This window comes from Staurois parvus, unplaced genomic scaffold, assembly GCF_062004578.1.
Source record: "Staurois parvus isolate SC_StPar_1 unplaced genomic scaffold, SC_StPar_1.0 ptg000575l, whole genome shotgun sequence".
NCBI lineage: Eukaryota > Metazoa > Chordata > Amphibia > Anura > Ranidae > Staurois > Staurois parvus.
Genome location: NW_028318371.1, coordinates 4,443,578 through 4,515,666, shown reverse-complemented (window position 1 = coordinate 4,515,666; position 72,089 = coordinate 4,443,578). Strand labels below are relative to the sequence as shown.

Sequence of the window (72,089 nt, the reverse complement as noted above, 5' to 3'; positions counted from 1 at the left end):
CTGGCAGCAGCATGAGGAGGTGGTACAGGGGCCCATGGCAGATTAGGGGCCTGGCAGCAGCTATGGGAGGCCCGTAATCTGCCAGCACCCTATGACAAAAAATGGAACACACCAGCAGTGTGAGGAGACCTGAAAGTGGCACATGGCAGAGTGTGGCGATGGAGACAGCAGCAATGGGAGGCCGTACAGGGACCCATGAGACACTGTGGACCTGGCAGCAGCATGAGGAGGCGGTACAGGGGCCCATGGCAGATTAGGGGCCTGGCAGCAGCAATGGGAGGCCCGTAATCTGCCAGCACCCTATGACAAAAAATGGAACACACCAGCAGTGTGTGAGGAGACCTGAAAGTGGCACATGGCAGAGTGTGGCGATGGAGACAGCAGCAATGGGAGGCCGTACAGGGACCCATGAGAGACTCTGGACCTGGCAGCAGCATGAGGAGGCGGTATAGGGGCCCATGGCAGATTAGGGGCCTGGCAGCAGCTATGGGAGGCCCGTAATCTGCCAGCACCCTATGTCAAAAAATTGAACACACCAGCAGTGTGTGAGGAGACCTGAAAGTGGCACATGGCAGAGTGTGGCGATGGAGACAGCAGCAATGGGAGGCCGTACAGGGACCCATGAGAGACTCTGGACTTCGCAGCAGCATGAGGAGGCGGTATAGGGGCCCATGGCAGATTAGGGGCCTGGCAGCAGCTATGGGAGGCCCGTAATCTGCCAGCACCCTATGACAAAAAATTGAACACACCAGCAGTGTGAGGAGACCTGAAAGTGGCACATGGCATGAGACACTGTGGACCTGGCAGCAGCATGAGGAGGCGGTACAGGGGCCCATGGCAGATTAGGGGCCTGGCAGCAGCTATGGGAGGCCCGTAATCTGCCAGCACCCTATGACAAAAAATGGAACACACCAGCAGTGTGTGAGGAGACCTGAAAGTGGCACATGGCAGAGTGTGGCGATGGAGACAGCAGCAATGGGAGGCCGTACAGGGACCCATGAGAGACTCTGGACCTGGCAGCAGCATGAGGAGGCGGTATAGGGGCCCATGGCAGATTAGGGGCCTGGCAGCAGCTATGGGAGGCCCGTAATCTGCCAGCACCCTATGTCAAAAAATTGAACACACCAGCAGTGTGTGAGGAGACCTGAAAGTGGCACATGGCAGAGTGTGGCGATGGAGACAGCAGCAATGGGAGGCCGAACAGGGACCCATGAGAGACTCTGGACTTCGCAGCAGCATGAGGAGGCGGTATAGGGGCCCATGGCAGATTAGGGGCCTGGCAGCAGCTATGGGAGGCCCGTAATCTGCCAGCACCCTATGACAAAAAATTGAACTCACCAGCAGTGTGAGGAGACCTGAAAGTGGCACATGGCAGAGTGTGGCGATGGAGACAGCAGCAATGGGAGGCCGTACAGGGACCCATGAGAGACTCTGGACCTGGCAGCAGCATGAGGAGGCGGTATAGGGGCCCATGGCAGATTAGGGGCCTGGCAGCAGCTATTGGAGGCCCGTAATCTGCCAGCACCCTATGTCAAAAAATGGAACACACCAGCAGTGTGTGAGGAGACCTGAAAGTGGCACATGGCAGAGTGTGGCGATGGAGACAGCAGCAATGGGAGGCCGTACAGGGACCCATGAGAGACTCTGGACCTGGCAGCAGCATGAGGAGGCGGTATAGGGGCCCATGGCAGATTAGGGGCCTGGCAGCAGCTATGGGAGGCCCGTAATCTGCCAGCACCCTATGACAAAAAATGGAACACACCAGCAGTGTGTGAGGAGACCTGAAAGTGGCACATGGCAGAGTGTGGCGATGGAGACAGCAGCAATGGGAGGCCGTACAGGGACCCATGAGAGACTCTGGACTTCGCAGCAGCATGAGGAGGCGGTATAGGGGCCCATGGCAGATTAGGGGCCTGGCAGCAGCAATGGGAGGCCCGTAATCTGCCAGCACCCTATGACAAAAAATGGAACACACCAGCAGTGTGTGAGGAGACCTGAAAGTGGCACATGGCAGAGTGTGGCGATGGAGACAGCAGCAATGGGAGGCCGTACAGGGACCCATGAGAGACTCTGGACTTCGCAGCAGCATGAGGAGGCGGTATAGGGGCCCATGGCAGATTAGGGGCCTGGCAGCAGCTATGGGAGGCCCGTAATCTGCCAGCACCCTATGACAAAAAATTGAACACACCAGCAGTGTGAGGAGACCTGAAAGTGGCACATGGCATGAGACACTGTGGACCTGGCAGCAGCATGAGGAGGCGGTACAGGGGCCCATGGCAGATTAGGGGCCTGGCAGCAGCTATGGGAGGCCCGTAATCTGCCAGCACCCTATGACAAAAAATGGAACACACCAGCAGTGTGTGAGGAGACCTGAAAGTGGCACATGGCAGAGTGTGGCGATGGAGACAGCAGCAATGGGAGGCCGTACAGGGACCCATGAGAGACTCTGGACCTGGCAGCAGCATGAGGAGGCGGTATAGGGGCCCATGGCAGATTAGGGGCCTGGCAGCAGCTATGGGAGGCCCGTAATCTGCCAGCACCCTATGTCAAAAAATTGAACACACCAGCAGTGTGTGAGGAGACCTGAAAGTGGCACATGGCAGAGTGTGGCGATGGAGACAGCAGCAATGGGAGGCCGAACAGGGACCCATGAGAGACTCTGGACTTCGCAGCAGCATGAGGAGGCGGTATAGGGGCCCATGGCAGATTAGGGGCCTGGCAGCAGCTATGGGAGGCCCGTAATCTGCCAGCACCCTATGACAAAAAATTGAACTCACCAGCAGTGTGAGGAGACCTGAAAGTGGCACATGGCAGAGTGTGGCGATGGAGACAGCAGCAATGGGAGGCCGTACAGGGACCCATGAGAGACTCTGGACCTGGCAGCAGCATGAGGAGGCGGTATAGGGGCCCATGGCAGATTAGGGGCCTGGCAGCAGCTATTGGAGGCCCGTAATCTGCCAGCACCCTATGTCAAAAAATGGAACACACCAGCAGTGTGTGAGGAGACCTGAAAGTGGCACATGGCAGAGTGTGGCGATGGAGACAGCAGCAATGGGAGGCCGTACAGGGACCCATGAGAGACTCTGGACCTGGCAGCAGCATGAGGAGGCGGTATAGGGGCCCATGGCAGTTTAGGGGCCTGGCAGCAGCTATGGGAGGCCCGTAATCTGCCAGCACCCTATGACAAAAAATGGAACACACCAGCAGTGTGTGAGGAGACCTGAAAGTGGCACATGGCAGAGTGTGGCGATGGAGACAGCAGCAATGGGAGGCCGAACAGGGACCCATGAGAGACTCTGGACTTCGCAGCAGCATGAGGAGGCGGTATAGGGGCCCATGGCAGATTAGGGGCCTGGCAGCAGCTATGGGAGGCCCGTAATCTGCCAGCACCCTATGACAAAAAATTGAACCCACCAGCAGTGTGAGGAGACCTGAAAGTGGCACATGGCAGAGTGTGGCGATGGAGACAGCAGCAATGGGAGGCCGTACAGGGACCCATGAGAGACTCTGGACCTGGCAGCAGCATGAGGAGGCGGTATAGGGGCCCATGGCAGATTAGGGGCCTGGCAGCAGCTATGGGAAGCCCGTAATCTGCCAGCACCCTATGTCAAAAAATTGAACACACCAGCAGTGTGTGAGGAGACCTGAAAGTGGCACATGGCAGAGTGTGGCGATGGAGACAGCAGCAATGGGAGACCGTACAGGGACCCATGAGAGACTCTGGACTTTGCAGCAGCATGAGGAGGCGGTATAGGGGCCCATGGCAGATTAGGGGCCTGGCAGCTGCTATGGGAGGATCGTAATCTGCCAGCACCCTATGACAAAAAATTGAACACACCAGCAGTGTGAGGAGACCTGAAAGTGGCACATGGCATGAGACACTGTGGACCTGGCAGCAGCATGAGGAGGCGGTATAGGGGCCCATGGCAGATTAGTGGCCTGGCAGCAGCTATGGGAGGCCCGTAATCTGCCAGCACCCTATGACAAAAAATGGAACACACCAGCAGTGTGTGAGGAGACCTGAAAGTGGCACATGGCAGAGTGTGGCGATGGAGACAACCCACCGACTGTTTTGCTCGCTGCCAAGCTGCCACCCTCTTCTCCTGATCACGCGGAAGCAATAGCCTGATGACGACGAGGCTGCCAAGTGCGATCAGCCTCATCATCATCAATTAGGGTCTCCGCCTCACTACTAGCCCCCTCGGCTGCGTGTGGGTCAGGAGACAGACCTGTCTCTAGACCGGCTACCGAGCCACTCTCCTCGCCACTACTTCTTCGCCTGGCTGCTGAAGAGGCGGATGTCTCCCCCCGTTCCTGACCGCCCTCTGTTAGCTCTTCCTCACTGTACTGGATGACACCGGGAGCACTGGCCTCTGGCTGCGAATAGTGCTGCCTCGACCCCTTCCTCTGCTGCCACGTCTGCTCGCTCCTAAAACATTGCCTCCTCTGCCACTCCTCTGCATGTTGTCTGACATACTCTTTAATTCAACGATTCTGTGTCCCTGAGTAACAATTCTGTGTCTGTCCCTGAGTAACAATTCTGTGTCCCTGAGTAACGTTTCTGTGGCCCTCAGTAACAGTTCTGTGGCCCTCAGTAACAATTCTGTGTCCCTCAGTAACAATTCTGTGTCCCTCAGTAACAATTCTGTGTCTGTCCCTGAGTAACAATTCTGTGTCCCTCAGTAACAATTCTGTGTCCCTCAGTAACAATTCTGTGTCCCTGAGTAACAATTCTGTGTCTGTCCCTGAGTAACAATTCTGTGTCCCTAAGTAACGTTTCTGTGGCCCTAAGTAACGTTTCTGTGGCCCTAAGTAACGTTTCTGTGGCCCTAAGTAACAATTCTGTGTCCCTCAGTAACAATTCTGTGTCCCTGAGTAACAATTCTGTGTCCCTGAGTAAGAATTCTGTGTCTGTCCCTGAGTAAGAATTCTGTGTCTGTCCCTGATTAACAATTCTGTGTCCCTGAGTAACGTTTCTGTGGCCCTAAGTAACAGTTCTGTGGCCCTCAGTAACAATTCTGTGTCCCTCAGTAACAATTCTGTGTCCCTCAGTAACAATTCTGTGTCTGTCTCTGAGTAACAATTCTGTGTCTGTCCCTGAGTAACAATTCTGTGTCCCTGAGTAACGTTTCTGTGGCCCTAAGTAACAGTTCTGTGGCCCTCAGTAACAATTCTGTGTCCCTCAGTAACAATTCTGTGTCTGTCCCTGAGTAACAATTCTGTGTCTGTCCCTGAGTAACAATTCTGTGTCCCTCAGTAACAATTCTGTGTCCCTCAGTAACAATTCTGTGTCCCTGAGTAACAATTCTGTGTCCCTCAGTAACAATTCTGTGTCCCTCAGTAACAATTCTGTGTCCCTGAGTAACAATTCTCTGTCTGTCCCTGAGTAAGAATTCTGTGTCTGTCCCTGAGTAACAATTCTGTGTCCCTAAGTAACGTTTCTGTGGCCCTAAGTAACGTTTCTGTGGCCCTAAGTAACGATTCTGTGGCCCTAAGTAACATTTCTGTGGCCCTAAGTAACATTTCTGTGGCCCTCAGTAACAAATCTGTGTCCCTCAGTAACAATTCTGTGTCTGTCCCTAAGTAACAATTCTGTGGCCCTAAGTAACGTTTCTGTGGCCCTAAGTAACGGTTCTGTGGCCCTCAGTAACAATTCTGTGTCCCTCAATAACAATTCTGTGTCTGTCCCTAAGTAACAATTCTTTGGCCCTAAGTAACGTTTCTGTGGCCCTAAGTAACGATTCTGTGGCCCTAAGTAACGTTTCTGTGGCCCTAAGTAACGTTTCTGTGGCCCTAAGTAACGATTCTGTGGCCCTAAGTAACAAATCTGTGTCCCCCAGTAACGTTTCTTTGGCCCTAAGTAACGATTCTGTGGCCCTCAGTAACAATTTTGTATCCCTCAGTAACAATTCTGTCTGTCCCTGAGTAACAATTCTGTGTCCCTAAGTAACGTTTCTGTGGCCCTAAGTAACGTTTCTGTGGCCCTAAGTAACGATTCTGTGGCCCTAAGTAACATTTCTGTGGCCCTAAGTAACATTTCTGTGGCCCTCAGTAACAAATCTGTGTCCCTCAGTAACAATTCTGTGTCTGTCCCTAAGTAACAATTCTGTGGCCCTAAGTAACGTTTCTGTGGCCCTAAGTAACGGTTCTGTGGCCCTCAGTAACAATTCTGTGTCCCTCAATAACAATTCTGTGTCTGTCCCTAAGTAACAATTCTTTGGCCCTAAGTAACGTTTCTGTGGCCCTAAGTAACGATTCTGTGGCCCTAAGTAACGTTTCTGTGGCCCTAAGTAACGTTTCTGTGACCCTAAGTAACGATTCTGTGGCCCTAAGTAACAAATCTGTGTCCCCCAGTAACGTTTCTTTGGCCCTAAGTAACGATTCTGTGGCCCTCAGTAACAATTTTGTATCCCTCAGTAACAATTCTGTCTGTCCCTGAGTAACAATTCTGTGTCCCTAAGTAACGTTTCTGTGGCCCTAACTAACGTTTCTGTGTCCCTAAGTAACGTTTCTCTGTCCCTAACTCTCTCCCTGAATACAGCCAGGTCTGCCTTTGTTGAATGACTGGAGGCAAATGGAGAATTCTAAAATGGCCGCCATTTATAGCTCGACCATTACACTGTGCTGGCTGGCTGGCTGCTGATTGGCTAATGCGATCACATGTCATGAATGAATGCATTATGGGTCAGCGCGCCTTGTCTGCGCGCCTTCCCAGACATCCCCGCTCCGTCGCCGCACATGTCGCCGCCATTTTAGGAAAAATTTCGATTCGCGCATCCGAAGTCTGCTTATTTTCGGATTTCCTAATATTCGAAATGAATTCCACTTCGCCTACTTCGATTCGCTCATCTCTAATCAGAATCATAATTTTGGTGTCATTTTAAACAGGACAAATTGAAGCATAAAAGGTGCACATTTCATGTGCAGGAACATGATTTATTTTTAAACTAACATCGCTCAATAATAAAAAATGCAGTTTGTTTACATAGATGGTAAGGTTGAATAAAGACTCCAGTCCATCCAGTTCATCCTGTGTGGGTGTGTATGCGTGTGTGTATGTCCATATCATGTCCCATATCCCTGTATACTACATTCACCCATCTAATAGGTTTTTTAAACTATCTATACTTCCCACTGACACCACCGATTGTAGAAGGGAGTTCCACATCCTTACCGCTTTACCAGTAAAGAACCCCCATTGCAGTTTAAGGTTTAACCACTTCTCCTCCAGTTTCATGGAGGGGCCATGTGTCTTCTTAAGCCCCCAGAAACTGGATTGTTTTCTCCCTATGCTGGAATCACCCAGGACTGCTGTTAGAAACTATTGGGCCCCATACAGCCAACCCGACAGGTCCCCCTCCCCCCCAAAAAAATCCTTGTGTTCATTCAGGAAAGGAAGGGGCTGAAAAATGTGCCATAATTACTGGACCCTTCCCCCACTCTCTATCCTGAAAGATCCTATTGTGTGCTTGCAGATGCCGGAGGGAAGGAGAGGAGGGAAGCACTGCAGGGGTGGAGGCACACAAGGGGGCCTGGGCAACAGGGGGAAATGTGTGGTGCACAGTGAGGGTGATGGGTGCAGCTGGGGGGGGGGGGTTATTTACTGAAACCGATCCCCTGTATGGCCCTCTCTGCTATGGCTGAAAAATGGCAGGAGGGAGAGGAGAAGAAGCCAGCTTTCAGCTGCTGCAAATAGAGCCATACAGGGGATCAGTTCCAGTAATTGCCCCCCCATTGTTCCGAGCGTTCTCCCTGCCCACATCAGATTTACCCAGCTGCATGGGCCCCTCTGCTGGCCTGGGCCCCATACAGGAGGACTGGTAGTACCCCCTTATCCATGACCCTGAAATCTCCTGTCAGGAAAGGAATCCCCACGTGTGCAGGCACATGAATTTAAAGAACTCTGCAAATGCGTAGGCATGCGCACAAACCAGTGCGTGCGTGGGATAATGCACGCACATGCGCAAACACAAATTTGCTTTGTTTCCACAGGGACTGCACTATTGCAGCCTGTCGGTACCGTTTGGTCTTTTGCGTTCCTGTATTCCTGATACCAGTTACTGCCTGATCTTCTGTTACTGACCTGGTCTGCCCCTGATTCTGCTCTGAATGCTGCCTGTACTGACCCTTGGCCTGTTCTTGAATTACAGTCAGGTCCATAAATATTGGGACATCGACACAATTCTAACATTTTTGGCTCTATACACCACCACAATGGATTTGAAATGAAACAAACAAGATGTGCTTTAACTGCAGACTGTCAGCTTTAATTTGAGGGTATTTACATCCAAATCAGGTGAACGGTGTAGGAATTACAACAGTTTGCATATGTGCCTCCCACTTGTTAAGGGACCAAAAGTAATGGGACAGAATAATAATCATAAATCAAACTTTCACTTTTTAATACTTGGTTGCAAATCCTTTGCAGTCAATTACAGCCTGAAGTCTGGAATGCATAGGCATCACCAGACATTGGGTTTCATCCCTGGTGATGCTCTGCCAGGCCTCTACTGCAACTGTCTTCAGTTTCTGCTTGTTCTTGGGGCATTTTCCCTTCAGTTTTGTCTTCAGCAAGTGAAATGCTCAATCGGATTCAGGTCAGGTGATTGACTTGGCCATTGCATAACATTCCACTTCTTTCCCTTAAAAAACTCTTTGGTTGCTTTTGCATCTTGTGGTGAACCCTCTGTATTCTCTCTGGTGAAGTCTTCTCTTGATTGGTGACTTTGACACACATACACCTACCTCCTGGAGAGTGTTCTTGATCTGGCCAACTGTTGTGAAGGGTGTTCTTCACCAGGGAAAGAATTCTTCGGTCATCCACCACAGTTGTTTTCCGTGGTCTTCCGGGTCTTTTGGTGTTGCTGAGCTCATCGGTGCGTTCCTTCTTTTTAAGAATGTTCCAAACAGTTGTTTTGGCCACGCCTAATGTTTTTGCTATCTCTCTGATGGGTTTGTTTTGTTTTTTCAGCCTAATGATGGCTTGCTTCACGGATAGTGACAGCTCTTTGGATCTCATCTTGAGAATTGACAGCAACAGATTCCAAATGCAAATAGCACACTTGAAATGAACTCTGGACCTTTTATCTGCTCATTGTAATTGGGATAATGAGGGAATAACACACACCTGGCCATGGAACAGCTGAGAAGCCAATTGTCCCATTACGTTTGGTGCCTTAACAAGTGGGAAGCACATATGCAAACTGTTGTAATTCCTACACCGTTCACCTGATTTGGATGTAAATACCCTCAAATTAAAGCTGACAGTCCGCAGTTAAAGCACATCTTGTTTGTTTCATTTCAAATCCATTGTGGTGGTGTATAGAGCCAGAAATGTTAGAATTGTGTCGATGTCCCAATATTTATGGACCTGACTGTACGTTTCTGCCTGCTCCTTCTGTCATATACCATCTGCTGTTACCGACTCTGGCTTGACTTCTGACTATGCTCCTGCCTGCAGCTTCATCTGCTTGCAAGTTGCCGACCCGGACCGTCTGACCCTGCCTTGTGCCTGTCCTTCAGCTGCCTCTGCCATCCTGTGTCAGCATCAGTTCCAGGTCATCTGCAGCCTATCCGGTCCTGGGGTCCTGCTCTCCTGATGATACATCAGCATCAACCAGCAAGAGACTTTCAGGCACTCCTTCCATTCCATGATCTGGCGTTCCCTTTCACCTTACCAGGGGCTCCTGAACCGGGGCTATAAGAGAGGCCTTCCCCCGCACTCCAGGATCCTCCATCAGGTACATTACATCACCATGGAGGTATTTGTATATCGCTCTCATATCTCCTCTCAAGTGTCTCTTCTTCAGGGAGAATACATTTAGTGTTTATAGTCGTTCCTTATAATTGAGGTCCTCCAGTCCCCTTATTAGCTTTGCTTCCCTTCTCTGGACTCTCTCCAGTTCCAGCACATCCTTCCTGAGGACTGGTGACCAGAACTGGACGGCACACTCCAGATGTGGCCAAACCAGAGTTTTATAAAGTGGTAGAATTATAGTCCTATCTCTGGAGGAGATTCCATGTTTAATGCACGCTAATATTCTGCTGGCTTTGCTTGCTGCAGCTTGGCATTGCATGCCATTGCTGAGCCTGTGATCTACTAAGACCCCCAGATCCTTTTCCATCCCAGAATCCCCCAATGGCTCTCCTCCCAATGAGTAACTTGCTTTCATATTTTTGGACCCCAAAGTGCATTACTTTACATTTCTCAACATTAAACCTCATTTGCCGTGTAGTTGGCCACCCCTTTATTTTATGGAGGTCTTCATGTAAGGTTCCTACATCCTGCTGGGAGGTTATTGCCTGCTTAGCCTTGTATGATCAGAAAACACTGAGATTGAGCTTTTTATACGCTCTCGAAAGTAGGGTCCTGTTACCACCATTTATTTAAATGTGTATTTCCAAGATAAAAATCCTAATTTATTGGTTTAAATAGGTTTTTTAGTTTAAAAACCTACTTTCATGAGTTGTGTTTAGATTGTAATGTTGGCAATGACAGCAACTTAACCAGTTCCCTACTGCAATATAGCTGAAGGAGGGCTACAGCGCGGTTGTCTGGTTCTGGGATGACGTCCATGGATGTCATTCCAGGACACGCCCCCTGCGCGCCCTCAGCAGCACGCACCCGGTGCCGCCAGTGATCTCTGTGTTATACGGACACAGCGGATCACAAGATATGGTAAACAGCCAATCACAGCGGCCTTTTACCACGTGATCAGCTGTGTCCAATGACACAGCAGATCTCCGGGTAAATACAGTTGCCGGTTATTGGCTGCACTTTCCTCATGCTGTTACAGAGTGAGGAAAGTATTTCCGATAACTGGCAATTGTCAGAGAAGTGATCGGCACTGATCATCAGGTCACTGATGATCTATGCCCTGATGATCAGTGCTCAGCAGTGCCGCCCACCTGCCACTCACCTGTGCCCTGCATTGCTGCCCACCTGTGCCCATCAGTGCCTCCCACCTGTGCCCTGCAGTGCCTCCAAGCAGTTCCACCCACCTGTGCCTAGCAGTGTCACCCACCTTTGCCACCCACCTCTGCCCATCAGTGCCACCCACCTATGCCCATCAGGGCCACCCATCAGTGCTGCCCAGCAGTGCCGCCCATCAGAGCCACCTGTCAATGCTGCCTATCAGTGTCTCCTATCAGTGCCCATCAGTGCTGCCTATCAGTGCCCATCAGTGCCGCCTATCAGTGCAGCCTTATCAACGTACATCAGTGAAGGAGAAAAATTACCTGTTTGCAAAATTGTAAAATAGAAGCAAAGAAAAACTTTTTCTTTTTCACATTTTTTGCTCTTTTTTTTGTTTATAGCGCAAAAAAACAAAACACCCAGCGGCAATGAAATACCACCAAAAGAAAGTTGTATTTGTGTGAAAAAAATGATAAAAATGTTATATGGGGGCAGTGTTGCATGACCGCGCAATTGTCATTAAAAGTGTGACAGCGCTGAAAGCTGAAAATTAGCCTGAGCAGGAAGGGGGTAGAAGTGCCCGGTAGGCGAGGGGTTAATATTGTCTGTCATGTACACTCACATTTCTGCATTCATTGTTGTACATGACACTTAAGTTGACATTTAAGTTGAGGAACCTTAATAACATTGACTTGGGAAGTGAATTTTGCTCCACATTAAGAGCTGTATTGCGAGTCTCCTCCAACATTCACTGAACACAAAACAAGTCTAGGCGTGTCAGGACATCTTACAGGGGACAATCATTTGCTTTAGAAAGAAAGTCTACTATATGGAATGTCTTCTAGCCTATAGCTAGTGGACTAATAGGTAAAAGGCCACATCGGCTAACACCCCCCTCCCCCCCCAATCTCTTGCTGGTTTCTCCAGTGTTGCTTTTGCTGCAGGAGATGGTATGAATGATCATATTGGAGTGGAATTTAGGACTTGTTCTTGAATGATTGTTATGTTGTCATACAACTTTGTATTTCTCCTGGTCTTCAAAGGTGTGTGCCGAATGTGGGAGGAGTGTGATTGTGTTAGTATTTCCCGATGTGTATCTACACCTAGAAGATATTTCTCATTAACCACTTGCCCTCCAGAGGATTTACCCCCCTTAATGACCAGATCTCTTTTTGCTATTCTGCGCTGCACTATTTCAACTGATAATTGCGCGGTCATGCAATGCTGCACTCAAACAAAATTTATGTCCTTTTTTTCACACAAATAGCTTTCTTTCAGTGGTATTTCCGCACCTGTGTGCTTTTTATTTTTTGCACTATAAACAAAAAAACACCGAAAAGTTTGTTAAAAACAATATTTTTTACTTTGGGCTATACAGAATATAGAGTGAACTTAAAGTTAGTTATAAATTTAGGACAAAATGTATTCTGCTCCATGTTTTTGGTATAAAAAAGCCCAATAAGTGTATATTGATTGCTTTGTGTGACAGTTATAGCGTCTACAAACTATGGTATAGATACTGCAATTTATGCCATTTTTGCTATACAAACTGACAATTGCGTGGTCATGCAATGCTGCATCCTTTTTTTCACACAAATAGAGATTTCTTTTGGTGGTATTTGATTACCTGTGCGCTTTTTATTTTTGGTACTATAAACAAATACCAAAATTTTGAAAAAAAAAATAATTTTCTCATTTCTGTCACAAAAAATATCCAAAAGACTCAAATTTCGTCATAAATTTAGACCAAAATGTATTCTGCTACATGTTTTTGGTAGAAAAAATCCCAATAAGTGTATATTGATTGTTTTGTGTGAAAGTTATAGCGTCTACAAACTATGGTATAGATAATGGAATTTAAACAGCTTTTACTCTCTGACTGCCCATCACATTTCTTGAGGTGCTAAAACACCAGGATAGTACAAACACCCCCAAATGACCCCATTTCGGAAAGTAGACACCCTAAGCTATCTGCTGAGAGGCATATTGAGTCCATGGAAGATTTTTTTTTTTCCACAAGTTTCTGGAAAATGACATTTTTTTTTTTTACACAAAGTTGTCATTTAAATGATTTATTTCTCGCACAAGCCATGGGCATATGTGGAATTACACCCCAAAATACATTCTTCTACTGAGTATGGGGATACCACATGTGTGAGACTTTTTGGGAGCCTAGCCACATACAGGATCCTGAAATCCAATGACCACTTTGAAAGCCTGAAGGTGCGTAACTTCCTCATTTCACTTCCTCACTACCTATCACAGTTTTGAAGGTCCTGACATGCCAGGATAGCACCAAACCCCCCCCAAATGACCCCTTTCTGGAAAGTAGACACCCCAAGAAATTTAAAAAGAGGCATGGTGAGTATTTTGAAGATCTCATTTTTTCTCACAAGGTTTTGAAATATTGAACAAGAAAAGAAAAAATATGTTTTTGGTTTTTTTTCCTTCATTTTCCAAACACTTGTGGCAACAAATGAGATCTGCAAAATACTTACCAGGCTTCTTATCAAATTCCTTGGGGTGTCTATTTTCCAAAAAGGGGTCATTTGGGGGGGGGGGGGTTAGGTGCTATCCTGGTATTTCAGGGCCTCTGAAACTGTGAGGTAGTCAGGAAGTGTAATGAGGAAATAAAGCCCTTTAAAAGCCTGAAGGTGCTTATTGGATTTTGGGGTCCTGTACTTGGCTAGACTGCCAAAACGTCTCTCATGTGGTACCCCCATACTCGGGAGAAGTAGCAGAATGTATTTTAGGGAGTAATTCCACATATACCCATGGCATGTGTGAGCAGTAAATCATTTAAGTGACAATTTTGTGTAAAAAAAAATTAAAAAAAAATTTTTTTTGTCATTTTCCAAAAACTTGTGGTAAAAAAATACATTCTTCTATTGATTCAACATGCCTCTCAGAAAATAGTTTGAGGTGTGTACTTTCCAAAAAGGGGTCATTTTGGGGGGTGGGGGCGTTTTATGCCCAGCATTAGAAGTTTATGCCACACATCACTCACTCTTCTAACCACCTTCAGACCAAGCCTTTTCTGACACTTTTTGTTCACATGAAAAAAATCAGTATTTTTTGCTAGGAAATTATATATTTTTTTAAAGCAAACACCCTAGTGAATAAAATGGCATGCAACGTATACGGGGTGACACCGGACCAGCTCCACGAAAAGGTAAGTTGTTAAGAAAGCCGACGATCCCCGCAGGATGGATCGGATCTGCGGATTGAGCATAATGGATCAGAGTCCGATCCATTATGCTCAATCCGCAGATCTGATCCATTCTGCAGGGATCGTCGGAGGGGGTGTCACCAACCCTAGGGATGCCTCTGATGGGATTGTTTTACTAGGGGGAAGGGGGGTGTGCTTCACTGTAAGCACACTGATCCGGAAGGGTGAGCTCATCCATCCAGAGCAGTGTTCCCAAACTGACAGGGAGGAGGGCTGTTGGTAAACAATGCAGCTCTCCTCCCTGTCTGTGATTGCCGGTAATCACCGGCCGTGGCCACGATCGGCAACACAGGTATGGTGCGAATACACAGGTTGCTTGTGCCCCCTACCTGGAAATGCAAAATCACGTATATATACTGTATGTGATCCTGTGCACAGGTGCAGCCCTGTAGCAGTATATCTGCTAGAGGGCGGTCGTTAACTGGTTAATTAACTGTTAATATGGTAACTTTTGTTTGTTAATTTTTTTTTTACTCATTTAACATATATTTACATATTCCCATTTAAAAATAGCACACAATTAAAAAAAAAAAACTTTATTTAGTTTGTTAATAACTTTGCAATGCTTTGTACCAGAATCATAATTTTGGTGTCATTTTAAACAGGACAAATTGAAGCATAAAAGGCGCACATTTCATGTGCAGGAACATGATTTATTTTTAAACTAACATTGCTCAATAAGAAAAAATGCAGTTTGTTTACATAGTTACATAGATGGTAAGGCTGAATAAAGACTCCAGTCCATCCAGTTGAACCTGTGTGGGTGTGTATGCGTGTGTGTATGTCCATATCATGTCCCATATCCCTGTATACTACATTCACCCATCTAATAGGTTTTTTAAACTATCTATACTTCCCACGGACACCACCGATTGTGGAAGGGAGTTCCACATCCTTACCGCTTTACCAGTAAAGAACCTCCATTGCAGTTTAAGGTTTAACCACTTCTCCTCTAGTTTCATAAAGGGGCCATGTGGCTTCTTAAGCCCCGGGAAAATGAATTGTTTTCTCTGTATGCTGGAATCACCCAGGGCTGCTGGTAGAAACCCCATACAGCCAGCCCGACAGCCCCCCCCCCCAGTTTTCTATGTTTCAGTTATGAATGAACACAGTGAGTGATTGGTGAGATTGCTTCATTATGTTCATTAAGGAAAGGAAGGGGCTGGTAAATGTGGCATATTTACCCTTCCCCCACTCTCCATCCTTGAAGATCCTATTGTGTGCTTGCAGCTGCTGGTGGGAAGGAGAAGAAGGAAGCGCTGTGGGGGTGGGGACACACAAAGGGGCTTGGGCAACAGGGGGAAATGTGTGGTGCACAGTGAGGGTGATGGGTGCAGCGGGGGGGGGGGGAGGGGGTTATTTACTGAAACCAATCCCCTGTATGGCTCTCTCTGCTATGGCTGAAAAATGGCAGGAGGGAGAGGAAGCCAGCTTTCAGCTGCTGCAGAGAGAGCCATGCAGGGGATCAATTCCATGAATTGCCCCCCCATTGTGCAGAAGGCTGTCCCTGCCCACATTAGATTCACCCAGCTGTCTGGCCTGGGCCCCATACAGGAGGACTGGTGGTACCCCCTTATCCGCGACCCTGGAATCTCCTGTCAGGAAAGGAATCCCCGTGTGTGCAGGCACATGAATTTAAGGAACTCTGTAAATGCGCAGACATGTGCACAAACCAGTAAGTGAGCGGATCACACATGCGCATATGCGAACACGAATTCACTTTGGTGCCACAAGGATTGCACTATTGCAGTCTGTCAGTGTCATTTGGACTATTGCATTCCTGTGTTCCTGATACCAGTTACTACCTGATCTTCTGTTACTGACCCGGTCTGCCCCTGATTCTGCTCTGATTGCTGCCTGTACTGACCCTTGGCCTGTTCTTGGAATACATCTCTGCCTGCTCCTCCTGTCATATACCGTCTGCTGTTACCGACTCTGGCTTGACTTCTGACTACGCTCCTGCCTGCCGCTTCATCTGCTTGCAAGTTTCCGACCCGGACCGTCTGACCCTGCCTTGTACCTGTCCTTCAGCTGCCTCTGCCATCCTGTGTCAGCATCAGTTCCAGGTCATCTGCAGCCTATCCAGTCCTGGGGTCCTGCTCTCCTGATGACACATCAGCATCAACCAGCGAGAGACTTTCAGGCACTCCTTCCACCCCATGCTCTGGCGTTCCTGTCACCTTACCCGGGGCTCCTGAACCGGGGCTATAAGAGAGGCCTTCCCCCGCACTCCAGGCTCCTCCATCAGGTACATTACATCACCATGGAGGTATTTGTATATCGCTCTCATATCTCCTCTCAAGTGTCTCTTCTTCAGGGAGAATACATTTTGTGTTTATAGTCGTTCCTCATAATTGAGGTCCTCCAGTCCCCTTATTAGCTTTGCTTCCCTTCTCTGGACTCTCTCCAGTTCCAGCACATCCTTCCTGAGGACTGGTGACCAGAACTGGACGGCACACTCCAGATGTGGCCAAACCAGAGTTTTATAAAGTGGTAGAATTATAGTCCTATCTCTGGAGGAGATTCCATGTTTAATGCACGCTAATATTCTGCTGGCTTTGCTTGCTGCAGCTTGGCATTGCATGCCATTGCTGAGCCTGTGATCTACTAAGACCCCCAGATCCTTTTCCATCCCGGAATCCCCCAATGGTTCTCCTCCCAGTGAGTAACTTGCTTTCATATTTTTGGACCCCAAAGTTCATTACTTCTAACGCTAAATTAGGAGCAGAGTATATACAGAGTTCCCTTGGTGTGGGCACTGTGGATTCCGCATATATTTGCAAAATGTGTGCAAACAAAACCCTCTGTTTTTAGTGCAAACTGTTAGACAGGGCTAATTCGGTTGTTTTGCAGGCTGGTCGGCTCATTTTTTTGATATCTTGAGCCCCCCCTTCAAGGTGTGTTTTAATAGGCGATTCACACTTAAGTGTATGATCCCCCCATGGCTGAAATCCATACTACAAGATGCATTTAATCTGATGGTTTTGCACATTACTGGAATGAGGAAATCTGCCATGGTTTGATGATATCTGGTGACTCAACCCCACCTGATGACGTCACCTGTATGCAGAGTTCCCATCTCCAGAGCACCTTGGAGTAGGTCTTATGTACTCCAACGCACAAGAATTTGTGCTATCTAGTTGATTCATCATTATTTTCTGAAAACTCTTCAGAGGTATTAAGTATTATGTGAATTTCTATGCTCAGATTTTCAATGCAAAATTTTTTTTATTGCCTGTCTTGGTTAATCTGTCAGTTCTATTACTAATGATGCTATGTTGCCATGATACACCCTTGAAGGATTTCACCGGCTGAGGTTATGTATAATTGAAAACCCAATAAAGTTTCTTAAAAAAAAAAATCCTGATCACTTGCCCAGAGTAGTTCCTTGTTACTATGGTAACATTGTATGGCTTTGGTCACAGTGTGCTGAAAAATAATAGTATAAAAAATAGAAAATGTAATAAAAAAAAAAAAAAAGAAACAAAACAAAGAAAATACAAATTCAATTATTATTATTTTCACCAAAGCAATGTAGCAGAATACATTTTGACCTAAATTTATGCAGAATTGTTATTTATTTGCAAAATTTTATAATGGAAACAAAGAAAAGTGTGGGTTTTTTTTTCAAAAGTTTCAGGTGTTTTTTGTTTTATTTAGCAAAAAAAAAAAAAACTCAGTGGTGTTTAAACACCACCAAAAGAAAGCTCTATTTACTTGAAAAAAAATTATAAAAATGTCATATGGGTACAGTGTTGCATGACCGCGCAATTGTCATTCAAAGTGCAACAGTGCTGAAAGCTGAAAATTGGCCTGGGCAGGAAGGGGGTAAAAGTGCCCGGTATTGAAGTGTAAAAGGAGTTCCCCTACATATCTGAGGATGTTACAGGTTACTTGGTGGATACGGCTGGGGGCACAGCACATAGCTCAGCATTGTATTAGCATGCAGTCATTTGCCCAAGGGTAGTTTGAACTCTTTAGTTTTGTACTAAAATCCTCAAGAGATTTCCTGTGGAATTGCTGAAGGTAATCCTATGTTCATCTGTGTATGATACTGAAAAAGAGCTGCTACTGGTAAAATACGAATCATGAGCCCTTACACCTGCCACTGTCATGACTCTGGGGCACCAATTACTACTCACCTAACAAATACATTTTTTGGATTCATCTAAACATTCAATCTCCTGTTTGTCCAGAATAGTTGGAAGTTGTTGAATAGCATCATGACAACAATATACAAATATTCAGAGTATTGTCTTTATATTACATTTTCATTGCAATAATTTTTATTTTTATTTTCCAAAAACATAACATGCTCCAAGTGCACCCACAACAAGGGGGCTAAGAAATGACACAGAATAGCAAATATACATTGTATCCAAATGAATCAAACACTAAGATTAAGTCGACTGTATGGGGAGTCTGATTCAAATACTAGAAAAAAAAAAAATGTATAATTCGGCAAGTTCCATAAAAGCAGATTTCATATCAATGGATGCAACCAGAAAATATGAAAGAACCTAAGAAAATATGAGTAAATAAAAAGGAATAGAATGAAGGGAGGGGGGAAGAGAGGGCAAAGAGGTACCATAGACTCAGGACCATCTCAGGCATCAACTATTAATGGCCAAAACTGGCCAGGTGCAAAGAAGGGAAAGAATAATCAATCCAAGATTCCACATTTTTGAGAAACTTAGTGAGAGAGCCCTTTAATATGCTGGACTTCTGTTCATTGATCATTAAAGTGGTCATATGGTCTTTCGCTCCTTAAAAGAAGACAGTTGGTTTCTTCCAGGCCTGTGGATTGGTCCGCTTAGCAGACAAAAAATAAATTGGAAGCAAATTTCTGAATGAGTCAATGTAGTGGAGCTAACATGGCATTCTTAACAATCGTCAGGTGAAACAGTATGTAAGAGATCAAAGACTCTGGACCAAAAACCAGTCAACTGCAGACACGACCACCAAATATGTAAGACATCCCCTTGCTGGCCACAATTCATGAAGCATTTATCTCTACATCTGGAGTTTGCATTGACTGTCCAAGCAGGAACCCAGTACCACCACATGAGCATTTATATTAGATTTTCAACTCTGGTGGTCTATATTTACAGTGGCCTAAGAAGCAACATTACTACATTGATCCAACAGGATAAACTATTCAGTGATATTACAATATTACACGTGTGGAAAATGTGTATGCACCATATTTCTAACCTGGTTGAATTATCCTTGTAGAGTTCAATGGAGAAATACACTGATATAGGTCCTTGGATGGTGTTTATTTGCTGTTTGCTAAACATAAGTTGGATTGAACATAACCTGGATTGAACATTTCATTTATAACATTTTTGTCTGGTCTATGGGAAGATTTGAAGACGTGTCCACAATTTGTCTCTTGCAATCTATGTATTTTGTATGTAACTATTTATACATGAGCGGGGCCCAACTGATTTTTATAATATTGTTTTTAAACAGTTTGGACAGATAAAAAAAAACATGCAAAAGTGTTAATTGTGTTGTATTATTATCATTATTATACTTGTATATTGAAGTCCATCACAAACCCCTAAGATGAGGTCCATCACAAACCCCTAAGATGAGGTCCATCACAAACCCCTATAATGAGGTCCATCACAAACCCCTAAGATGAGGTCCATCACAAACACCTAAGATGAGGTCCATCACAAATCCCTAAGATGAGGTCCATCACAAACACCTAAGATGAGGTCCATCACAAACCCCTAGGATGAGGACCATCACAAACCCCTATGATGAGGTCCATCACAAACCCCTAAGATGCTTTTTTCAGAACAAGTTACTTGGTGGGTAATGCTCGGGGCACGGCACATAGCTTAGCATTAGACACAACGTCACGTTTATTAGCATGCAGCCATTTGGAGTCCCGACGCTCATCTCCTGGGGGCAGCTTGAAGGTGAATTTCTGGAGCAGAGCAGAGAGGAGAAGGAAGAGCTCCATTCGGGCCAAACCCTCTCCGGGACAAACACGCTTTCCTGTAGAAGAGTTGAGGTTGAGGAAAATGAGGCAGAGTTATGAATCCACACAAACAACATGGCTGTTTTACTCGGTTTAATATTTTATCAAATGCATCAAAGATTTGCTCATCTCAGATTAGTAACACATATTATAATGACACGAATTGTAAATACAATATTTGTTAGAAATAATGTGCACAAGGTTATAGATCAATGCAGAACAAGAACTGAGGAGGGAATCCCCGGATTAATGTAGGGATTCACCAATCCAATAGTTTGTAAACTGTTGGAGGGGATGATAAGGGACCGTATTCAAGAATTTGCTGATAAAAAAAAGCATCATTAGCGGTAACCAGCATGGCTTTATGAAAGATTATTCTTTCCAGACCAACCTGTTAACATTCTATGAGGAAGTGAGCTGTAATCTGGATAAAGTAAAGCCGGATGATGTATTGTATCTAGATTTCACCAAAGCGTTTGACACGATACCCTATAAACGCTTAATGTACAAATTGAGGTCTGTTGGCATCAACAATAGTGTATATACCTGGAGAGAAAGTTGGTTGCAGGGGCAATGCAAAGGGTGGTGATAAACAGCGTAACGTCTGAATAGTCAGGAGTTGTGAGTGGGGTGCCCCAGGGCTCTGTCCCGGGACCAATTCTGTTTAACTTGTTTATAAATGATATAGAGATTAGTATATATACACTATATTACCAAAAGAATTGACACCTTTCCAAATCATTGGATTCAAGTATTCCAATCACCTCCATGGCCACAGGTGTACAAAATGAAGCCCCTAGGCATGCAGATTGCTTCTACAAATATTTGTGAAAGAATGGGTCGCTCTCAGGAGCTCAGTGACTCCAAGCGTGGTCCCGTGATAGGTTGTCACCTGTGCAATAAGTCCATCCATGACATTTCCTGGCTACTAAATATTCCACGCTCAACTGTTAGTGGGATTATAACAAATTGGAAGTAACTGGGAACAACAGCAACTCAGCCACCAAGTTTTAAGTCATGTAAAATGACAGAGCGGGGCAGCACATGCTAAAGCGCACAGTGCGCAGAAGTCACCAACTGTCTGCAGAGTCAATAGCTAAAGACCTCCAAACTTCATGTGGCCTTTCAGATTAGCGCAACAGTGCATAGAGAGCTTCATGGAATGGGTTTCCATGGCCAAGCAGCTGCATCTAAGTGCAATGCAAAGCATCAGATGCAATGGTGTAAAGCACACCGCCACTGCACTCTAGAGCAGTGGAGACGTGTTCTCTAGAGTGACCAATCATGCTTCTCTGTCTGGAAAACTGATGGACATGTCTGGGTTTGGTGGTTGACAAGAGAACAGTAGTTGCCTAACAGCATTGTGTCAAGTGTAAAGTTTGGTGGAGTGGAGGTTATGGTGTGGAGCTGTTTTTTAAGGGTTGGCCTCTTAGTTCCAGTGAAGGGAACTCTTAAGGCGTCAGCATACCAAGACATTTTAGATAATTGCTCCCAATTTTGTGGGAAGAGTTTGGGGATGGCCCCTTCCTGTTCCAAAATGACTGCGCACCAGTGCACAAAGTAAGGTCCATAAAGACATGGAGGAGCCAGTTTGGGGTGGAGGAACTTGACTGGCCTGCACAGAGTCCTGACCTCAACCCCATAGAACACCTTTGGGATGAATTAGAGCGGAGACTGCAAGCCAGGCCTTCTCCCCCGACATCAGTGCCTGACCTGACAAATGTGCTTCTGGAAGAATGGTCCAACCTTTCCATAGACACCCTCCTAAACCTTGTGGACAGCCTTCCCAGAAGAGTTGAAGCTGTTATAGCTGCAAAGGTTGGGCCAACTTAATATTGAACCCTACGGACTAAGACTGGGGGGGACATTAAAGTTTATGTGCGTGGAAAGGCAGGCGGCCCAATACTTTTGGCAATATAGTGTATTTTTCAGTGTGTTCACATACAGTCTTTTTGAAGAATTCTCATTTTTAGTCCTGGGTTCATGGATGCCAATATTCCCTCCAAGTCTAAGTCCTAGAGAACAGCCTCATCCTTGGAAAATTTGCTCTACTTAAGTTGAGTGTTTTTATCTTTCCAGTATGTGCTCGTTGTTTACAACTAACATTAAATTAAATCATGTTATGGTCACTGCTACCCAGATTTTCTTTTATATGAACATTAGTAATAAGCTCTGTATGGTTTCAGATTACCAGGTCCAGCAGAGCATCATTCCTAGTTGAGGTCTTTATGAATTGTACCATAAAATTGTCTTGTAATAAGTTTAAAACATTTTTGCCCTTTAACTGTTCCTGCAGTGCCATTACTCCAGTTAATTTCTGTGTAGTTAAAATCCCCCATTATTATCACTGTCCCAGCCCTTTCTATCTAGGCAAGGAGCTGAGTCTCCACCTATAAAAAAACTCTGATTACCTTTGTAGTACGCACCCCCATGTGCAGTTCCACCCATAATGCTTCAGCCTCATCACACTTTCCATCAACCAGGTCCTCTTTCACATTCAGTCTGAGATCACTTCTCACATAGAGACAGACACCACCACCTTTCCTATTTACCCCGTCTCTCCGAAAGAGAACATAGCCAGGAATATTAATGGCCCAGTCATGTGAAGAATGAAACCAAGATTCAGCAATACCAATTCATTCATAGTTCTTTTTGTGCACCAACACTTCCAACTCACCTATTTTACTTGGCAGACCTCTGGTATTGGTGAACATACACTTGAATTCATTGTCACATTTTGCACACGCATTTTGCATATTTTTTATTTTAGTACAAATAGTACCATTTCCAATGGATGTTTGTAACATGGGAACCTCTTTATCACCTACCATAGCCCTCCTCCTATCTTTACCCATTCCACCCACCAATAGGGACTGACCCCTGTCAGACCTGTCTGCCCCATTGTAATCTAATTCTCCCTCCCCCCTCAATCCTAGTTTAAATACTCCTCCAGCCGTCTCATAAACCAACCTCTCCCCTAGCACAGCAGACCCCCCTCCATTTAGGTGCAAACCACCTTTAGCAGATAGGTTGTACCCCAATGACAATTCAGCCCAGTGCTCTAGACACCCAAATCGTTCCCTCTTGCACCAGGTCTTTAGCCATGCATTTAGTTCTCTAATCTCCCCGTCTTTCCTGAGTTGCGCATGGCACGGGTAATATTTCATAGAATATCACCTTGGAGGTCCTTCCCTTCAACTTAGAGCCTAGTTTTTTTTAAATTGACTCTTAAGCCTCCACCTTCCATGTATTTGGTCATTGGTTCCAACACAGACCAAGACAGCTGGGTCATGCCCAGCCCCTCCTAGTAATTCATCAACCTGGTCCAATACATGCCGAACCCTGGCACCAGAGAGACAGCAAACCATTCAGCTGAGGTGATCCTGGCAATAAATTATTCTATGAGTCTTTTGGATTATAGAATCTCCTATTATCACCAAATGTCTAAGAAAAATTATAGGCAACAGGATGACATCATTTCCTGGATGAGAAATAGAAGACCTGGGTTGGGCTCTATGACTGAATTTTAGTGCCTTTTTTTCAGTCTTGACTGAAGTGTTTATTCCTTGTCTGGCTCCTTGTCTGTTCAGGACAATGTAATAGGTCTGTTTAAAGCCCATATCCCAACAATCTGATATCCATCTTCACAATCCTCCTGTCACTCCTTCTGTTGGTCACCACAAAATACCCAGTGCTTCCAAGTATGAAGAAGACATGATCCACACCTGTGATGCAGTCCTTGGGACTAGTGACTAATAACTAGGCCAGAACAGTGTCACATGGTTGAGGGATGACATCAGCATCCCATGTAAGCTCCAACAATGGATATTCTGCAGGATGAATGACAGTGGAAGGATTGGCAATGGAGCACTGTGAAGGTGGTAAGAGGGAAGTATAAGGTGGTTGAGGGTGTCTCTTTTCCCTAAGTGGGCAAAGCAACAAGGTCTCTTTAAAAACAGGGCTTGACAACATTTGCTTAGAATCTAGAAGCTAGCTAAAAAAGTTAGGAGTCAGGTTTTTTTAGTGTAACATGGGTTGTCAGCGCCCGCGACTTCACACAATGCAATTTGCCTGGTGACAATCACAGCAAAACTGCACCACGTTGTAGGCCCTATTGAAAATAATGGCACCTGAACCTGCATTTTGCTATCACAACAATTTTGCTGCGATCCTAAAACTCCCAGGTGTGAATAGAGCCTCCCTAGTTCACACACATTGTACGCGATTCTGGACCGGTTCTGAAACTCACAGGTTCGCATGTCAGGCTAGATTTTTGTGTTCCTATTGAGGTAGTTCACAAAGATACGAGCCACACACATTGTATTTTGAGTGCCATCATGAACAGGGTCCTGTGCGAGTTTTTAGTGGTGCAGTCCAGACTTGCAAGTGATAGAGTACAGTGGCATGCGGAGATAAGTGTTCACATAGGAATGCTATTTACAGGAGTTTTTGCGCTGAAGTCTATGGGGAGCGACTTCCAGCTGAAGCCTATGGGGCACGACTTCCAGCTGAAGCCTATGGGGCACGACTTCCAGCTGAAGCCTATGGGGCACGACTTCCAGCTGAAGCCTATGGGGCACGACTTCCAGCTGAAGCCTATAAGGCGCAACTGCCCGCTGAAGCCTATGGGGCGTGACTCTCTGCAGAAGCCTATGGGGCTCGACTTCACGCAGAAGCCTAGGAGACGCAACTTTTCGTGGAAGCCTATGGGGCGTGACTTTCCACGGAAGCCTATGGGGCGTGACTTTCCATGAAAGCCCATGGGGTGCGACTTCCCACTGAAGTCTATGGGGCACGACTTCCCCTTTGAAGTCTATGGGAGGCAGTATGTGAAGCCAGGTGCCAGGAGGCAATTTCTAGTAGCCATGGTGAACTGGTGCCTGGGATTTGTCGAGCTCTGCTTTAAAAACTCTACAAGAAGCAGGGGCGGACTGACAACTCATGGGGCCCCCCGGGCAATAGGAGATCATGGGGCCCCTGTGTCCTTGCTCAAATGCAAAAAAGCCTATGAAAAAGGGGCCAGGGGCATCTCATGGGGCCCCCTACTGACCCCGGGCCCTCGGGCAGTGCCCGAGTTTCCAAATAGTCAGTCCGCCCCTGACAAGAAGTCAGATCTTCAGACACTTGTGTGATATATTTCTATGTATTTCAGTGAAGAAATTGTTTACTTTACCCCAACCTGGCACTGACAGAATAATGTTATGGATTTCTTACCGGCTGAGAATGGCATGAAGGCCACCCGATTGCGGAACTGTCCCTCCTCATCCAGGAAGTGTCCAGGATTGAACCTTTCTGGTGTTTCCCATTGAGAGGGGTCATTAAGCACCGATGTAAGGAATGGGATGATGATGGCGCCCTGGTAAAGGAGAGAGTCACCATTATACATGAGAACAATCACATTATACATTGTACAAGCTCAATGCCAATTAAATCATGTGAATGTCTGGGTGAAAATGTAACTTATTTATCTAGCAGTAAATGTTGGAATAATGAGGAAGAGTATAGTAACGACGAGTATTAGGTGCCCGAACAGGAAGAGGATTGTTATTCATAAGCTTTTCTACACAACAGTAGAATACATTCTGCTAACATAAAATATTAAAAGAAAAACTCATAATGAACCGGCTGCATGATATAATAATTGGCCAAGTGCAGTACAAGTAAGTGGTCATTTTTCTGGCAGGCAGAAATACATCATTTGCCTACTCCTATATGCCTACTCCCAAACCCTACAACTTTCCTCCTCCATACAGATTTTATTGATTTTAGTTGCCTTTTTATTTTTAGCTGTGTCACATCACTATTTTCCTTATTATCTGCACTCTCTTGCATAAACACGGGCTGACGTATATCACAGTCGTATACCTTCGGGATGATGTATCCACGGAACTTGATATCATTGGTCACGGCATGGAAGAGAGCAGTTGGTGCCAAATCTAGAACTCTCTGTATTTCATGGATGACGGCATTGGTGTACGGCAGTTGAGGTCTGTCTTCAATTCCAGGTAGACGCAATGACTGTGTCACCTCATCAATTTCCTGTTGAACCTTTGCTGAAAGATAAAAAGGAGGTGGCTGTGAGTTCCTAAAAACATCTAGGGAATTGGTAGACATTTTGAAAAAAAAAAAAAAACAAACTGCACAGAGCTGCAGGAGATGACTGGTTGTTTGATAGCTTCATGGAGACAACTGATGGAGTTGAGTGTTGCAAAGTACTGGGCAACTGTATAGGATAAGTGGTACTCGTCCGTAATCACCCAACATTGCAATAGTGTGCTCCCCTTCTTTCTCAAGGCTTCAGCTAGTACTGGCAAGCATTGGACAACAAACTCCATGCTCTATTCATTTGCATGGCAACACTTCGATCTATCAGTTGTCTCCATGCAGCCATCAAATAACTAGTCGTCTCTTGCAGCGCTGTGCACTTGTTGGCCACGTAGTGGTCAATGAAGAATGTGACCTGTGGGTTCCATGAGACATGTAGGTATAAAGAACATTTTTTTAGGTTCTTAATCTTCACCTAAACGTCTTAAATGGTTCACTAAAGAGGTATGTAGGATAGAAAGAGAGAAAAAAAATCAGCATATAGGAGAAACAGGAGATGTAGCTGATAGAGAATAGTATAAAAATAGCCAAAAGAAAGCCAAACACATTATCAGAGCTGCCAAGGTACAGAAAGAGGAGGAATTGGCCAAACCTATTAAGTTGGAGATAAAACCTTTTTTAGGTACATCAGCGATGGAAGGAAAAATTGACAATTGGGTCACTAAAGTGAGAACTGGGCACAACACTTACAGTTGTGTTCAAAATAATAGCAGTGTGTTGAAAAAAGTGAATAAAGCTCAAAATCCTTCTAATAGCTTTTATTTCCATCCACACAAATGCATTGGGAACACGACACATTCTATTCCAAATCAAAACATGAAGAAAAATAGATCAAATTTCTGTTGTTCCTCTAAAAAAATTGAAGAAAAGTGAACATTAGACAGTTCAAAAAAAAATGGCAGTGTTTGTATTCTTCTTTACAAACTCAAACATTCACTATATAAACTGAGAAATGTTTGAAGATTTTGCTTTCCTTTGAATGACTTCATGAATATTTGGTTGTAGTCTCACTGTTTTGAGAACTGCTGTACATCTGTGTTGCATGGAGTCACCCAACTTCTGGCCCCTGTGATCAGGTATTCCAGCCCAGGATGATTGGACGACATTCCACAGTTCTTCTCTATTTCTTGGTTTTGCCTCAGAAACGGCATTTTTGATGTCACCCCACAAGTTTTCTATTGGATTAAGATCCGGGGATTGGGCTGGCCACTCCATAACGTCCATCTTGTTGGTCTGGAACCAAGCTGTTGCACGTTTACTGGTGTGTTTGGGGTCGTTGTCTTGTTGGAACACCCATTTCAAGGGCATTTCCTCTTCAGCATAAGGCAGCATGACCTCTTCAAGTATTCTGATGTATTCAAACTGATCCATGATCCCTGGTATGTGATAAATAGGCCCAACACCGTAGTATGAGAAACATCCCCATATCATGATGCTTGCACCACCATGCTTCACTGTCTTCACAGTGTACTGTGGCTTGAATTCAGTGTTTGGGGGTCGTCTGACAAACTGTCTCCGCCCACTAGACCCAAAAAGAACAATCTTACTTTCATCAGCCCACAAAATGTTGCGCCATTTCTCTTTAGGCCAGTCAATGTGCTCTTTGGCAAATTGTAACCTCTTCAGCACACGTCTTTTTTCCAACAGTGGGACTTTGCGGGGACTTCTTGCAGATAGCTTGGCTTCACATAGGCGTCTTCTAATTGTAACAGTCCTCACAGGGAACGTCACACCTTCTTTCATCTTCCTGGAGCTGATTGTTGGCTGAGTCCGCGCCATTTTGGCTATTCTTCTATCCATTCCAATGGTAGTTTTTTGCTTTCTTCCACGTCTTTCAGGTTTTGGCTGCAATTTTAAAGCATTTGCGATCATTTTAGCTGAGCAGCCGATCATTTTCTGCACTTCTTTATATGTTTTCCCCTCTCCAATCAACTTTTTAATCAAGGTACGCTGTTCTTCTGAACAATGTCTGGAACGACCCATTTTCCTCAGAATTTCAGAGAGAAATGCACTGTAACCAGCATGTACAACATTTTCTGCCTTCCTTCCTTAAATAAGGGCAATAATTGCCACCTGTTTTTCAAAGAATGAATGACCTCACTAATAGAACTCCACACTGCTATTATTTTGAACACGCCCCTTTCAATGAGTGATTCAATGACACAGAATCAGCAGCATGCATGTCATGACTGTTGGGTCTGTTGGATTTCTATTACTCTATTACACCTGCTAGGAAATTATTTGCCATGTAGAAATATCATTTCTACCAAAAACAGTGATTGATCCGGTTAGTGATGTCTGACTGCTAGTATTTTGAACATGAGTATTTTTGTTATCCTATGTATCTATGCACACATAGGTTTTAATCAGCATTTTTTGGCTGAAACACTCCTCAGAATTAGTGGGTTTCTAGAGGATTTTGTTTAGCTGTAAAAACACTCTAACGTGGCAAAGCTGCGTTTTTGGACCTTTTTTTAGCAAAAAATATTTTTTTCTGTGTAAAAAAAATGGTAAAAATTGCTAAACGTGGAAAAATGCAGTTAAACGCTAATGCAAAAACACTAACAAAAACCGCTGAAAAACAATTTTACACAGCTGAGGCTGCCAGCGTTATTACACTGCCCAGTGTGCATGGAGCCTAATAATGATGGTTCATTTTTAGGATTTCTGGAGGCAGAGGTAGCAGAGGAACCGACTCGGTTAGAGCTTAATAAAGCAATGGGCCGTGATGGATCATCCCAGAGTTCTGAGAGAACTTTGAGGTCTAATTGCTGAACCATTAATGGATCTATTTAATCAATCTCTTCTAACAGGAAAAGTTCCCCAAGACTGGCAGACAGTTAATATTGTACCTATCCACAAGAAGGGCAGCGAAGTACAAGGTGGCAATTACAGGCCAGTGAGTTCAACATCGGTACTAGTCAAGTTAATGGAATCTCTCCTGAAAAGAAGGATCAATGATCACTTAAAAACACACAACTTGCTGGACCCAAAGCAGCATGCCTTTACTGGTGGCAGATCATATCAGACTAATCTAACTAATTTTTTTTTACTATATTACCAATATGCTGTGGACACAGCCTACCCTAGCTAAGCATTTGATACAGTTCCGCATAATGATCTAATACAAATGTTGTGCTTATCCATTGGTGGTTCAGTGAATACACATGTAGTACCCTCCTAGTTAGCTAGGGGGAGCTAGTTAGGTTTTTTAGTTAGAAAGCTGAGCAGCAGCCTGGGTGATAGTCAGCTGGGTCAAATGTAGGTCAGGGCTGAGAGGCTCTGCAGATCACTTCCTTGATGCCTCCCCCTGCTCTAGAATTTTGGAGAAGATTCTAGAAGCAGTGAGCAGGAATGAGGAGGGGCTGGTCTGCCTACTCAAGGGACTCAGGACAGTCCCCAAGCAGGAGGCTTGGTGTGGGTCCAGCCCTTAAGTGTGACTGAGCCTACTCAGCAGCAGCAGAGTTCGGGTGGAAGATGTGAGGAAGCCCACATTGAAGGGGCCTACCTACAGGCAGGAAGATGGAAAGGAGGATCGCTCATCCTCACTGGCCCCCAAAGCAAGCACCACCTGTACAGCCAGGAAAGGAGTCGGCCAGCAGAAGACCTAAAGGCAGCCAACTACCTACACCAGCTCACAGGAGAGTGACTGAGTGAGTAATCCTACACCTCAAGGGGAAGACAGCACTCTGGTGGGAAACCTCATTAGCTCATTACCGGGACTGTTCAACTTACTGTGGTAGGCACTGGACCCCCTTGCCCAGGGATTCCTTCAGGCAGCCAGATAAGAGAATGATTTATCTACGGTGATATACCAGAGAGGCTGGAGAACTCTCCAAATACTTATGTACATGGGTTTTTTTTTTTGTTTTTTACTTTTAATAAATTGTAAAGATTTAAAAACTTCTTTCATATTGTCATTATGGGGTATTGTTTGTAGAATGTTGAGGAAAAAAATGAATTGAATCCATTTTGGAATCAGTCTGTAACATAACAAAATGTGGCAAAAGTTAAGCGCTGGGAATACTTTCTGGATGCACTGTAGTGCTACACACAACTGGCTAAAGGATAGATACCAGAGTGTGGTTGTAAAGAGGGTTCATTCAGAACAGAGACCACTCACTACTGGTGTAGAACAAGGCTCTGTACTAGGTGCTGTTCTATTTAATCTATACAGTATATAGGTAATATAACTAGAGGATTGGTGGGTCAGCTGTATCTGTTTGCTGATGATATCCCTGAAGGTCCCAATTCCTCTGTATAGATCTTTATATCGCTAGACAGGTCACCAGCAGGAGGAAGGAGGTCCTGATTCCTCTATATAGATCTTTATATCACTAGAGGGGTCTCCAGCAGGAGAAAGGAGGTCCTGATTCCTCAATATAGATCTTTATATCACTAGAGGGGTCACCAGCAGGAGGAAGGAGGTCCTGATTCCTCTGTATAGATCTTTATATCACTAGAGGGGTCTCCAGCAGGAGAATGGAGGTCCTGATTTCTCAATATAGATCTTTATATCACTAGAGGGGTCTCCAGCAGGAGAAAGGAGGTCCTGATTCCTCTGTATAGATCTTTATATCACTAGAGGGGTCTCCAGCAGGAGAAAGGAGGTCCTGATTCCTCTATATAGATCTTTATATCACTAGAGGGGTCACCAGCAGGAGGAAGGAGGTCCTGATTCCTCTGTATAGATCTTTATATCACTAGAGGGGTCACCAGCAGGAGTAAGAAGGTCCTGATTCCCCTATATAGACCTTTAGTTAGACCTCATATAGAGTACTGTGTCCAATTCTGGAGACCTCACTTACAAAAAGATATTGATAAGAGATCCAGAGATGGGGAACCAATATGGTGAAAGGTCTGAGGGATAAATCATATCAGGAGATGAACTTCATATGTATAGTCTGAATCATTTAAATACAGCAAGGGGTTGAATAAGGTTCAGGAGGGCAGTATTTTAAATATGAAGAACACGGGGACACGACCTCAAACTAGATGTGTGAACATTCAAAACTAACCTTAGAAAGAATCTTTTTACCAAAAGAGTAGTTGATGCTTGGAATAGACTTCCAGCAAAGGTAGGAAGTTAGCCAACCACAAGTCAATTCAAACATGCTTGGTACAGTCCTAGATTTATACTCAGATGAAAAAATTATATAAAACAAAAAAAATCCAAAACATGTATAAACTTAAACAAAATGGGGCTGACTTGATGGACCACTTGATCTTTTTTTTCTGCTTTTCTATGTTTCTGTGTCTTTTCGGAGCACTGCCTGGGTTAACATTATCAACTCAAAAGTTGAACTGCAGCCATTTTATTCTTTGTGGTGAAGTGTTGGATGAAGTGGGTAAGGGTTGGAATATCTGACAGACAAACATAAGAGATCATATTGAATTCTGCGAGGGTATTATTGATCTTACCCTGGACATCAGAATAGTGAGCCAAGAAGATCAGGCAGAAGGTCAGGGTGGTAGCGGTGGTGTCAGAACCTGCTGCTAACAGACCCACCGCCATGGCCATCAGGCTGTCATCACAAAAATCTGGGTCCTTTTCATTCTCCACCTGAGAAGACAGAAGGGGGAACAACATCAGGAGGCATAAACAACACGAATGAGTCACATACTACAGCAGGTTGCCATGGCATGACAGTATAACATATACACACACTATATAATTTTTCTAAGTACCATGCAAAAATAATATTTCATATATAAATCCGAACAGGTAAGTATTAAAAAAATAATATTAATTAAAAAAAATAAAATAAATATATATATATATATATATATATATATATATATATATATAGTAGAGTAAGTATATATAATTTATTTTTTTTTTAAATACTTACCTGTTCGGATTTCTTTACGTTGAGAAACTGTGCCCTGCTATAGCTCATGTGCCTGGGTCTTTATGGCATGCCGATGTTCCTTCAGTGAGGGACAAGGAAACATAAAACCCACAAGTGTGTCTGCAGTTCTTTAAACTGAGCAAATAAAGGTCTCACTACCCACCAGCCAACTACATAAAATTGATCAATTTTTATTTTTTTGTAGTGTTTTATAAAAAAAATTGTCAATAAAGTTGTAGGAGAGGAAAGGGAAGGCAATATGCTGTGGTAAGGAAAGGGAATAGAGGGGGAGAATTAGAAGAGAAGATAATTAGATGAAGGGGGGGATAAAGAAATAGGATGATGAGAAGAAAAGAAATAAGAGGAGAGTAGGGGAGATGGGAGAGGAGGGGAAAGAAGAGGAGAGGTAAGTGTTGGAATACAGTGTTCCTGTATTTTGTGCAACAACTACATCAGTATTCACTAGAGATATATTCTTCAACCAGCAGATGGCAGTGTTTTTAAGTTTTTAGCTGCATCCATGGTATGTTTTGTGCAACATAATAAAAGAAAATGACCAGTCACACAGCTGTAACAAAGTTTTCATTTGCAAATCTGACAAACCAGAACTACCAATCTTGGAAATTCAATATGAAAATGCTGCTAATAAGAGATGGTACAGTCTTTGCCAAAAATATTGGCACCCCCCCATTTCTGTCAGATAATGCACCACTTCGTCCAGAAATGTGTTGCAATCATAAATGTTGCGGCATTCTCATGTTCACTTTTTTGTGTCATACCAATACAGTAAAGAAATAGAGAAACAAAAAGCCAAATCTACAACATTCCACACAAAACTCCAAAAATGGACTGGACAAAAATATTGGCACATTCTTAAAACTAAGAAATAATTGCATCCCCAGTTTGTGATGCTCCTGTAATTTGTAGTTAAACTCATCTGTATCAATGACCAGGCGCTGACAATATAGAAATCACATTTGCAACCAGTTAAAATGGTGAAAAATGGCCTCCACCTTTCTGTTGTGTGTCTCTGTGCCAAATGGAGCATAAAGAAGAGAAAGAGCAGAGAATTTGAGAACAAAAATTGTGGAAAAGCATGGACAATCTCAAGGTTACAAGTCCATCTCCAGAGATCTTAATGTTCCTGTATCCATTGTCAAGTTTACAGCCCATGGCACTGTATCTAATCTCCCTGGACATGGACAGAAGAGAAAAATTGATCAAAGATTGCAACAAAGAATTGTTTGACTGGTGGATAAAGAACCTTGATCAACTTCCAGGGTACAACTGTTACAGCTCTCACTATATGTTGCTATCTGAATGAAAAGGAAAACTATGGTAGGAGACCCAGGAGGACCGCACTGTGGACACAAACATATAAAATCCAGATTGGAAGCCAAAATCCTTTTAGTAGAATGTGCTGTGGACAAACAAAATTCCAGCTTTTTGGTAAAGCCCATCATTCTACAGTTTTCAGAAAAACCAATGAGACCTTTAAAGAAAGGAATGCAGTCCCTCCAGTCACACATGGTGGGGGGTCATTGATGCTTTGGGGTTGCTTTGCTGCTTTAGGCACTAGATGTCTTGACCACGTGCATGGTATTTTGAAATCTGAAGACTACCAAAGAATTCTAGGGTACAATGTATGGTCCAGTGTCAGAAAGTTGGGTCTCCGTCAGAGGTCATGGGTCTTCCAGCAGGACAATGACCCAAAGCACACATCATAAAGCACAGAAAAGGTTTCAGACAAATTGCTGGAGAGGACTAAACTGGCCAGCAATGAGTTCAGATCTCATTCCCATAGAGCTCCTGTGGAGAGATCGCAGAACAGCAGTTGGGAAAAGGAACTCTTCCAATCTGAGAGAACTGGAGCAGTTGGAGAAAGAAGAGCGCTCCAAAATTCCAGTAGAGAGGTGGAAGAAACTCATTGATGGTTACAGGAAGCCATTCATTTCAGTTATTTTTTTTCCCAAGGGATGTGCTACCAAATATTAAATTGAGAGTGCCAAAAATGTTGTCCAGTCCATTTTTGGAGTTTTGCGTGGAATGTGTCAGATTTGGCTTTTTGTTTCTCCACTTTTTTATATCATACCAAATACAAACAAAAGAAACATGAGAACGCCAAAACATTTGTAATTGCAACACTTTTCTGTGTGAAGTGGTGCATTATCTGACAAATGCAGGACGGGACAATATTTTTGGCCATGACTATGTGGAAAAGTATAAAATTAAGTCAGGCCATAACACTCTTCAGGAGGAGTGGATAGAGACAGATCAGAAAGCTTAGAGTACAATGTCTCTTAAATATATGTATGATTTGATCATCTTCTACGCCAAGTATGAAACTGCTAAAGAAATGTGGGAAGGATTACAAAAGCTGCATGAAAGAGCTAATCTCAGCAATACATTGTTTTTGATCATACCAAACCAAGATGATGAAAAGTCAGGACATGCAGGATTACATAAGGCACACCATGGAAATGGTTTAACGCCTGTGAGGTATTGGAGAAGAAATAAAGATTTTCATATCACAGAACTATCACTTTTAGAGGTTTACCAGAAAAGTTATGAAACGCTTGTCACAGCACTTTATGCATATCCAAATAATGGACAGACAATGGAAAGTGTAAGGGCAAGCTGGTGGATGAATATAAGTGCAAAACAGCATTAATAGTAACGGTGCTTCTGTGGCAAAGTCTGCTTTAAAGATGAAAAATTGAAATAAAAAAACAGTAACATGCAACAAGAAACACTTGATTGATAGTCAGAAGGTTAAATTTGGGTCAGGAGATGAGGCTCTGCTGACCAGCCTTCTGGAATTTCCCCCGCTCTAGATCTTTGGAGATGGATCTGAAAAGTGGCTGGTTTGTACTCTTAGGTGATCCTGGCTAATCCCCAACAGGAGGCTTGGCAAGGTGCCAGGGCAACCCTTTAATGTGATTGAGCCTGATCAGCAGCAGGAGAGTTCAGGTGGAAGAGAGAGAGAAGGATTTGAGGCTGGGGGACAGGAAACTGAAGAGGCCCAGGTGGAAAAGGGCTCACCTGCAGACAGAGGACCTTGGAAGGTGGAAAACATTGGAATTCACCTGCCCCCTGAAAGAGGACCACCTGTGTGGCAGGAAATGAGCGGTCCAGCAGAAGACCTGGTAACAGCCATCGACCCTCCGGCAACACCGAAGAGGGACCAAGTGAGTAAATCTGAACCGCCTGAGCCAGTAAGGGAAAATGAGTACTCTAATGGGGAAATGGATTTGCTATATTACCCGGGACTGTTTCATACTGCAGTGGCAGGCAGTGGATCTCCTGCCCAGGGAGTCATCCAGTACAGCTGGATGAGGAGAGGAGACATCTGGGGTGGTACTACAGGAGATGCTAGCTAGCTCTCCAGAAGAGAAACTTTGCTGTAAAGACTTGTACATAGTTGCTAAGGAGTTTGTCCTCAGTTGCCATTCCTTGGGCATCCCATACACCCCTTTACGCCATCCAAGTTCTAAACCCTTCAATAAGAAAAACTTCAAAACAAAGCTCAAGGACTGGTTACTGTCGCCTACTGCAAGTCTGAATGAAGGAAAGGTGTGTTGCCTGGCTGTGCAGGGCTATAGGGGGACCCAAATATCTTGCAACTCCTAAGGGGTGGTGCTACACAGGCATGGTGTGTTTATTCACCTTGACCAGAGTAAAAACAGAAAAAAAATCACCATAGCTAATGGGCAAATAATGGAATCGGGACAGTAAAGTAAACCATCTCCTATTCCTTCTATTTCCCAGAGTGTCCCTGCTCTAGAAACTAATCTTTTATCAGTGAAGAAGCTCACAAAACCAAAGCAATGTAGTGACCTTCCAAGATGACAGTTGTGCCATCACAAAAAGGGGGATATCTTACTTACAAAGGCTAAAATTACAGATGAACTATATCAGCTGAAATGCAATGATGTGGTTAATACTACCAAGGAGGATAAACATTCAAACTGCATTCACACATGGCACAGAGAAACTGGGCACAAAACTCCTGACATAATAAAGAAATTAACTGAGAATGGAAGTGGAATAAAAATTAGTCCACGTGATCAAACAATGAAATGCACCAGCTGTATAAAAAGAAAAATGTAAGAAAGTGCCAGAGAAACTTGAACGACATTTGGATGACGTAAGCAACAAATTTGGCAAATTGCAGAATGTATTGTGCACAGACAATGGATATGAATATACAGGTGATAATAAACAGACGATTCTCAGATTCTTAGTCCTTACATGCATTACACCTCACTTGCTTCAGCCCGAAGGCATAAAGAGAAGTCACTGTATAATTTGAGACCTCGCGCATTCGCAGTCCATGAACAGTCCTTGGGAAGCTCCACAGCAGGCCCTAAGATAGGGTTCCTGAGAAGGGCAGATTAAACAGGCATCAATCTACCCCTGTGACAGACTTCCATCACTGGCCACCACCGCTCCATCTCCTGAACTGGCTGCTCCTCCTTCCTTGCATAGATGTTACTTTCCTGCTGACTTGACCATCACTGTAATGTTACATTTCATTCCCCATTAGCATTCACTGCAGGAGTGCACACTCATTCTCTTCTCATCAAGTGATCAGACCAGACATTGTTGAAAAAAAACAAAAAAACTTGCTTTACTGAAAAAGGCATCTTTACATTTTATGCAGTGGTATCAATACAGTCCAGCAACAGAGTAGTTTTTTACATATTGATGGTTACTTAGAAGGTTTCTTTATTAACAAACACTTAACATTCAGTATTCTACTGGGAACATAAGCTGTGGCTTTGCCTATGGCAGTGGTGTACCACTGAATTATGACACCTCCCACTAGTAATGATTCAGCTTCTTCCTCCAGTCTCATGTTTGGGTCCCACCAAGGCTTACTCCACCGTGCTGAGGAGTGACTACATCTCTATGGTATGGGCTGTCACATGCTTTCCATAAAACCAAAAGTCCAAAAGGAACCAATTCCTTCCATCTATTTACCCTCTGACAGGAAATGACATAATCCTAAGGCCAACGCACCAGCGGTCACAGTTAACGCCAACAATTCCGGTTCGTAATTCCATAACTCACATTACAAATACAAACAGTTTGCATCTGTCTACAGTCCCTCCTGTTAAATGCAGTACGTCCCCATACTTATAATATGATGTTCATATATGTCAGTGAACATCAGGATACACAAGGAAACATGACGTTCCCATCAGTGCTGGGACAAAGTCATCTAGCATCCAGGGCAAAAGATGCCAAACTGTGCCTCTGCTCCCCCCTTCATGATGTGCAAGTTTAGGAGATCCTACACCCAGCAGTCACTTTCTTGTCAAAATCCCTGCCACTGTCCCTACTCCTGTCACTGGCTCCCACAATGACACAGGGCAAACCCTTTCAACATCTGGAAACAAAGGCTGGTGTCAAATCCCTCAGGCGTTGGCTCGGGATCTGAGTGGGAAGCTTCCATGGTACCCTAACAAATAACCTCAGTTTATATAACATTGGTATATCTGGTAGGGTGGTGAGTATATGACACCATAAAGAACCATTCAAAGCAATCCCCAAGATTTCATCCTCTCCACTATAACCTATTAAATTCACACCACCAGGGCTGGTGCCAGACTATTGTGTGCCTTAGGTAAAACCAGCGACTTGCACCGTCACAAACCCAACCCCACAAAAAAAAATTAAAAATAAAAAAAATTAAACTTTAACTGTAGCTTTACTTCACCCTTCCTAGCACACATCCTCCTTTCCCTCAAATTTGTCACGCTGGCACAAATACTCTCCCCCAAATCCCCCCTCCTAGTACAAATTTGCCCCAAATCCCCTCTCCTTTCACAAATCCTCCCCCATCCCCTCTCCTAGCACAAATCCCCCCTAATCCCTCCTCCTAGTACAATCCCCCCTCCTAGCACAAATTCCCACCTCCCCAATCCCCTCTCCTATCACAAATTCCCCATCCCCTCTCCTATCACAAACCCCACCCCCCATCCCCTCTCCTATCACAAATCCCCCCATCTCTTCTCCTATCACAAATATCTCCCAATCCCTTCTCCTATCCCAAATCCCCCCAGCCCCTCTCCTATCACAAATCCCCCCATCCCCTCTCCTATCCCAAATCCCCCCCAGCCCCTCTCCTATCACAAATCCCCTCCATCCCCTCTCCTATCACAAACCCCCCCCCAATCTCATCTCCTAACACAACCCCCCCCATCCCCACTCCTAACACAAATCCCCCCCATCCCCTCTCCTATCACAAATCCCCCCAATCTCATCTAACACAACCCCCCCATCCCCATTCCTAACACAAATCCCCCCCGTCCCCTCTCCTAACACAAATTCCTCCCCAAGCCCCCCCCCCCCCTCCCTCAGAGCACAAATCTCCCCTCCCACCACCAATCCTCTTCCTTCAGTCCCCCCCACCTATGAAAAATTGCCCCAAATCCCTTCTCTAGCTAACACATCTCCAAATTACCCTTCCCAGCATAAAATCGTCCAACCTTACCCAAATCTCCCAGGTTCAGTGTCTATGGAAAGCCTGTTCTGGGGTAGTACAACCACAATCTGGGGGATAGTGTAGCTCACCCCAGCAACCTCCTAGATCCAGCCATGGTGGAGAGTAAGGAAACCAGCAGCTGTGGCTGCACCATAGGCATCAGTGTTCCTAGGTGGCTGCCTAGTTCGCCTAGTAGTAGCACCAGCCCTGCACACCACCATTCTCCAATTCAATTCGGATTGGCTGGTTTATGATGATACGGTCAAAGCTAATCAAAGACTCTTCAAAAAGATAAGGTTCAGTGTATGTACCTCTTTCATCTTCAGCAGGAAATAATCAATCAAATCTCGGGGGGCCTCCAGCTTCAGGGTGCGTTTGTGTTCCTCGATGTAATCTAGCACAAAGTTCTGCAGGTAGGAGTTTTCCTTAAAGGCAATTTTTTGTAATAATGGCAGCTTGAGCAGGAATGGGAAGACGTTGCAGAGCTGACCATAAGAAACACAAGGAGTAAACAAATGAAGAATTACAATGCATGTTGGTGCAAAATAAAAATGCACATATGTACATCTCTGCAATAATGCACATTTTCCATGTTTTTTTAATAGATTTTGGGTTTACATATACTTTAAACGCTAAACCTAACCATAAAATCTAAAATACTTTAAATGTGCACCCGAAATTTCTAAAGATATGAAATGATATGCTAACAATTTTGATAAAATACAATACAGGAAGAAAAGTTTGCCAAAAAACAGCACTGAAATTTTAAGTCATTCAAGAAAACCTAGTAATATGCTCTACTGGTTTCCTCCAGTGACTATGTAATTAGAGGTGCTAGTGGAAGACAAATCCACCAATGATTGTAACCTACCATGTGCAATGGGGTTGTAACATTCTTAATGTGTCGGGAGGTGTAAGACATCAGATCATGTAACTTTGTGTCTTTGTAGTCAAAATGTTCTCCAAACAGCACTGAACTAATAATATTCCCAACAGCGCTGGCCATGATCAGTAGCGGATTGAATGGTTTTCCTGAAATAGGGAAAAAATAATAAGTAACTTTTACAGTTCAAATTTTTCTTTTACAATTTCGTTAACTCTGTCGTAGAAACTTAGCTCAAAATGTTTGCTGAAAACAGGGTCCACCCAAAATGGCGAGCTAACTACTAGGTTCAGTCACTAACTGGGGTCTTATTTTTTGTGGTGTGGAAGACCTCAGTCAGAGACTGAACCTAGCAGTAAGCTCGCCATTTTGGGTGGACCCTGTTTTAAGCTAGCTCTAAGGTAGGCCAGATCTTGAGGATGGCCTAAAGTGAACTATCAAAGTTGGTCAGGGTCCAAACAGTTACTTCTCCGGATGTGATTAGATTTCTTCTGGAATGAGCCAGATGTTACAGACCATCCAGGTAATGGTGGATTTTTCATGTTTCATTCTAAAGAATTTCTATGAATGCCTCTAAGGAGCACACTTTTGGCTGTCATGGACCAGAGCAATTCTGTCACACAAATATACAATGTTGATAGTTGGTTCTTCAACAAAACAAAAAACAACAGAAGTCTGATGTTTTGCAGGGCAGCTACTATATCTCTTCTTTAGGAGAAGCAGCCAAATTTTGCCGCCTCAACATGATTGGTCCAAACCACCTTTGGCCACCGATGTAAAGGCAGCCACTGGATGGAAAGATCCACCTGTGGTAAAGTAGATCTTTTCAATATCTAAATCTACAGTGTATGCCATTTGAGAATATCCTTGAATGTGTCTGCATCTTCTAGAGAGAAGGTAACATGTCTGGCTAACCACATGAAGTCAGTGTAAACCAAGCATAGGGAAACCTATACTCTTCCTTTTTCAGCAGCAAATGGCATGTGCCCCACCAACACAGCAGAACGATGCTAAATCTTGGTTACCGTTTTCTTAGGTTCCCGGTCTTTGTCACTTTGCTGGACAGGGATGTCTCTTTGCTGGATTGGGCCATCTCTTTGAATATACAGGGGACACTGTGATTAGATCTCTAGGGGCACTGAAATGTAAAGGGGCACTGTGATTTAAAGGGACTGCACTGTAAAGGGGCACTGTAATCATACAGTGCCCCTTTACAGTGCAGTCCCCTTTATATCACAGTGCGGAGGACCAACTCCGTGAATATTCCCCCTGCAAATGCCCTTGCACACCGCCACCCCTCCCCCCTCAGAAATTGGCTGCTCAGTCTAAAAAGCCCTGGCCTATTTTTTGTCCCAGTTCAGGCCTGGCTGCGTTGGCAACCCCCTTAACATGGTCTGGATGGGCTGCCTTAGCACAATGCATGTTAATGTACAAATATGTGAATCCAGTCTTATTCTACCTCCAATCAATCTCCCCATTAGGATGAAGCCCGATAGTTCTTCCGGAAAACAATTGCCAATATTTCCAGAATTTGCCCCTTCCTAAAGTTTTGACTGACAGCAGCATGAGCCAATGAGTCCCTCTGTTCTCAGCCAAGCCTGGGAGAGTGGAAAAGGGCTGCTGCAGATGTGTACAGCGGGGGCAATGTCCACAGCCCAGTCGTAGTAATGGCGGCTATGAACCAGTTTGCCCATGGCATATATCTAAGCCTGGTACAACATGCAACATCCACTGCTGCTACCATACATCATGGAACTCGGGTCAGTGTAAGCATACACGCTAATGTGCTCATATTATCTTTTTGATCTTCAATACCACTGGCTACTTTTCTCATAGACCTTAAATGCAAGCCAGAATTTTTTGGTAGGACACATGTAGTTGGTTGCTGCTACTAATTATTGTACGATATTTTAATTCAATGTGTTTTTTAATAAATTAACCTTTCAGATTTCTATACAATTTGGGTTTGACTCAGGAATTGATTGCGCTTATTTGACATTTACATTTGTTAAATGAACTCAGGGGATTTCCGTGCGCTTTTTGGATTATTTGTTTAGACGTGCACAGCGCTGGACCTAAAGAAAGCATACAGGTGGCGCAAACACCTAGTGCATTATCCAAGGTTTATTAAAAGTATAAAAAGGACAAAAAATATACTCACAAACATAGCATGTGTGTAAAGCCTATAAGGCCATGGAGATGACCAGAAGGATGGCAGAGTATCCAACTGATGGTGTGATCAGCCCACTGATGCGTTTCAGGGACAAATACCTTTCCTCAGAGCTATATAAAACGAGTATATTTTTTGTCCTTTTATACCTTGGATAATGCACTAGGTGTTTGCACCACCTGTATGCTTTCTTCCAGTTTGTTGATCTCCCCATCAGAGGAGGGATGCATCTCCAGAACGTTATCCATAGGTCATTTATACATCTGATCTCCTGGCCTTCCCCTGGCATTGGCTCCCTCGAGGCGCTGGAGAGTTTACACATCTCACAGCGCTGGACTGAGACTGGGCTCAGGTAAGTATTTGGGGGGCTGCAGAGGAGATACTATTAAGAGGTTTTTTTTACCTCAGTGCACAGAAGGAATACATGTAAAAAAACTTTACTTTTACAACCACTTTAACTAATGACACCACAAAACAACCTATTCACTCCCTAGATATATCCCACCTTGATTACTGCAGCTCTCTCCTTACTGGCCTACTGTAGCACTATCCTCTTAGCAGTTGCTGAGTTTTGGTTCCCTCCATAATCCTGCTCACATTTTCCCATTCAAACTTGCATCCATGACATAGTAACCAGTCCTTAAGCTTGTTTTTTTGTATTTTATTAGGGGAATATAAACTTGGATGGGGTAAGGTGTGTATGGGTAATGGCAACAGGACAATCTTCCTAAACTATATACATGTCTCTTAGCAGCAAAAGAACAAATCCTTCTTGGAGAGCTATCCAGCATCTCCTGTAATACCTCCCCAGACCCTGGATACCCCTTATCCAGCTGTTCTGGGTGAATCCCTGGGCAGGGGATCCAGTGCCTGTCAATTTAAGAGAAGACAGTCCCCGATAGTAGCTAATCCAGTTTCCCACCAGAGTGCTCCTTCCCACCAGACTGCTCCTTCCCCTTACTGGCCCAGGAGGTGCAGGTCTACTCACTTAGTCCTTCTCCTATGCTGCTGTTGGGTTGGTGGCTGCTCTCAGTCCTTCTGCTGGGTCACTCCTTCCCTGCTGCATAGGTGGTCCTCTCTCTGAGGGCCAGTGAAGTCCCAAGCTTCCCTACCTGTAGATGAGCCCCTTCCCATCTGGGCCCCTTCCCAGGCTCCTCCTCTCCAGCCTCACGTCTCCATCTTCCACCCAAACTCCCCCATTGCTGAGCAGACTCAAACACTCTCAAGGGCTGTCCTGGCTCCATGCCAAGCCTCCTTTTGAGGATTGGTCAGGATTCCTTGAGATTACAGAAAGCCACTTCTCACTCCCTCCCACTGCTTCTATATTTTTCTCCAAAATCTTAAAGCAGGGAAAAGTCCCAGAGAGCTGGTCTGCAGGGCCTCTCAGCCCCTGACCGAAATCTGCCCCCCTGACTATTACACCAGGCCTGAGTAGCAGCCCTATCTACATATTAGAATCTAACTCCCCCTGGCTACCTAGGAGGGTGCTACACCAGCTTTACACAGACTATCCCCCCTTCAGTCTATCATGAATGCTGCTGGCCCACAGCTGTCACATGATACATGGGGCCAATCACAGCATCCTGTACCATGTGACCAGCTCCATCCAATCACAAATCACTATTATGCTGTCAAAAACCTAACTCCGTCATGACAGTTCATGAATGAGTTAGGTTCATGGCAGCAAGCTTTGCATTGCAGTAGAAATGATCTTTATTTCTCCTGCAAAGCAAAGTTAAAAAAAAAAAAATCCCTGACAACCCCCCCCCCCCCCCCACGCACACACACACACAGTATGGTAACATTGTACTATTCTGATAAAAGTATTTTAAAATATTTTAAAAAAAGTTAAAAAAATTAAAAACATCATATTGAGAATTTTTTTAAGGTTTTTTTTTTTTTTTTCAAACAACTTGCCGGCTGCTTACTCGCATTTTGTGGGTGAACAGTGGCTCTGGGCAAAGCAACGTAATCTTACATAGCTTCCTATTATGGAGCTGTATAAATCCCGAATAATAATAATAATAATGATGTTCGTGTGTACATGCAATAGTACTCTGTTGCTGGAGGAGCTGAGTGAAGCAGCCAGTGAGCCTTTATTCCTAGACAGTTAGGCCCCCTTTACATTTTCTGAACATGCAAGCTTCTACGTTTTTCACTTCAGCCAATTTTTCAATAAAAATACATTTTTCCCACCTTCCGTCTCGGCTGCTGCCTGTGATAGATGAGTCGTCTCCTCCTGCACACGGGATTCCATATTCTTCTTTCCCATCCCAAAGTTCCTCAGAGAGGAGATGGTGAAGCGGCGCAGAGGACGCCATCGGGGGCCACTAATACCTGAAGAAGAAAATCATCATCAGCAATAAGTTACAAACCACACGACCAACAATAAAAAGGCAAACCAAGCTACATTCTACAGGGGAGCATTTATAATGGCTCTAAAAATTACATTTCTATTAAAAAAGCATGGCAAACTTGTTTTTAATTTAAATGAAGGTGTTTTTTTTTATTAATTGTGCATATTTTTTATAATGTTTCCCTGAAAAAATTAAGGAAAATAAATGAATATTAAAAATATTTAACCACTTGAGCTCCTGAGGATTTACCCCCCTTAATGACTAGGCCTCTTTTTGCTACTCGGCGCTGCACTAATTCAACTGATAATTGCGCGGTCATGCAATGCTGCACCCAAACGAAATTTACGTCCTTTTTTTCACACAAATAGAGCTTTCTTTCGGTGTAATTTGATCACCTGTGCGCTTTTTATTTTTCACGCTATAAACAAAAAAAGGCCAAAAATTTTGAAGAAAAACAATATTTTTTATTTTCAGCTATAAAAAATATATAGTAAACTCAAAGTTGGTTATAAATTTAGGCCAAAATGTACTCTGCTCCATGTTTTTTGTAAAAAAAATCCCAATAAGTGTATATTGATTGCTTTTTGTGGAAGTTATAGCGTCTACAAACTATGGTATAAATACTGCAATTTACGCCATTTTTTTGCTATACAGTGCTGCACTAGTTTAATGGACAATTGCGCAGTCTTGCAATACGGTACATAAATGAAATTTACATCCTTTTTTTCCCCACAAATTGAGCTTTCTTTCGGTGGTATTTGATCGCCTGTGCGGTTATTATTTTTTGCGCTATAAAAAAAAAGGCTGACAATTTTGAGGAAAAAAAAAACAATATTTTGGACTTTTTGCTATAAAACATGTCCAGTAAAAAAAAAATGCAAAAATCAAATTTAGTCATAAATTTCTGCCAAAATGCATTCTGCTAAAAAAAAACCCAATACGTGTAAATTAATTGGTTTACGTGAAAGTTATAGCGTTTACAAATGGCAGGAAAGATACTGGGATTTTTAGGGTTTTTTTTATACTAATAATGGCGGCGATCAGCGAATTATGGCAGCGATCAGCGAATTATGGCAGCGACCAGCGACTTATGGCGGGACTGCGGTGGACATTTTGACATTGGGGGGTACTGACTTGGGGTCACTGACATCCCCAAACACATTAATACAGTGATCAGTGCAAAAAAAAAAAACACTGACACTGTACTAATGGCACTGGGGAGGAAGGGGTTAACTTTATTTTGCAGGGAAGGGTTATAGGAGTGAGGGGAGTGTTTTACTAGGGGGCGGGGGTGTACTGCACAGGACACCGCTGATCGGGAGAGAGAAACTGTTCTTTCTCGATCAGCTCATCCTCGAGCTGAGAAGGAAGTGACAGACAGCACAGCTACTGCAGCTGGGCTATCTGTCACTGTTTGCCGCTGGTCGCCGGGACATAGCCGCTAAGGAGCGGCTGTGACCCGGCGACTGACATCTGTGGCGGTGATCCACGGGACAAATAGGGCGGCGGCGCGCTTCGCGCGCCCCCTATTTGTTTACAAGACACACGTCTTAAAACGTGGTTTTGCCTGTGAGTGCCACCCTGCTGCCGTATATGTACAGTGGCTGGGCGGCATGCGGTTAAATATGGTACAAAAAAAAAATCAACAAAAACAGGAGAGGAGGAGAAGGAAGGGGTTCATTGTAGTGTATAAGGGGTACATTAAGAGTTAATTAGGAACACGGTTTATATTTATTAACTTTTCATTTTTGCTATTTGCAAGGTTGCTTTAAAAACCACCAGACAGTAAATATACTATGAGCGGGCGGCAGGTACAGGAAACCTGTATCAGCTGTGTCCAATCATACACAGAGTTCTGTGTTTACAAAACACAGAGAACTCTGTGTATATAGGAACAGGGATCAGGGAGGAAAAAACAAAACAAAAAAAAACACAGCAAGGTTAGTAAATAAAAGCAGCACATATCACCAGGGGCAGACTGACCATTTGGAAACTTGGGCACTGCCCGAGGGCCCGGGGTCAGTAGGGGGCCCCATGAGATGCCCCTGGTACCTTTTTGATAGGCTTTTTTGAGTTTGGGCAAGGACACAGGGGCCACATGATCCCCTATTGCCCGGGGGCCACATGAGTTGTCAGTCCGCCCCTGCATATCACACACATTAGACTTGTTAGACCCACAGGTAACCCCTTGATTGCCCCTAGATGTTAATCCTTTCCCAGCCAGTGACCCTCCCAATGTCATTAGCACACTGTCAGTGTACATCATTATCACCGATTACTGTAATAGTGTCTATTGATGTCAGTGAGTGACCCTCCCAGCCCGTGTTGCTTAGCGCCAGATTGCCCGGCACTATCACAGTCCCACTATAAGTCGCTGATAACTACCATTACATTATAGCGTCTATTACTGCATAAATTCCATATATATATACATACATACACACACATATATATACACAACATAGTTTGTAGACGCTATAACTTTCACACAAACCAATTATTACGTATTTATTGGGATTTTGTTTAGTTTTTTTACCAAAGACATGCAGTAAAGTAGATTTTGGCAAAAATGTATATATATAAATATAATTTTTTATTTTTGTTTGTTGGATAGGTTTTATAACAGAAATTAGAAAATATTGGGGGGTTTTCCCCAAAAAGTCTGTCTTGTTTATATATTAAAAACTTCAATAAAAAAAAAAACTGGAGATCAAATATTACCAAAAGAAAGCTCTATTTGTGTGAAAAAAATAAATATATAAATTTCATTTGCGTACAGTGTTGCATGATCAAGCAATTTCCAGTAAAAGTAGCGCAGGTCAAGGGGTTAACTAACCCCTATCATATGCAGGTCAAAAGTGAATCCTTGATCGGCTTTGAATGAAGCAGAGTAATTACAATGTAACAATAATTTTGCTACATTGTAATATTTATTGAAACTATGACTCGAGTGTCAATTTACATGGGAACAGCTACAAAGCAAGATACAGAACCATATTGGTACCAAGACCAAATTGCTGCCAGAGATCTGCATAGGAGGAAGTGGGAAGAGCCGGGTGCATGGCGTACACCAGTAGAGGAGTTACAATTGGTTACATTGGCTTCTTTATAATACAGCGCAGTCATTGGCTACTGGGAGTGTACTTCCTGAAACAAATGTTTTTTTCACATCAAACTTTCTGTATGAGAAGCAAAGTCCTGTAGGGGGCGTGGCCACAAATCCTTCTCCAGTCTCTCAAGCCAGAAGTCCCAGATTATTGATAATGCCATAAAATGCTCTTTTATTGAAGAATGATGATCATATGAAGCCATTTATTATCAAATAGTTGTTTGGCTCCTTTTTAAATCCTAATGATAACAGAAATCCCCCAAATGGCCCGAATCATAAGTCTCCGCCCCCTGGATCATAAGTCTCCGCCCCCTGGATAAGAAGGCTCCACCCCCTGGAATGTTTGGCCTTGGTACAGACACACAAGGTGACACACACGGGTTACAATGCCAATTAGAGGTTAATGTCCCACATCTGTGACTTTTTACATTGCAATTAGTGTCAGTGTATAAATAGTCAATGAATTTGTTAGCTCTTACATGGAAGCACTGACTAGGCTAGATACTGAGCCAAGGGGATCGGAAAAGAACTGTCAAAAGTCCTGCATAACAAGGTAATGGAGCTTTCTAAAGATGGAAAAGGACATAAAAAGATGTCCAAGAGCATTTTTTGGCGTGATCAGTCATATTTTCAATATCAATGCCAAAATTTCACAATTTCTGCCAGGGGAGGCAAACTTTTGAGCACAACTGTATACAAATAGCTGTTGTGTTTTGTGCACAGTATTATAGCAAACCAAATGTCGTTCAGTTAGGGTTTATCATTTCATCCTTCACTAAATAAAACTGTACATGTTGTTTCTTATTTTATATATAGAAAACGGTTTGTGTTGTCCCCCAACCTCGCTTGTTCTGGAATGGTCACATTTTTGTCAGTTTCTATAATGTACAATAGGGAGAGGATGAAGTCCAGACTGATGTAAAACTGGGTCCCAACTCTGAATGTCCAGCGTTAGGCGAACTAAATGGGGTGTTCACCCATCCCAACCTCCAGCTGCAGAAAGACTTCTACTACTGCTGCTAAATAAATAAATAAGACAGCTTCCCTCTCAGGGCTCCTTGTTGCTAGGAATCCAGCAGCCACCAGCACTCTAGCAACCAAGGACATATTCCCTGTCCCAATTATCTGCCAGCCAGGAGATTCCAGGCCAACAGCTGAATGTAAACCTGGCTGACACCATTGACCAAATCTAGCCATGGCCAGACTCATTCAATGGACATTACTTAGCATGCCCACCCCTTTTTACAGTCAAGCTGCCGGCCAGGGAAATGTCATTCCTGGAGAGTCTCTGATCTGCGGATCGTGTTGATAGGTTGACTTTTCTGTGTTCTCTGGTTGGCAGGTGTTATTGTTCTCCATTGATGAAGGATCTACATCACTGAATGACTTGACTGACAATTTACACTGTGGGAATTTTATTCTTTAACCCTTTGCCATCCTGAGGATTCCCCCCCCCCCGTGACCAGGCCAATTTTTGCGGCACTGCGTTACTTTAACTGACACTTTTGCTGTCATGCAACGCTGCACCCAAATAAAACATTTACATCCTTTTTTTCCCACGAATTGAGCTTTCTTTCAGTGGTATTTGATCGCCTGTGTGGGTTTTTATTTTTTGTGCCATAAAAAAAAAAAAGACTGACAATTTTGAAAAAAAAAACAAAAAAACAATATTTTGGACTTTGCTATTAAACATGTCCAGTAAAAGAAAAAAAAAAATCAAATTTAATCATAAATGTAGGCCAAAATGTATTCTGCTCCATGTCTTTGCTAAAAAAAAAATCCCAATACGTGTAAATTTTACATGAAAGTTATAACGTCTACATTTTTTTTTTTTTTACTAGTAATGGTGGTGATCAGCGACTTACAGCGGGACTGCGGTGGACATTCTAACACCAATTCTGACATCCCCAGTGACACCAATACAGTGATCAGTGCTAAAAAAAGTAGACACTGTACTAATGGCACTGAGCAGGAAGGGGTTAACAATGAGGAGCGATCAAAGGGTTAAATGTGTGCAAGGAGTGTTTTACAAGGGGGCGGTGTGTTGGTGCTTCACTGTAAGCACACTGTGCACAGCCATCCAGAGCGGTTTGCCTGAGCCGACAGGGAGGAGGACTGTTAGTAAACAAACCAGTCCTCCTCCCCATCGGAAATGCTTGGCAATCACCGGGTGCCAGTGGGTAATCACTGGCCGGGACCCGGTGATTGACAGCCAATGGAGGCGTGGGTAGAGCTTGCTCAATCGCACCCCCTACCCGGTCTTTTTTTTTTTATAGCGTGTAAAAAAAAAAAAAAAGCAGAGCTGATCAAATACCACCAAAAAAAGCTCTACTTGAATTCTTACCATATCCTTTGGTGGGGATGTGTATTGTGGGAATAAATGGGCGGGCACTGAACTCCTCGGCGTGGGTCAGCAGTGCGTCCTTCACCGTCTCATAACCACAGAGGACCACCACCGGCTCCGTCAGTTTCCAGATGGTGAACACCGAGCCGTACTTTTGGCTGAGCTGCCATAGATAAAATAAAATGACAAGAGTGAGTCAGAGGTCAGTAGCATCAGGAATTGTCCCTCTGCGGGATCAGAGACTTGCAGAGCACCCCCAGATCACGCCTTGTTGCCAAATAATATGTAGCAGCTAAACCCAATATTTACTGTAGATGTACCTCCCTGTTCCCTGCCTGTCTCTTGCTTCAGGACATGCTAGGAGGGGGGAGCTGCTTAATCTCAGCTGGGAATAAGGCCGGCCAAAGATGGTTCGAATCAAAGCTGGTTCAGCAGGAACTGGCTGAGATTTGACCCGCGTATGGGCGGGCTTGAATGTCAATTGAGCAACTTGGGTACAACCAACCTGCCAGATTTTGCATGCGATTTAATCATTGTCTTCTACAATAGTACATTAGTAAAAAATTTTAATGAATCGGAAATATAAAAACAACATTCAAATTTGAAACACAATCGAATTTGAAACACATTCAAATCAAATTCTACAATGAATTCAAATCAAATTGGAAAACAATAATAGAATAAAATAGAACAGAAAAGAAAATAAAAGAATAGAAAAAGAATAGGACTGAACTAAATAAAGTGAAGCAGAAGATATCAGAAAATAAAAGAAAATAGAAAATAAGGAACAGAATAGGATAGAAAATAACGTCTTCCGAAATTCGAACAGAATTCTAATATAAATGAATTAAATAGAAAAGAATGGGAAAAAATAGAACAGTATAGAATAAAATAGAAAGAACATAACTATCTTCCAAAATTTAAATTTCAAATAGAATTAATTCAAATAGAATAAATTAATCCAAATAGAATAAAATAGAAAAGAAAGAATATATCCATCTTTCGAAATTCGAATTTCAAATAGAATAAATTCAAATAAGAATATAAATGAATAGAACAGAAAAATATAATAGAATAAAAAAGAGAGAATATAACATTCTTCCCAAATTCGAATAGATGAGAATACAATAGAAAAAAATAGAATACAAAAGAATTTAATAGGAAATAGAACAGAATTGAAAAGAATAGAAAAAACAATAGTACAGAACAGAAAGAATATAGCATCTTCCAAAATTTTAAATCTAGAATAGCATAAATTCTAATTCAGATTTATGCAGAATAAATTTGAATACAATAGAAAACAAAAACACAACAAAAGAATAAAATAGAATATAAACCATCTTCCAAAATTCGAATAGAATAAATTTGAATTCAGATAATACATTTGAATAGTTTAGAATAGAAAAGAATAGAAAATAAAAGAATAGAATGTAATTGAAAAGAATAGAAAAAACAATAGTACAGAACAGAAAGAATATAGCATCTTCCAAAATTTTAAATCTAGAATAGCATAAATTCTAATTCAGAATTATACAGAATAAATTTGAATACAATACAAAAAAAAACACAACAAAAGAATAAAATAGAATATAAACCATCTTCCAAAATTCGAATAGAATAAATTTGAATTCAGATAATAATTTGAATAGTTTAGAATAGTTTAGAATAGAAAATAAAAGAATAGAATGTAATTGAAAAGAATAGAAGAGAAAATAGAATAGAATAAAATAGAATATAACAGTCTTCCGAAATTCGAATAGAATAAATTTGAATTCAAATAGAAAATATTAGAATAGAAAAGAATAGAATAGAAAATAAAATACTATAGAATGAAATTGGAAAGAATAGAAAAGAAAATAGAATAAAATAGAAATAGAACAGTCTTCTTAAATTAGAATAGAATACAATATAAAAGAATAGAACAGGAAATAGAATAGAAAAAAACAATAGAATAGAATGAACATAACCATCTCAAAATTTGAATACAAAAGAATAGAAAATAAAAGAATAGAAACACAACAGAATAAATTGGCAAGAAAAATAACTATCTTCTGAAATTCTAATAAATCTGAATTCAAATAGAATAGAAAAGAATAGAATAAAAAATAAAAGAATAGAAAACAATAGAATCTAATAAAATAGAAAGAATACAGCTATCTTCCGAAATTCAAATTTTAAATGGAATAAGTTTGCATTCGAATGCCGATCAGAATTTTCCTAATTTGGTCAAATTGAATTCAGTTTGAACCAAATATGGACTAACATACAATTTTGAGGACAAGCTTTCGGGGAGTGTCCCCTTCTTCAAGGTCCAAGCAGTACTGTTACAAAGTTTTAGCAGAATGTTAGAAGATATGTGGGGATTGAGAAGAAAAAAAAAGGAGAAAGAAACACAAGCCTAAGGTTAGCCTAGAGATAAGACACAGCGAAGCAAAAGCAAAGACTGGGGGGGGGACAACACTCACACAGGGAGTCACACAGGATAATGAGTGAGGAATCCCATGTCCAAATTCAGGCCGTTATCTCTTGTGTCAAATAGAATTATCATTCTTAGTTCAAAAGTTTTTCTTTCCTGAATGGATTTGAAATTTCCTTTAAGAACTAAAATATTGAGGTCTTCCATAGTGTGGTCTGGTTGTGTGAAATGGTGTCCTACAGGTGTGCAGAGGTCATCTTCTTTATGTTCCTTGATGGTATGTCTGTGCAGATTCACCCTTGTTTGCACCTTCTGTCCTGTTTTGCCAACATAAGTTCCTTTGCTGCATTTTCTGCACTGGATAAGGTACACCACATGACTGGAGGCGCAGCTGTATGATCCGGAGATACTGAAGATCCCTTTTGAGTGTTGGACACTTTTTGATGGATTGATTTGGTTGCATAGTTTGCAGCGTTTCTTATTGCAGGGTTTGCTTCCATTATTTGTGACATCACAATCAGAAGGAAGTTTCCTACTAATTAGTTTATTTCTGAGGTTGGGGGGTTGTCTGAAGGCCAGTATTGGGGGGGTTGTCTGAAGGCCAGTATTGGGGGGGTTGTCTGAAGGCCAGTATTGGGGGTTGTTGGAATATTTATTTCAGGAGTTCCATCCTCTGTTATGATGGGTTGTAAATCTTTGATTATTTTTCTTATTCCTTCTAGTGCCGGGTTGTATGTAGTTACTAGAGGTACACGGTTGTTTGTTTTTTTCTCTTTGTACTGAAGCAGATTTTCTCTTCGGGTTCTCAAGGCTGTGTTTATGCCGGTGTTGATAGTTTTGTCCTTGTAACCTTTCTTATGGAAGGCGTCTGCTAGTGTCCTGAGATGTGTATCTCTGTCTCTTGGGTCAGAACATATTCGGTGGTATCTAATTGCCTGACTGTGTATGATGGCACGTTTCATGTGTTGGGGGTGGAAGCTAGAACTGTGGAGGTAGTTGCATCTGTCAGAGGGTTTCCTGTATATTGAGGTGTGAAGCGTAAATACACTGCTGAGGATGTTACACAGCTCATTGAGGGAGGTTAATTGGCTCCTGTCTAAATTGGTCCTAGTATGTGTATGTATGAATGTGCATTAGGGACCTTAGATTGTACACCTTGTGAGGTAGGGGACTGATGTGAATGTACAATATATATGTATAGCGCTGAGTAAATTCACGGCGCTATTTAAGTACCTGTACTAATAATAATAGTCAACACAGATGGGTTAATGTTTGGTAACACAGGGGTTAATATTGTGCCTTCCTCCTGCATATGTCATATTTCCTGTTGAGAGGCAATGTATGTAGGAGGAGTTTGGATCCTGGGACTGTCTTGGGAGTTAGAAGGAGACCATACAGGCGAGGTGTGGAGTGACCCTGATACCAGGATCTGTACCATCCATTCATCGGGAACGAACATAAAAAGCGCACTTTAATAGAAGGTCCATGTCATGTTTCTCTGTAATGTTGCACCGTAAGCGATTAAAATCGAAAGAGCCGTATTTACATGATTTGCTTCTGTAAAAGACGTTTCATTTAAGTAACAATGACTGGTCTGATTTTCTAGGACCGCCTTTCTCAACCTTTTCAACAGAAAGGTACCCTTGAAATGATTTTTGGTCTCGGGGAACCTTTGCTAAACATTACTGAATCTACAACTCATGATACATTAGCGTGATGGTCAGTGAGAAGAATGCTCCTTACACTTGTGGTCAGTGAGAAGAATGCTCCTTACACTTGTGGTCATTGAGAAGAATGCTCCTTACACTTGTGGTCATTGAGAAGAATGCTCCTTACACTTGTGGTCAGTGAGAAGAATGCCCCTTACACTTGTGGTCAGTGAGAAGAATGCTCCTTACACTTGTGGTCATTGAGAAGAATGCTCCTTACACTTGTGGTCAGTGAGAATAATGCTCCTTACACTTGTGGTCATTGAGAAGAATGCTCCTTACACTTGTGGTCATTGAGAAGAATGCTCCTTACACTTGTGGTCAGTGAGAAGAATGCTCCTTACACTTGTGGTCAGTGAGAAGAATGCTCCTTACACTTGTGGTCATTGAGAAGAATGCTCCTTACACTTGTGGTCATTGAGAAGAATGCTCCTTACACTTGTGGTCAGTGAGAAGAATGCTCCTTACACTTGTGGTCAGTGAGAAGAATGCTCCTTACACTTGTGGTCATTGAGAAGAATGCTCCTTACACTTGTGGTCATTGAGAAGAATGCTCCTTACACTTGTGGTCAGTGAGAAGAATGCCCCTTACACTTGTGGTCAGTGAGAAGAATGCTCCTTACACTTGTGGCCATTGAGAAGAATGCTCCTTACACTTGTGGTCAGTGAGAAGAATGCTCCTTACACTTGTGGTCAGTGAGAAGAATGCTCCTTACACTTGTGGTCATTGAGAAGAATGCTCCTTACACTTGTTGTCATTTAGAAGAATGCTCCTTACACTTGTGGTCAGTGAGAATGCCCCTTACACTTGTGGTCAGTGAGAATGCCCCTTACACTTGTGGTCATTGAGAAGAATGCTCCTTACACTTGTGGTCAGTGAGAAGAATGCTCCTTACACTTGTGGTCATTGAGAAGAATGCTCCTTACACTTGTGGTCAGTGAGAAGAATGCCCCTTACACTTCTGGTCAGTGAGAAGAATGCTCCTTACCAGGGGCGGACTGACAACTCATGGTGCCCCCTGGGCAATAGGGGATCATGGGGCCCCTGTGTCCTTGCCCAAACTCAAAAAAACCTATGAAAAAGGTACCAGGGGCATCTCATGGGGCCCCTACTGACCCCGGGCCCTCGGGCAGTGCCCGAGTTTCCAAATGGTCAGTCCGCCGCTGCTCCTTACTCTTGTGGTCATTGAGAAGAATGCTCCTTACACTTTGGGTCATTGAGAAGAATTTACCCCCTTAAAGATAGTTAAAAGTTTCACTGGTGTCAGCAGGAACCTGAGAGGCGGATATTGCTCAAGGAACCCCTAGCAACCTCTGGAGGAAGACTGGTTGAGAAACCCTGTTCTAGGAGAAGAGAGTTTGTGCTCCTAATGTCCATATGACCTTGGGGAACAAAGTGTAAATCTTCAAGTTCACCCTCTGGATGGTGAAGAGTGAGAAGAAAGAGAAGGAAGAGCAGCAAGCTCTTGAGTGGAGGCAGTGGTGTATGGGAGACAGAGGTCCCGTAGGAGGGGTGGACTGGTAGCTGTATTGTTTACCCTTCAGAGCAGTTGGATCTCTATTTTAGGGCCTGCTGCAGAACAGAACCATCTCAGGGACCTGGCCTGGAACCATGCTGTGTGAGGCTTCGCAAAGTATACAGGGCTTCCCTCCGTGCCTTTGGTCTGAAGAGTGTAAAGTGGAACAAGAGCTGGTGGACAGTTCAACCCTGTATCCCTCAAAATGCCTTTGTAGTGCATGCCAGATAGAGATGTAAAACTTCTGGAAATTTTGAAACCACTGAAAGAAAAAAAATTTCCGGAAAACATTTACATTTTTTGCAAAAATTGGGGGGGAAAAAAATTCAGCTTGTAGTAGTTTTGCCAATTTAAAGTCATTTTGTTAAATTGGGTAGGTAAAAATCAGTGTATATAAAAGGATTATGCTTGGAATAAACCAATACACTGACCGATTCCTGGCCGGGACTTGGTGATTGCTGGCAGGGCTGAGAGGGGAGAGGACTGTGTGTAAACATGGACATGCTGCTTTGTACTGTATCTCTGCACAGCATGTCTCCCTAGTAAAAACACTCATAGCACACAGTTAACCCTTTGATCTCTCCACATATGTTAACCGCTTTCTGCCCAGAGCCATTAGTACAGTGTCAGTGCTTTTTATTAGCACTGATCACTGTATTGGTGTCAATGGGGATGTCAGTGGCGGTTAGTCAGTCCCCCCCCCTCGTGGCAGGATGACCGCTGCAGTCCCGCTATATATATATATATATATATATATATATATATATATATGGATATAGATAAACACACACACCACCATAACTGTCATGTAAACCAATTACTTTACATATATTGGGATTTTTTTTTTTAGACATGTCGCAGAATACATTTTGGCCTAAATATATGCAGAAATTAGATTTTTTTTTTTGGATATATATATGTTTTATAGCAAAATGTAAAACATTTTTTTTCAAAATTTTAATTTTTTTGTTTAGAGTGCAAAAAAATTAATAAAAAAAACCACAGAAGATCAAATACCACCGAAAGAAAGCTCCATTTGTGGGAAGAAAAAAAAAAAGACAAATTTAATTTGGGTGCAGCTTTGCATGACCGCGCAATTGTCAGCTAAAATAAATGCAGCGCCGTATCACAAAAAATGGCCTGGTCAGGAAGGGGGGCAAATCCTCTAGAGGGCGAGGTGTTAAAATGATCATCTAAATCTTAAATGGATAGCAGGGGCGGACTGACAACGCCTGAGGCCCCCGGGCAATAGGGGATCATGGGGCCCCTGTGTCCTTGCCCAAACTCAAAAAAGCCTATGAAGAAGGTACCAGGGGCATCTCATGGGGCCCCCTACTGACCCTGGGCCCTCGGGCAGTGCCCGAGTTTCCAAATGGTCAGTCCACCCCTGATGGATAGTGGTCAGGTGTGGTAATGTGATAATGTGGTAAAGTCTCTCACCACTGCCGGACTTCTCAGATCATGTTACTGTGCTACTTCTGATTCCTGTCCTGACGTCACATCCGGTCACTGCATAGCCATGTCCCACAATGTTTCACTGTCAACTTCCTCATGGGGGGGGGGGGGAATGGGTGTCACATTGTGACTACATAGTTTGTTCTGCAGTGATATCAATGTGGCGTTGTCGCCCTATGGACAGGGTAGTCTTAAATGAACATTTATTTTTACATACGAGGTGTGTCCAGTAAGTAACGAGAATGAGATTTTAAAATATCTTTTATTGAAAAGTTTTACAATTGAACATTGCCGCCTTCAAAGAATGGACCTTGCGTGTGTACACAATGCTCCCAGCGATTTTTCCCATTCTTCATAGCATCCCTGGAAGTCTTCAAGTGGGATGGCGTCCTGAGCCTGTGTAGTGGCTCTGTGGATGTTAGCCACACTACCAAAATGGTGTCCTTTCAAACCCTTCTTCATCTTTTAATAGTGAGCCATCAGTCACGGCTCAGAACAGACCTCACTGTATTCACATTCTGTTCTGATTTTTTACAAAGAAGGGCGTCCTGATCATTGTTAACCTTCAAAACCTTTTTGTCCTTCCTTGAAGGCCTTGTACCATCAGTACACCTGAGCAGATGAAAGTGCAGCTTCTCCAGAAGTTTTCCTCACAATTTCAAAAGTGTCTGATGCACCTTTACCCAAATTTCACACAAAATTGTACCGCGTATCGCTGTTTCAAACTCGCTTGCATTTATCTTATTACAAGGCACTTGAACAGGGTGTCACAAAAAAAAAAGAAGGAATGTCTTGACTCTGACAGAGCTGGAATGCAGCTAACCAGTTTTCCAATGTATACTTGGAACCCCATCTCAAGTGGCCTTGGCCAGTTTCTCCCTTCGCAGAGCCCTTCTCCAGCGTAAGAACTTCATTCTCATTACTTTCTGGACACACCTCACATACCAAACATCTCAAGATTGAAAATTGTGCACGGCCATTGAAATTATAAGAAACGACAGAACCTAAAATTGCCCGTAGGTGATACTTTAAAAGCCTTTATTATTTTAGATTTTTGGCACTAGAAATATTGCTCCTACTCCAACGTTCACATCAATACCTCATATTTGTGGTGCAGTTGTTTGGATGTGTGTTAGACCAATGCCGGATTTGTAATTGTGTGTTTGCACAGGCGGACAGAGGTGCTTTTAATTTTTTTTTCTAATTTTCATTTATTCATATATTACACATTTTTTTCATTTAACTTTATTGCCATCACAATGGGGGCTATCAAGTTATAGCTTTGGCAGGGGTGTATTTACTACAAGGCAAACAAGGCATTTGCCTAAGGCGGCATTTTTCAGGGGGGGGGGGGGGCAGCACTGCCCCTTGGAAGAAGGGACGGAAGATGGGACACACACGGCATGGGGACAGGGTGTGTTCCGAGAGATGCTGTGGGTTTCAGGAAGGTGTATGCACAGCCCGACTCTCATTCCTGGGGATTCCCAGAGCTGTGAAAGTGAGTGTCTTTCTCTCTCTCGCCATGGGGGATGGTGGCTGGTGTATGGGGGTCAGTGGTAGTGGAAGGCTCGGGTGGAGGGCATGGGTGTTCTTGGTCAATGTAAGGCTCTTTTTGCAGGGGGGGGAGGTGCACCAATTTTTGTGTTGCCTAGGGCAGCACAAAACTTAAATACACCACTGAGCTTTGGGCAGGTGACAGGTTCTCTTTATGAGGTCATCAGGGGTCTGTTGGACTCTTGGGGGTTTATTTACTAAACCTGGTTGACTCAGAATCTTGGGCACCTGTGCATGGTAGCCAATCAGCTTCTAACCTCAGCATGTTCAGTTAAGCTTCAGCAATAAAACCTGGAAGCTGATTGGTTTTTATGCAGAAGTGGACAAGATTCTGAGTCAACCAGGTTTAGTAAATAAACCCCTTGATGTCTCCCCTGCCCTCCGAAAGCAACAGCCAGGGAATGGCAGCTATTAAACCAGAAGTGACAAAATCCTTGACACTTCCAGGTCCCTTTGTCACAAAAAAGATGGGGGAATAAAAAAAAAAAAATGTTCCTCCATCTCTTCTGTGAGAAGCAGTCCCGGGCTCCCCAAAGGAACAGCTGAGTCTGGTAAACATGACTGTTGGCAGGAAGGGGGGCGGCTGGTAACAGCACTGTAAAAGTAATCAGGCGCCTGTAAAGCTGATCAAATCAATTTTACAAAGTAGTTGATTGCTGGATGAAAAAAAACATACAAGATCACAGCTGCAGCCAGGTTTTTGTAATATATAAAAAAAAAAAATCCACGCTAGGTCCAAAAATGTAATGTAAAAAAGTAGCCAACACAAAATCGTAATACCGGTATTGATCAAACATAATTATAAAAAAAGTGTAGCACTAAAAAAAATAAATAAAAAAATAATATGTGAAAACCCAACTACTACCTTGTGAAAGTAAATACATCCATGGAGTAACTGTGCCCAAAAGAATATAAATAATCTCAATGACAATCATCAAAGTGGGTATTTCATGCACATAAATCAAATAAATTATTGTATCAAAGGAAAAGTCCATATAGAAAAGTCCCATCTCCTTGTGAAGGTCTTGAACTGTGTAACGGAATATTCCTCAGATGGTAAAAATGTGTTGTCAACACATGCAAATGTGTCACCCCACACTGTGCTCAAGAGAAGCTTACCAGATGTGTTTGACCCCCATTTTACTAAGTGGTCAGAAACAACTCAATGATATCAGATATTGTCAGCCTCAGCCTCCTCCACACCATCAGACGTGACACAGTTATCATCCGCCTGCTTCGTGGTGACCAATAACTCGTGATATGTCAGGCATCCAGAGGCAACATGTGTAAAGGAAAAAGGCTTTCCATAGTGTAAAACGATACTAAAAGTATATTGAAAATTGAAGGACCCCTGATGACGTCACATCTGACGAAACTCATTGGGTGAAGCACGGGCGTACATCACCAGGCATGAGTGTACACTCACAGCCATCTTTGACATGGGAGCAGATCAGGAGTTTGTTTGTACAGTGCTGTATTCTTTTATTGTACCTTGTAAATGCAATGTTTATCATAGATAAAATCCAGAAGCTGTACAGAAACAGTAACTCCCACCAATATGTAGTGCACCCTCTAAGGAGCCTCTGGTGAATTTGGTCCCATTTCCCCCTTAGAGCACACACTGCCAGGCACACCACATTTTCTGCCCTCTTCCACTGGCTCCAAAGAACAGTCTAGGGATTTCTTTTTTGGGTACGATGAACTTCGATAGTGATAGAGAGCATGGTTTACCCCAATAAACTGTAAAACTAAACAACTTGAGGATTCCTCAACTTCTGGCTGCGATGCCCAAAAATGAATGTCCCACAGGATCTCTATGCTGATGGCGACTTGTACTCTTTCCAGAGTTAAAAGCTACATGCGGTCACTATTCTTCAGCAATGGGGTCATCTACTTACATAGCCGCAGGATCAGCAGTTGCATCCTGATGATATCCACCAGGCTCATCCTAGTGAGGGAGATGCAAACTCACACCACCATAGGACTCCACCACCTTACTCCTGGCTTTCTCCAGTGAGCTTCTCCAGAACAGACTTGATCCCCAGAAGTAGATTTGCAAATAGACCCCCTGGCTAAGCCTAGCTGGGACCTCAGGGTCTTCTTGAAGACTTCCTCTTCATTGTGCACCAAGGGTAGAGCCCTTGCACAGGGGTCTCCTCCTGCAGTACTGGACCCAGGAACAATGCAATCTGAAGCCCAAACTATTTATGGGCTCTCTCACCACCTACTGGGCACACCTCCACAGGGCTTAGATAGAGTCCCATAAATATTCAGGCTGCATGCTCTGTCCTTCCGCCCACTCTGATTCTAGAATCCTCTAGAAGATAGGAGGTAGTAGCAGAGCAGCACCCTGTGAAACACTGAGTAGACCTAAGTAATCAACCTCTACTCCTCTGATTACAGGCAAGGCAAACTAAATTTACCTAGTGGCCTAGTCTACACTAGGAGGGCACTACAAATAGTTTTGGAATATAAATTTCATCAACGATAACTAGCCAATACTTTTCATGGGGTTATAAAGTACCCCCCTTCATCAGGGCCAAGAAAATATAGACAATGTGTATGTAAATAATAAAAATGTCTCTATTGTTACATCTATAATCAGATTCTTTCAGCCATGATGAAAGGGGGATACTGTATAATCACCAAAAGGAGTTGGGTTGGTACTTTGGATTTCTATTACAGACTCCAGAACTATTGGTGTAACACTTCAGTTTCTCTACACATTCTGAATCATGTTAAAGTTCTATTAAACCTAAAAACACCACTTTTTAGATGCTGTGACTGCATTAATTTACTTTTTTCCTTCATTTTCACCTGGTGATCCTGCCAGCAAGTCTGTTATAGCAAAAGCAGCAATTATATGGTTGGAACAAACCATTTAACACTGACAGGGGTTCTTACAAAGATCAGCTTTTATTCATTTATGTAAAACCTTTATCCCAAAAAGGAAAAAAAAAAAAAACCTTAACTGCCTACAACTACCATTGTTAGCTGGAGTTCTGCGTTAATCTTTCAGTCAAGTCCATCTAACACTACCCTCCCCCAGATTGAGAATGCTGCTGCCCAAGGGTGGTTCCATTGCTTCTCCATCTTAAGGCAGTAAGTGTTGCTGGCTGAATTACCAGGTGAAAGAGGGAAAAAATCCTAAAAAAAAATAAAATCAATGCAGCCAACACATTTAATACATGGCAATATTTTTTTTAAAAAAGTATGTTTTTGGTTTTAATACTACTTTAAAAAAGGTCCACTAGTGGGGCGTGGGAGGTGATGGGGGCCAAGCTTAACTGTGTTGTTAGATGACATCAGTGCTATTATACTGTTCTGCTGTTTTTTGCTACCTAAAAAAGTTGCCAACTATAATTGCCTGTACTACACACTGGAACCCCACTGGAGGCCCACTGAGGAGCTTTACTTGCCTGCTGCTTTAGATGGTGATTTATCTGTCCTCAAGTGTAGGAAACTAATTTTGCCCAATCACTGAGTACAGTGTAGCCAGGCACTGGGCTACTACATATTGAAACAAATACATGGTTCTGTTTTCATTTCTCATAGACTTATGCAAGACATCTGGAATCATGGAAGGTGGCAGCCATGGAATGATGCAAACTGACTTTCTAAACTAAGGATCCCACAAGGCTGTGGGACGCAGGAGGAGCCCAGAAGCCTTCATATTCTTTTGCCCTGGGAAAGCCTGCCCTCTTGACATTCCAGGAGTTCACAGATTCAAACCTGTTGGTGGGATCAGGAAATTGAGCCAGCCCTAGAGAACCCATGGGTGACATAGCCAAGGAGCTAGTCACATCCAACAGCCTCTCTGACCATAAGAGATTGCTGCAGAGAAACTGGAGAGTTCACCATCCTCCTTCCTCTTGAATAAATTGCAGCCGCACTGCAACCAGACTGAAGGGGACCTTTCCACCGCTTAAAAATCTATCACCACCTTTGGGAGTCATTGAGAGGGACTCTGACCCACTTTGTACTGTCAGCAGTATTCAAGTTACTGAAAGTAGTACTCTTTCCACACTCCTCCATTTTTTATTACTATAGCCTTCAATATCTCTGCCACATTGCCATTCATGAATGGTGGCTGTAGTGCATCATCACCACCTCTGGTCCAGTTTGTTCCTTGTACCACAGTCTACTCTTACACTGTTTATGTTATTTAAATTCTAACTACATTTAATCAGCTTGTCAAGGCCTAGCACAGCCACCATTAGTGCATACTAGCAGTATAGCCCTGTTATTGTTAACCGTTTCACTACTACCTGTGATTGCATCCTAGGATGGCACTGCTACTGTTCCTGTTGATTAAGTTGTCCTATGCCTCTTCTACGTAGTTTTTTTTTTTTTTTTAACCCTTTATTTTGCTGGACTGTAACTTTTTAGATTATTTTGCTTGTACCTGTGCTGTTAGCAGCTGTCTGAGAGAATAATACATTGAGTTTACCCCCATCATTGCTTGGTGTCTGGTTTTAAGATAATTCCTGTTACCTAATGCCAGAGTTATTTGCTGTGTTTCATTGGGTTTGTATTCTCTTATCCTGGTGTGTCAGAAGGGTTGAGGTTCTTGGAGGTTGAAGCTAAGAACCCATCTTAACCAGCAGTTCCTTCAAAGGCAGCACTATAACTGTAAGAGTCTGGGTCCAAACCTGGACCTTCTGCTGTGAGTGGCAATGTTTCTTCTTGCTGAGCCACCTGGAATGCTGGACAGCTCCCTTGGCGATTATTTGGATGATCCTACCTTGACTTTGTCATGAACACCTTGCTCCTCCCATGAACTTCCTGATATAAGCCATGTCTCTGCACTTGCTGTTTGTTAGATTACTGTGCTCTCCAGCCAGTATCTTGCTCCTTGCCTTCTCTGCTGTCATCCATATTTTGCTACCACTCGTTATGGACCCTTGGCTTGTTGCCGACTACGCTTCGGCCTGATCCCAACCTGCGACTGCTCATTACCGACCTTGGCTTGTGTACTGGCCACGTTTCCATTTGATCCTTACCTGCTTAATACGCTACTGGACCTCCCCTTGCTCACCTCCTGGTGGGGTGATCCTGAGGACCGCAACCTGGTGCTAACATGCAGCCAAATCCATCTCCACCATCAGGAGCTCTGGTAAACACCGGTTAGTACTTAGACTCCACACCTCAGGTAAGCCCACTCCTCTACCACAGTGACCTGCCTGTGTACCTATCCTGCTGGTTTCGGTGTGAGCCTCTCCACTGCTATAGCAACTAGACTTCAAGACTGACCCCTGATTGTGAGAATAACAGTCTCTCAAAATCTGGTTAGATCCCAGGAGTCACTTACCAAGGTGTAATTTTTATCAGCAGTTCGCAGATCCAAATACTTCGGGTTGCCCAGGAAAGGCAGTGGGGTGGGTCCGGGGGGCAGTGACCTGTACCTGATGTGCTGTTTCCACCATGATATAATAAAGTGGAGCGTGATGAGAACAGTGACCAACAGAGTGAGGATTGTGGAGAATCCCATCTTCCTGGAAGAAACACATAGATACCAACTATGAGAGAGGTCAATATTCCTTCTACTGTACAGCCCACCTCTTCACATGACTATGACTCGAATTATTTACTTATAATTTTTTTGCTCTTCTCTAGTAGCAAAATAACAGCAATCAGCTCCTTTCTGTACTCCTTTTTCCTGTGTCTCCCTGGGAGAGATGTCCCTGCTTTTCCTTGACAATCTGTCCAGCAGGAACATAGACAATTTTTTTTTTTAATGTAGCCACCCCAAGACAGGCGTTTCTATTTAGATGTAGTATTTGCCAAGCTGTAGTCAGCCTTAGCTGGATACTACAGCTTTCCTGGGATCTAGTATTGTTTTCTTCTGCCTACTGCCAGTAAGTGTCACCAGTGATTCTGTATCTTGCTAGGAGACTTGTCAGTGGTGGGGAATGGGGGAGGGTATAAATATTCAGGAGTGACCTGTGGAAGGCAATTCTCCTCTGGACCTCCTACCTGGGTAATACAGATGTTGTTGGCTGTTAGATCCTCCTAGAACCTGCTGCCAGAGGAGAGTGACCATGTGGTTGGATAGGGGCTTGGGCATGAGGCCTAGCTTGTGTAACATGGAGATCAAAGTGCCATGCTGTAACGCCAAATGTATTGAGAAGCTGAATTGAAGCTTGTACCTCAGTGGAGTATGGTGGCTACTCCCTAGGTTGTTAGACCATGTTGTACATAATAGCTGTCAGGAATGGACTGGCCAGCAATGGTGGGACTCACCTGCCTTTTTATCTGCAGTACCAGGGCTGGCCAGCGGATGCTCCCAGCAATCAGAGACTCAACTTTGCAGCTAGCTAACACCTGGAACTGATTATGCTGGGGTATTTAAGAGATGGCCAGACCCACAGACTCTGCCTTGGTGTTGTGTTTGTCCTGGGCCCTGTATCTGTCCTGCATCCTGTTTCTGTTCCTTTGCTGACCCTGCCTGATCTGAACTGCTGCTGACTTCTCCTGCTCTGATCCTGGCTTGTGACCCTGACCATCCCTCTGCCTGACCCTCTGTACTACGCTGCTTGCTACCTGTTCTGATCCCTGGCTTGTGACCCTGACCATCCCTCTGCCTGACCCTCTGTACTACGCTGCTTGCTACCTGCTGAACCTGGCCTGTGACCCCGACCATGCTCCACTTGCTCCCCCTGTACCTACCTGCCCAATTGATATTGACCCGGCCTGCCTGACGACGCTTGCTTGTATGTACTGTTATCTGTGGGTGGTTTGGTTGGTTTGTTTGCACTGTATTATGTTTTAGTATTGCACTGTGTTTATGTTTGTATTGTTAGTGTTAATAAATTACATTGTTTATAACTTATCTGAAGTCTGCGTTTCCCTGCTTCAGTCACACACCTCTGGTCACACCTGGGAGCCCTGACATTACACCAAGGCCAATCCTGACCAGAAGTGGCTGCACAGGGAAGCCATCTTGGCTTATTGATGGGAAGGATGGATCTGGATGAGGTTGTGTATTTATATCTGCTAGTGTTTGATGACAGGGAGTATGCTTATCAAACTCTGAAGGAGTATACCCGGGATGAACTGCTAGAATGTATACGGCTCGCTCATGTTCTAGTAGATCAGGGCACAGAGTTCTCTGAGGTGCAGCCTTTGATTGAGGTTTGTGCTGAGTTGGTTTCATCTGGTACCCCCGAATGCAGGGATGAATTTTTGCCACCATTTAGTGCAGACCAGGTAGAGTCCCTGGTGTGGTTATAGAGGATGATGTGGGTTACTTTCTGGAGCGTTATTCCACATGTTCACCACAGACACTAAGAGATTGTATAAACGCAGTGCAGTCTTTGGTCAGACAGGCTTTGTGTAAGCTCAGCTTTGTTCAACCCATACTGCAGACATGGACAGACTTGTTACACCCAGCCTCAGTCAGCTTACAAAAACCCAGTCCTGCTTCTAACTCTTCTCCTGTATTCCCACCAGCTCCTCCAGTTACAGCCCAGTATACTTGGCTATCTACCGCATGTCAGTACCCTGTTCCCACTCGCTGCACCTATCCTGCCTTTAACCCTGTAAAAAAGCCCTCTGTAGCAACTGCTCCCTCTCCTGTTCCATCCTCCAGTTCTTCTCTGTCTCCAGCTTCTCCATTCGTTTGCAGACCTGCGTTTACTTGCAGTGCTCCAGTAGTTAAAACCAGAAAAAAGCGAAAATTCTTTCCAACCAATACCATCCTGCCAGTATCCAAACCGGTGAGCCTGCCTTCCGTGGTTCAGCCTGAAGCCTCTACTCGGCCTGAAGCCTCTACTCAGCCTGAAGCCTCTACTCAGCCTGAAGCCTCTACTCGGCCTGAAGCCTCTACTCGGCCTGATGCCTCTACCCAGCATGATGAACTGATCCAGCCTGACGATCCTATTAGGCCAGTTGACTCGATGCCCGCTGTTGATCCAGATGATCCGGTACCTGATCCGGTGCCCGCTGTCCTGCCAATTGACTCAGAGCCCGCTGTCGTACCTGGTGACTCGGTGCCCACTGCCTTGCCAGATGACGCGGTGCCCGCTGGCGAGCCAAATGACCTGATGCCTGGTGACCCAGTGCCCGCTGTCATACCTGGTGACCCGATGCCCGCTGTCGAGCCAGACGATCCAATGCCTGGTGACCCGGTGCCCACTGCCTTGCCAGATGACGCGGTGCCCGCTGGCAAGCCAAATGACCTGATGCCTGGTGACCCAGTGCCCGCTGTCATACCTGATGACCCGGTGCCCACTGTCGTGCCTGTTGACTCGGAGCCCACTGCCTTGCCAGATGACGCGGTGCCCGCTGTCGAGCCAAATGACCTGATGCCTGGTGACCCGATGCCCGCTGTCCAGCCAGACGATTCAATGTCTGCCCCAGTGCCCGCGGTCATGCCAGTTGACTTGGAACCCACTGCCTTGCCAGATGACGCGGTGCTCGCTGTCAAGCCAAATGACTTGATGCCTGGTGACCCAATGCCCTCTGTCCAGTCAGACGATCCAATGTCTGACCCAGTGCCCGCGGTCATACCAGTTGACTCGGAGCCCAGTGCCTTGCCAGATGACGCGGTGCCCGCGGTCGAGCCAAATGACCTGATGCCTGGTGACCCGATGCCCGCTGTCCGGTCAGACGATCCAATGTCTGACCCAGTGCCCGCGGTCATACCAGTTGACTCGGAGCCCACTGCCTTGCCAGATGACGCGGTGCCCGCTGTCGAGCCAAATGACCTGATGCCTGGTGACCCGATGCCCGCTGTCCAGCCAGACGATCCAATGTCTGACCTAGTGCCAGCGGTCATGCCAGTTGACTCGGAGCCCACTGTCGTGCCTGGTGACTCGGTGCCCGCCGCTCCGCCTGGGGGCCCGAGACCTGCCGCTCCGCCTGGGGGCCCGAGACCTGCCGCTCCGCCTGGGGGTCCGGCACCCGCCGCTCCGCCTGGGGGTCCGGCGCCCGCCGCTCCGCCTGGGGGCCCGAGACCTGTCGCTCCGCCTGGGGGTCCGGCGCCCGCCGCTCCGCCTGAGGGCCCGAGACCTGTCGCACCGCCTGGGGGTCCGGCGCCCGCCGCTCCGCCTGAGGGCCCGAGACCTGTCGCACCGCCTGGGGGTCCGGCGCCCGCCGCTCCGACTGAGGGCCCGAGACCTGTCGCTCCACCTGGGGGTCCGGCGCCCGCCGCTCCGCCTGAGGGCCCGAGACCTGTCGCTCCACCCGGGGGTCCGGCGCCCGCCGCTCCGCCTGAGGGCCCAAGACCTGTCGCTCCACCCGGGGGTCCGGCGCCCGCCGCTCCGCCTGAGGGCCCGAGACCTGTCGCTCCACCCGGGGGTCCGGCGCCCGCCGCTCCGCCTGAGGGCCCGAGACCTGTAGTTCCGCCTGGGGGTCCGGCGCCCGCCGCTCCGCCTGGGGGCCCGATGCCCGCCGCCCCGCCTGGGGGCCCGATGCCCGTCGCCCCGCCCGGGGGGCCGAGGCCCGTCGCCCCGCCCGGGGGCCCGGTGCCCGTCGCCCCGCCCGGGGGCCCGGTGCCCGTCGCCCCGCCCGGGGGCCCGGTGCCCGTCGCCCCGCCCGGGGGCCCGGTGCCTGTCGCCCCGCCCGGGGGCCCGGTGCCTGCCGCTTCGCCTGGTAGCCCGATGTGCCTCTGCCCGGAGTCCTGCCCGATGTGCCTCTGCCCGGAGTCCTGCCCGATGTGCCTCTGCCCGGAGTCCTGCCCGATGTGCCTCTGCCCGGAGTCCTGCCCGATGTGCCTCTGCCCGGAGTCCTGCCCGATGTGCCTCTGCCCGGTGTACCGCTGCCCGGAGTCCTGCCCGGTGTGCCAGTCTTTGATATCCCGCCAGTTACCAGACCCGGGCGGTGGAACATTTTTCCCAGCTAGGACTGTTTGGAGCGTCCTGAGGCCGCTCCTTGAGGGGGGGGGGTACTGTCAGGAATGGACTGGCCAGCAATGGTGGGACTCACCTGCCTTTTGATCTGCAGTACCAGGGCTGGCCAGCGGATGCTCCCAGCAATCAGAGACTCAACTTTGCAGCTAGCTAACACCTGGAACTGATTATGCTGGGGTATTTAAGGGATGGCCAGACCCACAGACTCTGCCTTGGTGTTGTGTTTGTCCTGGGCCCTGTATCTGTCCTGCATCCTGTTTCTGTTCCTTTGCTGACCCTGCCTGATCTGAACTGCTGCTGACTTCTCCTGCTCTGATCCCTGGCTTGTGACCCTGACCATCCCTCTGCCTGACCCTCTGTACTACGCTGCTTGCTACCTGCTGAACCTGGCCTGTGACCCCGACCATTCTCCGCTTGCTCCCCCTGTACCTACCTGCCCAATTGATATTGACCCGGCCTGCCTGACGACGCTTGCTTGTATGTACTGTTATCTGTGGGTGGTTGGTTTGGTTTGTTTGCACTGTATTATGTTTAGTATTGCACTGCGTTTATATTTGTATTGTCAGTGTTAATAAATTACATTGTTTATAACTTATCTGAAGTCTGCGTTTCCCTGCTTCAGTCACACACCTCTGGTCATACCTGGGAGCCCTGACAATAGCTGAATTCACAGAGTGTCGGAGTAGCTTCAAGGTTCTCTTTCTCTGGCAGCTCTAAATATCATTTTTGTTCCCTTATTTGGAGTCTGCCTAATCCAGGAGTATTATGTGCCTTAATCCTCTTTCCCAGAAGTATGAAGTCTATAGCTTGAGGTTGGCCGAACTTGCCCTTAGGGGGTCCCACATGTCGTTGGAGGCCAGGGGGTGTTACAATAGAATAAGGAAGGTGTTAGAACATCAGATGGCATATTCCTTGTTGTCTCCCCTCTTCTTTCCCAGTAAAAACACCCTCCCCCATTTCCTGTTCTTGTGTAAAAGACACAGGAATTGAGGGAAAACCTCCACTAGGAGGTTACTGTAAGAAATAGAAATGTGACAAATTTAAACTCTATCCAGGAAAGCAAAAACAATGGGGTGAAGTTAGGCTTTAGATGCAGCAATTTAAATTGGGGCATAACTACAGACTATGGGGCTTCACAACAAAATTTTGATGGGGCTCCCCAGCAACCTCCCTACTGTCATAGAGCTTAACATAAGAGTATTTCTAAATCAATGAGAGGTATACATGATTAAATATCAGTGCTTGCTGAGATGACCAGAAGCTGTAGTAATAATAAGTCTACACTGTTAGACAACCAAACAAATTCTCTGTACTGCAAGCCAACAAAGGAAATCTATTACTGGCAGCAATAATTCTGAATTCTCCTGTACATTTGATGACATTTTTTTATTTGAAATTCTATGTTCAAATTGCCTCAACAACCCCTCCAAAAGGAGCTCCCTTCCACCCTCGGCTCCATAGCAGCCAACTGGGCTGCTATAGCTATTGCCATGCCACTGACTCATATTATTGCAAGCATACATTTCTGTATAGGTTTAAGGTAATTTGGGAGAACATTATTTTTAGTAGTAATATTAAAATGTATAGCATTATATATTACTGTTTATTATTGTATTATTTTTAGCATTTTTAAGACTTCCTGGCTAATATTAGTATCTTACTGGTGGGGGGGGGGTTTGCCACCTGAAGTTGATGACTCAATTTTCTCAAAATAGCATCAAAAAGCAAAAACAACAACAACACACAAAAAAACAAAATAAAAAACAAACACAAATATATATATATATATCCACTACCCTTTTATCATATTAGTCCATCAGACTAGAAGCCGCCTGCATTGCTCTTATCTTATCGCTTCTCTAGGCTGGGCGCTCACTGTGCCAAAGATTAGATTTCATCTGTCATTAAAATGAGAGCTCCAGGAACTAAGACGAGAAAAGATAAATTCGTGTATGTATAGCCAAAACTTTTCCTTTTAGATTTTTAGTTTTAGATTTACTTTAAAATGACCTCACAATGTTGTCCTTTCCATATGCTCTCTGAAAACTGGAGGTTCTGATAGTTCAATACATCCTGTCCATGTGCTTTCTCCTTCCTTTTGGTTCTATTTTATAAATGGAATTATAGAGATGTGTAGCCATTGACACATGGTGGGCATTATATAGCTATCTGCACTCCACTAGGTCTTGTGTCTGGCAGAGGAAAGTCTCCTAACATTGACCTCATGTCATGTGACTGAATGCTGAGAGCTGCAAAAGAAGCCAATTCTGGAAGATATGAAATATTGAGGCACAATAAACCACATCCTTTAGGAACACCCACCTTTCTCACCAATCATTGTGGCACCATAGTACACTTTGTGCTGTAGACTTTAATCATCCCTCAGAAATCCATCCCCACCATGAAAGGACTAGTAGGTTGTGTTTGCCCCAGGTCAAATATTCCAAACCCTCCTCTGCTGGTTAGAAACTCTGCTTTACAGTTCCTGTTTTTCAGAGTCTATGAGCGAGGTTTGATTGTGGGAACAATAACTTCCCTATATACCAAAAGAACCTAGAGGGCATTCAGGTGTGCAAAGACCTACAGTTTGTTTTCATTTCAAAAATCAGCCACAACCCGAGTAGAAACACCTGTCCACTGCCAGCATGCTGCAGTGAAGGACCATTTCTCTCTTTTCAGAGGATTGAAATAACCGCTGCTTAGTCAGAGCTCTATGATTAAAAGGGAGTATTTGGTTTGACTTAGAAGGAATGTCAGATCTCTGGATAATAGAAGGGAGTAGAGGGAAGGCAGTGGGATTAGATGATAGAAGTGACACTGGATAATGGAAGAGAGTAGAGAGAAGGCAATGGGGTTGGATGATGGAAGAGTAGAGAGCAGTTGGGTTGGATAATAGAAGGGAGTAGAATAAAGGCAGTGGGGATGGATGATGGAAGGGAGTAGAGAGGAAACAGTGACACTGGATAATGGAAGGAAGTAGAGGGAAAATATTGAGGCTGGACCATGGAATGGAGTAGAGCGAAACCAGTGTGATTGGATAATGGAAAGGCATAGAAAAAGGCTGGATAAATGTATTTTTTTTATTTATTTCAGGTACTTATATAGCGCCATCAATTTACGCAGTGCTTTACATATATATATTGTACATTCACATCAGTCCCTGACCCTCAAGGGGTGTACAATCTAAGGTCCCTAACTCACATTCATACATACACATACTGGGGACAATTTAGACTAGATCCAATTAACCTAATAGCATGTCTTTGGAGTGTGAGAGGAAACTGGAGTACCCAGAGGAAACCAATGCAGGCACAGGGAGAACATGCAAACTCCAGGCAGGTGGTGCCATGGCTGGGATTTGAACCAACGACCCTAGTGCTGCCAGGCGGAAGTGCTAACCATTTAGCCACTGTGCTGGATAATGTAAAGGAGTAGAGAGAAGGCATTTGGTTTGGATAATGCAAGTGAGTAGAGGGTAATCATTTGGGATTGATAATGCAAAGGAGCAGAGAGAAGACAGTTGAGTTGGATAATTATTATTATACAGGAGTTATATGGCACCAACAGTTTGCTCAGCACTTTACAAAATGAAGGTAGACATTACAGTTACAATACAATTTGGTACAAGAGGAAACCGAGGGCCCTGCGTGTTAGAGCCTAAAATCTAGGAGAACAGAGGGCCATAATGGAGGGGAATAGAGGGAAGGCAATTGAGTTTGATAATGGAAGGGAGTCAAGGGAAGGCAGTAGGGATGGATCATGGAGTGTTGGTAAGGCATTCAAGCTGCAAAATGGAAGAGAGTACAGCAAAGACAGCAGGGTTTGATAATGAAAAGTGATTGAGAGAAGGGAGTGAGGCTGGATAATGGAAGGCAGTAGAGAGAATGGAATGAAACTTGGTAATAGAAGGGGTTCAAATAAAGGCAGTGAGGCTGGATAATGGAAGAGAGTAGGGGGAAGGCCGTGATGTTGGATAATGGAAGAGAATAGAGAGAAACCAGTGTGATTGGATAATGGAAAGTAGAGAAATAATTGAGGCTGGATAATGGAAGGAAGGGATTAGAGAGAAGACATTTGGGTTGGATAATGGAAGGGAATAGAAGGAAGGCAGTAGGGCTGGATAATGGAAAGGATTAGT

The 72,089-nt window shown here is 44.3% G+C and overlaps 1 protein-coding gene across 1 annotated transcript; it reads right to left on the bottom strand.

Moving 5' to 3' along the window:
- Positions 1-18,396: 18,396 nt before the first annotated feature.
- LOC149450362 (cytochrome P450 2C20-like) lies at positions 18,397-63,591 on the bottom strand. The gene is made up of 9 exons (XM_089692061.1): positions 63,412-63,591; positions 49,450-49,612; positions 43,836-43,976; positions 39,458-39,618; positions 38,898-39,071; positions 31,666-31,807; positions 26,005-26,192; positions 25,354-25,495; positions 18,397-20,156 (listed from the first exon to the last, which is right to left on the bottom strand). Exons 1-9 carry the CDS (start codon positions 63,589-63,591, stop codon positions 19,960-19,962), a joined length of 1,488 nt encoding a protein of 495 aa, XP_089548187.1. The 3' UTR covers positions 18,397-19,959.
- Between the last annotated feature and the right edge of the window lie 8,498 nt (positions 63,592-72,089).

What these genes read in the sequence shown, in the direction of transcription:
- LOC149450362 (XM_089692061.1), bottom strand. Translation starts at nt 63,591, where the DNA reads ATGGGATTCTCCACAATCCTCACTCTGTTGGTCACTGTTCTCATCACG. An exon ending in GTGGATACATCATCCCGAAG is followed by an intron (nt 25,496 to 26,004) that starts GTATACGACTGT and finishes CTCCTTTACCAG; the next exon opens with GGCGCCATCATCATCCCATT. An exon ending in CTTCATGCCATTCTCAGCCG is followed by an intron (nt 20,157 to 25,353) that starts GTAAGAAATCCA and finishes ACTCTTCTACAG; the next exon opens with GAAAGCGTGTTTGTCCCGGA.